The sequence below is a fragment of the Euleptes europaea genome, chromosome 18, assembly GCF_029931775.1.
Source record: "Euleptes europaea isolate rEulEur1 chromosome 18, rEulEur1.hap1, whole genome shotgun sequence".
In the NCBI taxonomy this organism is placed as follows: Eukaryota; Metazoa; Chordata; class Lepidosauria; order Squamata; family Sphaerodactylidae; genus Euleptes; species Euleptes europaea.
In genome coordinates, this window is record NC_079329.1 from 728260 (window position 1) to 789207 (window position 60948).

At 57.9% G+C, this 60948-nt stretch overlaps 4 protein-coding genes and 1 non-coding gene across 5 annotated transcripts; 1 reads left to right on the forward strand and 4 right to left on the reverse strand.

Annotated features, from left to right (window-relative positions):
* Positions 1-652: 652 nt before the first annotated feature.
* LOC130489802 (insulin receptor substrate 1-like) lies at positions 653-11994 on the reverse strand. The gene is made up of 5 exons (XM_056863596.1): positions 11646-11994; positions 5373-7121; positions 2327-2822; positions 1293-1476; positions 653-811 (listed from the first exon to the last, which is right to left on the reverse strand). The coding sequence occupies exons 1-5, from the start codon at positions 11992-11994 to the stop codon at positions 653-655; spliced, it is 2937 nt and encodes a 978-aa protein (XP_056719574.1).
* A 9923-nt stretch (positions 11995-21917) lies between these two features.
* On the reverse strand, positions 21918-31972 carry AGFG2 (ArfGAP with FG repeats 2). Its single transcript, XM_056863840.1, has 12 exons — positions 31771-31972; positions 29294-29387; positions 29012-29127; positions 28622-28742; positions 27695-27830; positions 27353-27478; positions 26909-27011; positions 26114-26178; positions 25948-26034; positions 25407-25532; positions 22301-22386; positions 21918-21996 (listed from the first exon to the last, which is right to left on the reverse strand). The coding sequence occupies exons 1-12, from the start codon at positions 31965-31967 to the stop codon at positions 21925-21927; spliced, it is 1329 nt and encodes a 442-aa protein (XP_056719818.1). The 5' UTR covers positions 31968-31972; the 3' UTR covers positions 21918-21924.
* A 5991-nt stretch (positions 31973-37963) lies between these two features.
* Positions 37964-50190, reverse strand: NYAP1 (neuronal tyrosine phosphorylated phosphoinositide-3-kinase adaptor 1). Its single transcript, XM_056863164.1, has 7 exons — positions 50131-50190; positions 49310-49552; positions 42652-42944; positions 40830-42092; positions 39571-39777; positions 38953-39062; positions 37964-38369 (listed from the first exon to the last, which is right to left on the reverse strand). Exons 2-7 carry the CDS (start codon positions 49498-49500, stop codon positions 38112-38114), a joined length of 2322 nt encoding a protein of 773 aa, XP_056719142.1. The 5' UTR covers positions 49501-49552; positions 50131-50190; the 3' UTR covers positions 37964-38111.
* Positions 44490-44560, reverse strand: TRNAV-CAC (transfer RNA valine (anticodon CAC)). Its single transcript has one exon. It is a non-coding gene; the product is annotated as a tRNA-Val (tRNA).
* A 1877-nt stretch (positions 50191-52067) lies between the features above and the next one.
* TSC22D4 (TSC22 domain family member 4) lies at positions 52068-60740 on the forward strand. Its single transcript, XM_056863167.1, has 4 exons — positions 52068-52815; positions 53770-53933; positions 59707-59758; positions 60532-60740. Exons 1-4 carry the CDS (start codon positions 52075-52077, stop codon positions 60733-60735), a joined length of 1161 nt encoding a protein of 386 aa, XP_056719145.1. The 5' UTR covers positions 52068-52074; the 3' UTR covers positions 60736-60740.
* The last annotated feature ends 208 nt before the right edge of the window (positions 60741-60948 follow it).

Sequence of the window (60948 nt, forward strand, 5' to 3'; positions counted from 1 at the left end):
GACCCCAGCTGGAAACAAGTGTGCCTGTTTTGTGTGTGTGTGTGTGTGTGTTGGGGGGGGGTGTTCAGAGGTCTCTGTAAAGAGCTCGGATTGGGGCCTGTCCTGCATTTTCCTTGTGTTCTGGTTTGCTGAGGTTTCCTGGGAAATAAAGTTTGGTTGTTGTATTTCTGGTGCTTGGGAACTCCTGGCAACTCTCGCTGCAGTGGGAAAAGCCTCGTGCTGCAGCGACGGGCTCCGATGGTTTGAACAGGAGAGAATTCCTGGCTCTTCAGAGCCCCCCCCCCCATAAAGGTGCCGGCAGCTGCGTACCTGTCCCCCCTCCCCCTACCGCCAGTCTAACACCGCTGTCTTCCAGAGATGCTGGCGATCCAGGTGGCAGGAGGTGGCCACTCCTGCTGGTTAATCGTTTGGGGTCTTTCCATCCTTGGGACCCCTTTGCCAGGTCCTCCATGGTCTGAAGTGCAACAAGTGTCCTAAATGGGGCTTCTGCCTCAGCAACCCAGATGCCCCCCACTCCCCACAGTCGGGGGGGTGGGGGCATGCCGCAAGGGAAAGGCAGTCAGGCCGGGAATCTTGTCTCCACCAGTAATATTTCTTTAATTAATTGCCCCTGGAATGTGTGGGGGCGCCTGCCAGGGCTCACCCCCCCCCCTCAGCTCCAGCTTCTGTCTGGGTTCCGGATCTCCCCCTGCCTCCTCTCCAGCTGCTGGAGGCGGCGCCAGGTCTTCTGCATCACAGCGTCCAGGAGGTGGAGGGCGTCCACCAGAGCTGCTTCAGGGTCGCCTTGCTGGGAGGGTTTGGTGACGCTCAGCTGGGGAGACGGAGCGGGAGGAAGTTGAGCCCTGCTCTGCCCAGCCTCCCGCCGACCCAACTCATGACGATGTCACTCAGAGACATCAGTGATATTCCCCCACCCTAAAAAAGGAAAAAGCATGAGGCGAGGAGTTCCACAGGCCTTGCTCCAAGTTTTCAAAGAGCAGCCAATGCCTCTACCAAGCCCGAGGCAGGGCTCTGCTAACTGGCAACATTTCTTACTACCCAGCCCTTCCTCTGGCTTTGAAGGGCACAGGAGCAACCAGGTTTTGATGTGGGGGGGAGTTGGCCTCCTTTCCTCTTGGGGCTAACCGGAGGAAGGTGTGGCTCAGCCCTGGGGCCACATCTGGCAGTGCCTCTGGACACACACTCAGCACTCGTCCCTTAGCCATGAGTTAACCTCACCCCCAGCCCAGAAGCCCAGTCAGCTGGCCCTTGTGCCACCGTGCCTCGGTCGCCCGGCCATGGCTTGGACTGACCTCCCGTGGCCTGAAGGCCCTCCTGACCGCGAGCAGGGCCAAGGTGAAGAGGAGGAGGGCCAGGGCGGTGAGGATCACCCAGTAGACGTAGCACAGTGAGGACAGGGGCAGAGGGGAGACCTCCAGCAGCATCCCTAGGGCCTCTCCGGACTGCTGCAGAACCACGCCACACACCGAGCCACCCCTGGGCCACGCGCACAGGCAGCAGCAGGCCGGCCACCGATTCTAGAACTTGCCTGGTTGCCGGGCGATGGGGAGAGGACAATAGGGCTGGAATGTGGGGGGGGCATAGGCTAAATACTCAGCCCCCTGTCCCTGCTGCTGTCTTGCAGCCACAATTTGGCTCCCAAGAGCAACAAGCAGCTATTCAAGACTTCTGAGAAACGGCAGTTTAATAGCGTGGGGTTTGGGCTTTGAATGCTGTGGGTTTTCTTTTAATAGTCAGCTGCCCTGAGCTCACGAGGTGGCACAGAAATATTTTAAATAAATAAGGCTCGGCTCTCCTAAGCAAGGGCAACTTCTGCCCCCCCACAGGTTCTGTTAAAGAGGGGTGTGTGTTGTCGAAGGCTTTCACGGTCAGAGTTCATTGGTTCTTGTAGGTTATCCGGGCTGTGTGACCGTGGTCTTGGTATTTTCTTTCCTGACGTTTCGCAGCAGCTGTGGCAGGCATCTTCAGAGGAGTAACACTGAAGGACAGAGCATTTCCTCAGTGTCAAGTGTGTAGGAAGAGTAATATATAGTCAGAAAGGGGTTGGGTTTGAGCTGAATCATTGTCCTGCAAAAAGTATCAAAGGTAATGTGCTAATCATTGTCCTACAGTGTTACTCCTCTGAAGATGCCTGCCACAGCTGCTGCCGAAACGTCAGGAAAGAAAATACCAAGACCACGGTCACACAGCCCGGACAACCTTCAAGAACCAAGGGGTGTGTGTGTGTAGACCCCTGACTCAAATTCACCCCCAGGAATTCACCAGCTCCCTTTACCCACACCTCTGTGACAAGCAAACTGCCCTGCGGGGTGGGGACCTGCAGTACCACACAGTGGCCTCCAGAGGGCCTGCTTGCATGGGTCCGTGGCCACAAGCGGGCCGCTCCCCTGGCCGGACACTTGTCCATCCCCCCTGCCCGCCTTTCATGCGATCCCAGCTGCTGCTTCGGCATGCCAGTTCTTCCAGCCTGCCCGTGGTGCTGCCAGGCAAAGGCTGCTCAAGGAGGCCCGTCTCCCAAGGCCTCTGCTCCCCTCTCTGGCACTGCTTGCTGCCCCTCTCCTCCTGGCAGACCAGGCTGGCAGAGGCAGCTGCCCCTTTCCTCGGTGGGCGGGTGCCCAGCAAGCCACCCCACCATTCGTCCCTCTCCCGGACTGCCCCCTTTGTTTCACAGAAGGAGGTTTGTGTTTTAACATCCAGGCTCTTCTCGTGGCCCTGCTCAAACCCGGCTTCCGCCCCGCTTCTGGTGCTCAGGGATGCCCCCAGGGCAAAGCTGCCTTGTGCGCAAACTCCCAAAGCCCTGCCTGCGCATCTTGCGTGCACAGCTACGTACCATCAGTGGGGCACTGCCTTTTAGGCCAAGCAGGTGCGGTGGGAGGGATTGATCAAAACACTGATGCCCCACCTTTCCTCATGGTTCAAAGGCAGCTTACAGCAGTTAAAACCATCTCCAGCTAAAACCAAAAACTAAAATAGCAAGCCCCAAATCTCCCCCATTAAAAGATTCCTACCAGTTCAGACCCCCCCCCCAAAGCCCTGACAAAGAGGCAGGCCTTGCCATGCCTCCTGAAGATCTCCAAGGAGGGGGCCCCTCTCACCTCTTCAGGTAGCCCCATCCACAGAGCTGGAGCCACGACAGAAAAGACCCCGGGCTCTGGTCGATGCCAGATGTGTGTGTGTGGGGGATAGATGGCTGCCTGACAACGGCCATTGGCAGGGAAAAGAGGCCACCCTGGGCACGGGCCCCTGCCTACGGTTCGGACCACTGCCCCCCTGAGAGTGAGGGGCATGAGACAAGAGCCAGGCTTAAAAATGCCTTTATTTCCCAAGACCAGGAAGCAAACATTCCCATGCCCAGTTCCAGAGACAGGGAGGGCCAAGAGGAGAGGGATGCGTGGGTGCATTTTGGGGTACAAGGAACCGGTGCCTGGCAGACCCCAGGCCCCCTGCTGAGGTGAGGGGCCAGACGGGGGAGGGGAGAACACACTGGGCTTCAGGGAAGAAGACTCAGGCACTTAAGCCATGGCAGGGTGGGTGGGTGGGTGGGGGGTGAAACTGGCAAAAGTGGAACCACCAACTCCGTGTTAAAGGGTGCAAAGGACCAGCGCTCTGCTTCGGGGTCAAGGGCCACGGCAGCAAGGCCTGAATTTGAGGGGGGAGCTCATCCCCCTCCCCCCAACCCAGCAGCAGGTGGCCAAGGCACGAGGGGGCACGCGGAGAGCTCATCTTTGGCACACGGGGAGAGAGACCCCATCAGAGTCCAGGCAGGGCTTCATCCTCCCCACCAAAACAGCTACCCGTGAAAAGGCACATGGCGGGGAGTGACAGGAAGAAAAGGAACGAGGAAAAGGACCAAATTCCTCCGGGCCAACCAAGGAGCGTCTGGATCTCCAGAAGCTGTCTGCAGGGGATCACAACTCTGGAACGAAAGAGAGGAGGGGGAAGGGTCAGTCTTTCGGGGAGAGAAGAGTGGCTCTTTACAAAGGATGCTCCTGAAATGACATGCATCATGCCCAAGGGTGCACACTGGCGGATCAAACCCTTTCTGGAGTGCAGTTAATACACAATAAAACAAAAAAGCTGAAAAAAACTGAGCAGGCAGAGAATCCAGAGGCCGCCAAAAGAAGGCGCAGGTCCTTCTATGGGACCCTTGGAGAGATCTGCCCCAGCATGGTTGACAAGCCCCTCCGCCCCGCCAATCTGATGGGGGGGGGGAGGGAGGATGACTCAATCCTGAGTTCTCAACTAGTGGCCTGGAACAAAAGCCCAGGAGTCCCTAAAGACCGGCACGGGGCAGTTTCTCCTCCTCTGCTGTGGGCTCAGGAATGGAGCAGGGCCTAAGGCAGCGGCGTCTGCAGGCCAAGTTTACCTAAAGACTCGGACGGAGCAAAGTCTCCCGGGGGTGGGACACTTTCAGAGGGCGGATGTGTTGGGCTGCAGTAGAAAAGCGAGCTCTGATCTCAGAAGGTCATCCCTGAAAATCTTATTGGCCTCTAAGGTGCTCCTGGACTCAAATCGAGCTCTCTGGGGTGGGAGCTGTCATCGCTTGAAGAGCAAACAGCCCCCCCCACACTGCCCCCTCCTCTTCCATTTTTTCCTCATAGAATCATAGAGTTGGAAGGGACCACCAGGGCCATCTAGTCCAACCCCCTGCACAATGCATAGGACTTGGTCTCCAGACCCCTCACCATCTTTGTTGCCCTCCTCTGGACACATTCCAGCTTGTCTACATCCTTCTTAAATTGCGGTGCCCAAAACTGAACACAATACTCCAGGTGAGGTCTAACCAGAGCAGAGTAAAGTGATACCATCACTTCACATGATCTGGACACTATACTTCTGTTAATGCAGCCCAAGATCGCATTTGCCTTTTTAGCTACTGCATCACAATGCTGACTCATGTTCAGTGTTTGGCATCCTAAGACCCTAAGATCCTTTTCGCACACACTACTGCTAAGACAAATCTCCCCCATCCTATAATTATGCATTTGGTTTTTCCTGCCTAAATGCAGAACTTTACATTTATTTCTTTTGAAATGCATTTTATTGGTTTTAACCCAATTCTCCAGCCTGTCAAGATCATCCTGTATCCGGGCTCTGTCTTCTACTGTATTTGCTACCCCTCCCAATTTAGTATCACCTGCAAATTTAATAAGCATCCTTTCTATTCCTTCCTCCAAATCATTTATAAAGATGTTGAACAACACAGGGCCCAGCACAGATCCCTGAGGCACTCCACTAGTCACTCCTCTCCAGGTAAATGAAGAACCATTAACAAGCACCAGCTGCCCAGATTCTCAGAGCACAGAGCTTCCTTCCCTGCCCAAACACCACCCTCTGCAATGCACGCCACTCCTGCGGGCACACTCCCTTACCCGCTCGCTCAGGGCTGGGCTTGCATCCACGTAGCTCCCGCAGACCTTGGAAATCGATGCTTGCGTACGTGTGTGGGGGCTCCCCCTGGCCGGGGGTGGCAGCAGCAGCAAGGCGTGGGGCCGAGGCCCCCTCCCCCCCGGCCTCCTTCACCAGGTCGAGGTCAATATAGTTCAGCCCCGGCTCGGTCTTGGCCTCGCACGGCGGTGCCCCATTCCATTCTGCATCGGGGAAGGTCTCTGCCCCGTGGCATCTCCTCCCTTGGGCATCTGCTCGCACCAGACAGGTCCCTGGTGCCATCGCAGCGTCGCCAGTAGGCACTGCCATCCCACTGGCCTCTGCTGGTATGGCTTGAAGCTCTACGTGGAGGCAGCCGGGGGCTCTAGAGCCACACGTGATGCTGACATATTCCCCGGAGCTGCGGGGTGCAGCCGGGGTCCCTCTGCCGCCCACCAAGAGCCTCGTAGGGGGACAGGCCGAACACGAGGTGCCCGCTGACTCTTCCAGGCTCTCCGAGCTGGTGGAAGAAGAGCCGGAGAGGCGCCCCGGGTTGAACAAGAAAGGGAAGGGCCGAGCCCCGTGCTTATAGGAGCGTGGCAGGGAGAAGAAGGGCGTGCCGCCAGGAGGGGGCAGCAGGGGGCTGTATTCCGGTGGGGTGCTGGAGGCCGAGCGGCTGGTGGGGGACATATTCATGTAGTCACTGGCTGAGGATTCGCAGCCCCCGCTGCCTGGCCCCCATGGCCCTAACCCCTCCGGAGAGCAGCTCCCACTGGGGGACATCAGCATATACCCCCCGCTCTCCTGGGGTGGGGAGACGCTGCCCGGGGTCATCGGGACGTAGCCCGGCTCCTCCACACTCCGGGTCACACCAGGCAGCATGCCCATGTAGCCAGGGTCGGCGCTGCGGTCCAGCCCTTCGGGGTAACTGGTGGAGGCTGCTCCTGGCTTGAGGGTCAGCTTCCTCTGGGGCAGGCCGGGCATGTCTTTCTCCAGGGGCATGGGAGGCAGCGAGGCCCGCTTGTTGGCCTCCAGCCGCCACTTGGCCAAGCTGTGGCCCCCCAGCTTGTCCATGGAAATGTAGTCCAGCTCCCCTTCTGACCCCAGGCAGCTCGGCCGGCCAGGAGCGTTCAGCGAGTGCAAGTCGCCAGGGCTGGATCCCCCTTCGTCCGAGGAGACGGTGCTGTGATCACTCACGAAGCCCGGCTTCTGGAGACCTGCTACCTGCTGCCTGGGGGGGACGGGGCTCCTGCTCGAGGCGGGAGGCCCCTCGGGGCGGGGCCTCCAGGGAAAAGTTGCCCGGCTGGGAGGCGGGGTGCCAAGGTGCTGGTGGCGAGCGGGCACCGAGATGGGCGTGGACGCCAGGGACTGGCTCTTGCTGCGGATGCGGAACTCCTCGCTCAGCGCCTTCATGGCCTCCAAGATGGTCTCGTGCATGTTCTGGGCCACCACCAGGTCGTCCACCTGCATCCAGAGCTCCCCCGGGCCCGTCACCGCCGAGCGGCCCACCTCCATGAAGAAGTAGTTCTCCGAATGGCCGCAACGCCGGACGTTGAGCAGCTGCAAGACCACGGCCGCCACGTCGGTGTTCAGCTTCACAAAGCTGATGGTCTTGTCCGTCAGGCACAGAAGGTAGGCACCCGCCAGGTTCCTGGTGTGCCCCAACCCTCGGGGGCGGAGGCTGACCTGCCAGGCCTCCTTGATGGCTGGGCCAGAGAGCACCGACTCCCCGTCCCCGTCTGAGGACGCTTTTCCTACAAGAGAAAAGAACAGAACAACCGTCACACAAGCAGGAGCTTGATGATTGGCGCATCTGCCGGGTCCCCAGTCCTCTCCCCGGCAGCATCTGCCGTTAAAAGGATCTGGCAGTAGGTGATGCGAAAGGCCTCTGCTTGAAGAAGAAGAAGAGCTGGTTTTTATATGCCGACTTTCTCCACCACTTGAGACTCAAACCGTCTTACAATCACTTTCCCTTCCCCTCCCCACAACAGACACCCTGTGAGGCGGGTGGGGCTGAGAGAGATCTGAGAGAGCTGTGACTAGCCCAAGGTCACCCAGCTGGCTTCGTGTGGAGGAGTGGGGAAACCAACCTGGTTCACCAGATTAGCGTCCGCTGCTCACGTGGAGGAGTGGGGTTCTCCAGATCAGGCTCCACCACTCCAAACTACCGCTCTTCACCACTACACCATGCTGGGGGCACCACTACCAGTCAGAGGGGCAAGACTGACCTTGGCAGAACGATGGTCTGATTCGGTATGAAGCAGCTTCGTGTGTTTATGTGACAGGGGGCTCTGGGGGGAGGGGCTAGCAGGAAGGGCCAGTGACTTTGTGGGGTGCTGCCTGCCTCCCTCAACTAACCTCTTCAGCTCCAAGCTCACGGCCCTCCTGCTGGTCTGGACTGGGGAGACCAAGAGAACGCCGGTGGGGGGGGGGGGGCATCCAGCTTCAAGGGAGACTGAAGTCTCTGCAACCCCAAAAGATGCTTCCAGATGCCTCTAAGGTGGAAGAAGTGTTCACTGAAGACTTCTCCTTCCACCAAAAATGTGGGGTGGGGGGAGGTCTGCTTAAGTCACCACCTCGCCAGCATGGTGTAGTGGTTAACAGCAGTGGTTTGGAGTGGTGGACTCTGATATGGAGAACCAGGTTTGATTCCCCATTCCTCCACATGAGCGGCGGAGGCTAATCTGGTGAACTGGACTTGTTTCCCCGCTCCTACACATGAAGCCAGCGGGGTGACCTTGGGCAAGTTACAGCTCTGTTAGAGCTCTCTCAGCCCCACCTCCCTCACAGGGTGTCTGTTGTGGAGAGGGGAAGGGAATGTGATCGTAAGCTGGTTTGAGTCTCCCTTAAGTGGTAGAGGAAGTGGGCATATAAAAACCAACTCTTCTTCTTCGCAAGCTGCTCTTCCTCAAGAGCGTGTGTGGACAGCAGCTCACGGCACTGGGACCATTCGGTCACCGGCAAGGGCACAAAACCCCACGACCCACCAGCAGCCAGGAAATCTAACCAGCTGCGGGACATGCTCTGGTGAACCTCCGGGAAGAAAGAACCCCTGGGTGGTGGAGCAGCCGGGGACCCTGGCCTCACTGTGCCCAGCCTGCCCCAAGAGGCGAGGAACGCAGAGACCTGAACCAGCACCCTCGATGCCCCCGGCCCTTCTGGGCAGGCCCCCACATGACCCCTTTGGCCCGCAGGCTGCTTCACAGACACCCCCAGTCCCTCCTGCCCAGGGCCACAAGGCAGCCGCTTCCAGGCCACAGCAACGGCTTGGAGCAAGGGAGCCCTCGCTCAGACATCTGCCAGCCCCACCAGCTCCGATGACAACTTGGCATTCTGCTCCTGCCTGGATACAGGAGGCGGCAGTCAGGTGGCAAAGAGCAGCCCTGGAAGGGGAGGAATTTGTGGCCAGGAAGGGGGGCTGCGCAAAGTGGGTGGCTGGAAAGCAGGAGCATAAACAGGCTCCCCAAAGAGCTGGGTGCTCTGGCAACCGGTGCCTGTCAGCCGAGAGAGATGCAGGCAGTTGCCACGGAGACTCAGGTGGGATGGTTTTTGCTGAGGTTAACACCGGGTCTCTAGACAAGAGGAAATGTTTAAGCTAAATAGTTCTGGGAACCAGGAGAGATAAACAACTCTGAGGGGGAGTGACCCCAGGAACCCAGCTCCCCCCCCCACACACACCTCTGTCACGGTCACATGCGTGGGCCACAAAGCATCCCCAAACCTCTGGCCCCAAAGGTCCCCCGGATCTTCATTCCCGCCCCACCGGCCAGGAGAACCCGGGGCTTCTGGCTCCTAAGCGAACCTGCTCCAGCCCCCTCTCCACACCGGGAATAGGACCCAGGAAAAGTACACCATGTACCAGGCAGTGCATACCAGCTGTGCACACACAGGCAGGCAGTGTTGCAAGCAGGATCGCTGGGGAAAGACAGTCAACAGTTAGCATGGGGTGGGGGTGGAGCCATCGGGAGGAATGGCACTGGACGGGGAGCCGCGGGGCAGATCAGAGCCGCGGGGCAGATCAGAGCCCGGGGACGAAAGGAGGCACAATCTGGGGCTTTTCTCATGAGCTGAAAACCCCCCTCCCCCGGGCCCACCTGGAGCAGAGTTCAGCTGCCCGCTCCTCTCCTCAAGCTGCGAAGTTACAACCCAGTTCCAGAGTTTGTCATGGAAACCCCGCTGGCTCTTCCCACTCCTCCCCAATGCGGAGGGCCACACACTCGGTCTCTCCCCGTTACAGCCAGCCCCGCTCCCAACCAACCCAAAGGCCCAGAAACCAACCTCTGCTTGCCACCCTCCAGTCGTAAATCCGTTTAAGCACCTCACCTACAGACCGTTCCCTAAGCAGCTGCTCCAACCCAGAAAGAGCAGCAATTGTAACTTGAGAACCAAAGTAAAGAAGTCATCTTTTCCATGCAAGGTGGGGGAAGCAGCTGTCACCACCTGTGGATTTAGTGGGGGGGGGCTTCTCTCCATTCGTCTGGGCCTCCCCCCTCCCCGCCCAAGACACAGCCCAGGCCCAAACCAGGCAGCTGCCAGAGAGGGGCTGACCCTACTCTTTCTGTGGGTCAAAGCTACCCTGCTGGGATGGGGGGGGGAGGGGAGAATCAAGCTGACCCTCACTGAGATGGTTTGATGTGAACTTTTGATTTCGGGTATTTTTATGTACTCCATGTATTTTATTTATATTGCAAAACTGTTTGGAGCTCCAGAAGGAAGAAAGGTGGCTAATAAATGTAACAAATGTTTAAACGCCTTAATTAAATACGTGACAGGAAGTCTCCTTCTTGGCCCAAATTTTGGGCAAACAAATCGCACATCTGTACATGGCCAGACAGAAAGCTCTGTTCAGCGGGGAGGAAGGAAGGAGCCGTTTGCTTCACGAAACGTCTCCAGGGCAGCCAAAGATCCCAGGTGAAGAAAAAAAGCAGACCGAAGCAGGAGGGAGGCCTGTTCTGCAGGAAGGGGCTACGCTGACAGACCCGCCACACGTGGTATGCCCTTGGCACCATGCTTTCTCCAGAGGCTGCACATAAGACCCATGGCACATGCATGATGCCAACCATGGAGCATAGCGGCCATTGCTAGAGCACCAAAAGCAACCGACGTCCACAGAGGGAGGAGGGCACCTAGAGAAACGGTGGGGTGGGTGGGGTGAGGGAGAGAACTAGGCTTGTGGTGGGGACCCACGGCAGGGGGCAGGGGCCTTGAGAAACAAAGGAGATGAGGGTCAGAGGACCGGCTGGAACCCACAACACTTCCCTGAGCAAGAAAGGCGTGTGGCCAGGGGGAAGAGCTGTGGAATGGACAGACGGGACCCGCTACCCGTGAACTGGCCCCACTGCACAAACTGCGCACGTCGTTTCTTTTTTTAATGGGGTGGCTTCTTGCTATTCCAATTGATAAGGACCATCAGTCCAGGCAGAAGTTGGCTGCCTCTCGTTTTCTTTCCACGGGATTTCATCTTGCAATAACAGCCCCTTTAATTGACTATCATAACATGAAAACAAGACCTGACTAAAAGAAATCCGCTGGGTCTGTTTAACCTACAGAAAATGCTTGAAGGAAGGTCAGATTGGTCAGCACAAGACCCAGAAACATCCCAGGCACCCAAAAATATTCCTTGGCAAATGAAAGTGTCCTAAAATGTTCTAATTTGGCTGTCCAAAGTTTGGCTTTTCTCACCCCAGACACACTAAGGGTGGGACAAGAAATAAGGGGGTCTCGAGGGGGGCGTGATGCAGAGGCCAAGAAGCCCAGCACCCTCCCCCCTCCACCAAGAAGCTCAGAGGGCAGCCCCTGGGCAAGCAAGAGCCTGGGCCTCGGAGGACCCATCAGCAGAGCGGGCAGGCCCCGGCCGGTTGGTCCTCGGCCATACGGGTCAAAGGTCGACTGAGCCTAGAAGCAAACCGGACGCCGGTGCAGAGGGAGCAAGAGCGGAGTCCGGCGGCCCCTGCCCCCCACTCCCCTCCACACTTCGGCCGCAGCATTCCGCATCAACTACAGCTTCCCGACAGTCTTCAAGGACGGCCCCACGGCCAGCACGCTGCAGCAGATATTAGGAGGCCCTGCACCGCAGCCCCCGTCACCAGGAGCCACCCGTCCAAAGAGCAGAAGGGGTGCCCGGCCTCGGCCAGGGGCTGCCCAGAGCCGCCCAAGGCAGGAAATTCCCGGGGCCCCCGGGGCCTGCCGTATCTCGAAGAATCGACGTTAGCGCACGACCCTGAAAGCCCCCCCCCCCACACGCAGAGCTCCCCTCCCGACCGCTGCCCCCCACTCACCCTTGCCGTGCAGCTCCACCAGCGCCGCGTACCAGGCCTGCTGCTGCTCGGCGCTCTGGGCGGCCACGCCCCAGGTGCCGTCGCGCCCGCACAGCACCAGCAGATGCCCGTGGCGGGCATCGGCCCGCTTGCTGATGCTCAGCGCCTCGGCCAGCGGGAAAGCCTTCTTGGGGCGGGGGGCCGCCCCCCCCGCGCAGAACTTCTTCTCGCTCTCGTAGCACTCGAGGCGCGCCGGGCCCCCCGCGCCCGCCCCGCGCAGCACGAAGTAGCGCCGGTGCTGCGACTTCTGCTTCCGCAGGTAGCCGCACAAGCGGACGTCCGAGCAAGCGGCGGCGCCCTCGGCCGCCATCGCGGGTCGACACCCGGCGCGGGTCCGGAGCAGGCAGGGAGCCCCGGCCTGGCGTTGGCCACCTGCTTGCGGGCGCCGGGCTCCCCCCGCGGGAGGAGATGCCGGGCAGCTGCTCGGCACGAGGGTCGGGGGGGGGGAGGGAGAGCAGGAAAAGAGCCTCCCGTCAGCCCTGTCCCCCAGCCCGCAAGTTTGCAAGGGCGACCCCCCGCCGCCGCCGCGCCGCCTCCCTCCCTCCCTCCCTCCCTCCCCTCGCGGGCGGGCGGGCCAGGAGGCAGGAGGGCGGCCCGGCTTGGGGGGGGGGCGCTCAGTGCCTGCGGAGCGGGGACCCCCCGGCCTGGGCCGGCTCAGCCCCGCCCCCTCCGGCCCGCAGAGTCGCCCCCCCGCCCCCCAAGGCCGCGGCTGCTGGGCCGGTGGGCGCCGAGAGCGCGTCGCCTCCTCCCGCCCGCCGCCGCCCGCAGGGGAGCGAAGTCGCGGGCCAAGGCGACGTGGGGCGCGGGGGGGGGGGGAGGCCCAGCGGGGCGGGCCAACTCTGCGGGGCTGGCGGCCGGGGAGCCCCGCGGCGGCCCCCTGCCTCCACGCGCCACGCCGCCGGGCCGACGCCCCCCAGCGCGCAGCCGCCGCCGCCGCTCCACGTGTCCGGCGCCAGACCGCCGCGGCCGGCCGGACCCCCGCGCCGCCGGCCTCTGGGGCAACGAGCGTCGTCCGGGCCCCGGCGGGCGGGCAGGGGGGGGGCGCTCGCCCTCCCGCCCCCCCGCCCCAGCTTTATAGGGTCCTGCCGCAGCCGCGCCGCTCGGTCCTAGCGCCCCCGCGCTCTTTGCGCAGGCCCTGGCGCCGCCGCGCCGCGCCGCGGGTGCCTGGGGGGGTGGGGGGGAGTCGCTCCTCCTGAACGCAGGAGAACCCCCCCCCAAAGAGCCCCGCTGGATGGTTGTCCGGGAAGCCCCCCGCATGGGGCAGATGGAGGGGAGGGGCTGAAGAGACGCCTCCGTGCCAGGGCCGCCCCAGCCCCGCTCTGCAGAGCCTCCTTCGGGGCGGCCCCCTCCCCAGCTCCCCCAGCCCCCAAAGGGAGGGCCGCCCGGGCGGGGGGCGCCGCCCGCCCGCCCCCTTCCTTCCTTCCTTCCTTCGAGGCGCGCATGCAGACCACCAAAGCGGAACCCGAGCCGAGCCCGCGCCGTTCCCGGGGGTGGGCTTCGGTGGGCTTCAGCCCATGCGCGTTCTGGCCCCGGGAAAGCACACTTCCTTGCTTTGGGGGGGGGGTCGCTCAGCTGGGAGAGTGGGTGCGACCTGATGGGAGGCAGCGTGGGCCAGTCGGGTGGGGGTGGGGACTTAGAACCTCAGGAAACTTGCTGTGAGGCCATGACCGGTCACTCTCTGCCTAGCCTACCTTACAGGGTCGCTGTGGGGATAAAGTAGAGGAGGGGATAGCCACGCAGCCCCGAGCTTTTCGACAGATGTGTGGGAAAACAGCGGAACTAAGTGCATCACTCCCCAAATGCCCTGGAAACTGCCTTGTACGGACCCTGGCCTTTGGTCCATGGAGGGCAGGCCCTGTCTGCTCAGACCGGCAGTGGCTCTCCAGGGTCTCAGGCGGAGGTCTTTCACATCACCTGCTGCCGGTTCTCTGGGGACTGAACTTGGGACCTTCTGCGTGTCGAGCAGCCACCAGGTCCCTGAGCCACAGCCAGCATTGTCTCCTCAAGAGTGGCAGCAGCTCTCCGGGTCTCAGGCAGAGGTCTTCCACATCACCTGCTGCCAGATCCTTTTCATGGAGATGCCGGCGATGCAACCTGGGACCTTCTGCATGCCAAGCGGAGGCTCTACCACTGAGCCGCAGCCCTTCCCCGTACAGGCTCAGGCACCAGCGCCAGCCCTCACGTGGCCACCCGTGGCCCCCCCCACCAGATGCCTGTAAATGCAGTGCTTGCGCGGAAAGAGGGGCTGTAAAATTCTTGCCTGGGAAATGCTTCTCCCTTCAGCTCTGGACTTCAGTTCTGGCTTGTTTGCTACTTTCTGTAAAGGAAACTCGTATCCTTCGCAGTGGGTTCCTCTGCTTCACCACCCTCTCAGAGCAAAGCCCCAGCACCCTGTTTCCGACAGAGGTCAGCCCGATGGCTCCTGGAATCCTACCAACAAACGATCTCCCCTCTTGCCCCCACCCCAGTAATAGTCTATGGTAGACTACTTCTGAATTTGAGGGTTCCATTACACCAGCACCGGAAAGACCTCCCTTTATTTGAAGCCATCTCCTCTGGAGATCAGGTCCTTGTGGCTGTGAATCCCATAAGTTGTGTGATGAAGAAGTAGTTCCTAGGGGCAGTCTATTTCCTGGGGTGTACCCCACTCCGTTTTTCAGTCATGTGGTCTTTGGATTTGGGGCAGATGGCTTAGGTGGGGCTGTCTTGCAGAGTATGTGGGGGGCTGCTTCTCTGGATGGATAGAGAAGCATCCTGGACATTTTGAATCGCCACACACCGTTGGCAGCCCAGTTCTGCATCTTTGGAACAGAGAGAGACCCAAAGCCCACGAGCCCCAGGGCTTGAGCTCCACAGGCAAGGAGGGGCTGGGGGGGGGCGTCTGCAGGGAGAGGCACCAGCCAGGAGAGGCGCGGAGGGCGGGCAAAGGGCAGGGAGTTATTTACACCAAACGTTCAGCCCTGGATAGGTCCCGTCTCCACCAGGCTTCTTCCCTCCCCCACACAACTTGTCTTTGACATGTCCTTTGAACACCTGAGAAATCCTAGTGCAAGCAATGCTTTTGCCCCCCTCGGATGGCCCTGGACCAGGGACTCCTGCTCCCCCCCCCCCTGGTCCCTGCTGCTGCCCCCAGGCCCCAATGCATGGGCTTCTATCAGCCCAGGGCAGATTCATCAATGGACTCTGGTTTAACATATTTCTTGGAATCAGAGCAGACACGATTTGTTCTTGGGTGGTGGTGGGGACAGGTAGGGCCTTCTTAGCTTCAGTGTTGCTTCCTCTGCGCTGGGAGGGAGTTGGGGCCGTTTTCGGCTTAAGCTGGACAACAGCCACGGTGGCACCAGCACAGATTTATTTATTTGTTTATTTGTTCAGATTTATAACCCGCCCTCATCCCCAGCGAACCGGGCTCAGGGTGGGTAACAATAATTAAGAACATAAATATCTAATATACCTCCTTAAAACCATTAAAATCCTAACCAGTTGGCCATAACTATACCTCAGTGCCACAGCAGATAAGTGTCAGCAGATCAGCCCCCCACAGATTTCAAGAGTGGGGGCGAGATAGGGGGGCCAGTAAAGATGGATCTTCTTCTTCTTGCAGCTAAATTTACTAAATTTACACTCCACCTTTCTCCCCACTGGAGACTCAAAGTGGCTTATATTACTTTCCTCCCCTCCATTTTCTCCTCACAACAACCCTGTGAGTGGAGCCAGTCATGCGCACTCTGTTTTTATGCTTCCGGTTGGTTCTACAGCCCTAATTCCCGATGTCCCATCCAGTCAACTCTGTAATCTGCCTTGAGCCCAAGTGAGAACAGCAGTCTATAAATACTGTAATAAAAAATAATCAGATAAAATGTAAAAAGTTCTGCATGCAGGCGTCCCCTGAGGCCAAGGACATGAGGGCTTCCTTGCGGGGGGTGTGTGCTGGTGTGCTCCACTGCCTCTTCTCTCCGTCATTCAGCAGCAGTTTTAGATGTAAACTCTGCCCAAGAGGCACCCAGACTCGCCCACCTCCGTGTAGGATGGCCGAGCAGACCAATTTCCTGGTAGTGTTGTGGGTGCCAAGCCAGGCTGTTTACCAAACCTGAGCTTGTTTTCTGCCATGCGCCCCTGGCGTTTGTGGCCAAACAGTCTCCGCAGCCACCCTCGTGCACCAGGGCGCCCTCCTCTGCACGTGGCCCAGTCAGGCATCCCTCTGTTGTGACCACAGCCCCCGAGGGGGGGGGTAGGCACGAAAATGACACCGTGTGTGTGTTGGGGGGGGGCTTTTCACATCACAGCCAACAGAGAACAGATACACAGCCTTTACAGTCACAGCTCAGTCAGGATCTGATCGTTCAGCTGGGGGTGGGCTCCCCCCCCCCGATTTCTGGACCCTCAGAGTTATATGGGCTGCATTCAAATGGACTGTGGGAATAGAGTGGTTGTAATGTAATAAAATGCAACAGGAACAAGAACAAACTTCTGCATTTAGGCAAACGGCATTTCATGCACAGGTAATGGTGGGGGTTGAGAAAAAAACAATATATAATGTGATACACAAATAATGACCAATAACCAATTTGTACATTGCATCACACATTGTTCTTTTGTTTTCTCAACTTTTTGGGTTACCCTGTCTTTTTTGGTTGGATATTTTTCCTTTGTGGGGGGTGACAGGATGGTGGTGGGGGGGACACCAGGCCTGGCAGCAGCACAAGAGAAAAAGGATCTTCGGAACCCGATCCCCAGTTGCATGTGAGTTAGCAGTGTGAGGCAGCTGCCAAAAAGACAAGTGTGATTTCTGGCTGCGCAAACAGAAGCCGGATCACAAGAGACAGGAGTTCCACTCTGCTCCGTGCCAGTCAGGTGCCACCGGGAGTCCTGCGCCCAGTGCAGGGCACCATGTTTTAAGAAGGACACATTAGAACATGTTCAGGAGAGAGCAATGAGATGGGCAATGAAAGCCGGCGTGGTTTGGAGCGGTGGTCTCTGATCTGGAGAACTGGGTTCAATTCCCCACTCCTCCACATGAACGACGGAGGTTAATCTGGTGAACTGGACTTGTTTCCCTGCTCCTACACATGAAACCAAACTGGGTGACCTTGGGCTAGTCACAGTTCTCTCGGCCCCATCTACCTCACAGGGTGTCTGTTGTGGGGAGGGGGAGGGAAGGTGATTGTAAGCCAGTTTGATTCTTCGTTAAGTGGTAGAGAAAGTCGGCATATAAAACCAACTCTTCTTCTTCAGAAGAGACAGGGTAACATCCTGCAACTGGCAAAGAGGGGATGAATGGGGAGAGCATCTCAGCCAGAGGCGACATCTTGCTGAGCGTTGTTTGCGGTTGCCTTCCTTCCTTCATCTCAAGGTGGATTACTCAGAATACACCATGCTGTGAATCAGGGTGGAACATCCAGTAGACAGGGCCATAGCATTTGACTTGGAGAAATCTGGATGCAACCGGAGGTGAAGCAAAGTGTATTAACATGACACATTGAACAAATGCAAGAATTACATAGTAAGGACCAACTTACAGCAACAGATAGTACAACTTGTACACAGTGGTATAGTCTACAGTCCTGGGAAGAAAAGGGAAATACAAATATTTAGGCAGATAAGTCAATATCCGAGGGGAGGGGGCTCAGACTTGTTCTCCGCTGCTCCAAAAGGGGTGGTCGCTAGGAGCACCAAATGGAGCTTCCTGGTGCCTCTCAGCATCGAGTTTGGCCAAAGCGCTTCCTGTGAGCCGTCTCCTGGGCGGAGCCTCCGGACAGCTGATGGTCATCCGGCTGGCAGTCGGAGGGACAGCTGTCTGTGGCAGCCTGGCTCTTAAAGGACCAGTTCTGTTGATCTGCTGGCCAGGGTGTGGATCTTCACAGGGTGTATTTGTGGCCCTGCTGGAGCTGGTGGGCGCTGGGCTGGACAACATGGGGGGCAAAGGAGGAGGGCTGGTCTGGTGTTCACACCCTGCACCAGGACTGTCTTAAGATTGTCAGAGAAACAACACAGCCAGTCCCCCTGAGCTCTGGGGGAAGGGACCGGGCAGCTCTGTCCTCTGGGGTGTGAGAGGTGAGAGGCAGCATCAGCCTTGAGGTCACAGAGGCCTTCCTCCTGCAGCCCCCACCCCATCCCCTGGGGCAGGCGGCCCCCATGTTGCCCTGGGCCACTCTGGCCCTGGTGGCCCTGAACGTGGCCCTCTTCTGCTACCCGATCCGGCCCCCCGGCGGCGCCTGCCTGAGCGTGCAAATGGTGTGGGATCGGGGCCAGTGGCACCGGCTGGTCTTGGCTCCTTTTCACCACCTGAGCAAATGCCACCTGCTGATGAACATGGCCACCCTCTTCTGGCTGGGCAGAGGGATGGAGCAGGAGGTGGGCAGCCTGCGGACGGGCACCGTGCTCCTCCTCCTGGCGCTTCTGGGGGGCCTGGTGCACCTGGCGCTCAACGCCCTGCTGGCAGCCGTCACGGGCCACCCGTGGTACTGGGAGCACTGTGCCGTGGGGTTCTCAGGTGAGGGTCCTCCTGGCTTCCGTCCCAGCTCTCGGCTAGGGTTGCCACCCCCCAGGCGGGAATTACAGCTGACCTCCAGATGACGGAGGTCAGTCCGTCCCCCGACAATGGCTGCTTTCCAGCCTGGGACCCAGGCCCCTCCCCTTCCTCAGCCAGCCCTCCCGGCCTGGAGCTGAGCCCCCCGCGTCCCCCCCCCGCTGCTCGCTGCCCGGCCGGCGAGGCCAGGAGTGGGGCTGCCAGCTCTTCTGTCCCCCCCCCCCCCGGTCGCCCGCAGGGGTCCTCTTCTCGCTGGAAGCCATGGGCCGGCAGGTGGAGCCCTTCCCGGTGTGGGCGCTGGCCAGCGGCGTGGCCATGACCACCAGGTGGTTCTGCATCCTGGAGTGCCTGCTGCTCGCCCTCCTCCACCCCAGGTAGGCTGGCGCGAGGCGAGGGCAGGGGGGGAGGCCGTCTGGACGTGCGCAGAGGCACGCCTCGCCTCCCCAGGGCCCGCCCTCTGCGGCGGGCGGGTGGGCGGGCGGGCGGGCGAGGGGCGGTCCTCCCCCCCGGCGGGGCCTGACCCCCCCCCCCCGTTGTGTCCCTCCCTCCTTCCCTCCCCCCCTGCAGGAGCTCCGTCACGGGCCACGTCTCCGGGATCCTGGCCGGGCTGGCCTTGTCCGCCTCCCCCTGGCGCCTGGGCGGGAGCGGCGGCGGCGGCGGCGACTGACCCGCGGCGACGAGCCTCGCAATACACTCTCGCCCCCTTTCCGCGCCTCAGGCTGAAATCCGGGGGGCGGGGGAACACACCCCCCACCCGAGCAGGGCTGCACCGGTGGGGTGGTTCCTGGCACGAGCCCTGGAGGCCGCGGAGCCCTGCTGGGCGGTGGGGGCAAGAGGCAGCGAGCCAGGCCGGGGGGTGGGGGGTGGGGGGGAGCCCTTCAGCCGCGCCTGCCAGCGGAGAGGGGCAGGGGAAGCGGGCCGTGCACGCCCAGGAGCCCAAGCAGGCACTTGGCACACGCTCAGGGGCATTTCGTCCTTTCCGGCCCAGCTCAGCTAGCAGCGCTTTTGCGGGAAGAGGGAGGGAGGGAGGGGCCTTCACCCAGGGGCACAGGGCAAACCACCCTTGTCAACTCTGGCTTTGGAAACTCCAGGTTTGAGGTGCTCCCTGGGGAAGGAGGCATTTGGGAGGGGCAGAGGTTCACTGGAGATGTGATGGCACTCTGGGGCTTCAATTCCTCATAGACTCTATGGTATACCACAAAGTCTGCACTCCAAAGCTCTTTTCCTCAACGGAAACTGATCTCTGTAGTGTAGTTCCAGAACTCCACGTTCCACCTGGAGGTCGGCCACCCCAGGGTCCTCTGCCACACAGGCGATTAAGCTTAGCCTGACAGACTCCCTAAATACACAAAAGGGCTCCAAGAAAGGGGCACAGGCTTGATTAGTTTAAGGGGAGAGCCTGGGGGGCTGCAGGAAGCCGGGTCTCCTGCCAGAAAGATTTAACGCAAGAGAAGCAGACGGGGGCGGGGGCACACTGTACCCACGGGAGGGAGGGCCGAGGTGTGGGGAAGGCACAGCAGCCGGCACCTTTGGCAAGGGGAGCGATGCAGGCTCTTGAGTTGTGGCAGGCAGGGACCCTCTGCGCCAACCCTTCCAGGGACAGCTCACTGGCTGGTGGGCAGAAACGGCGGCCCAGCCTTTCTTCCTCCGTCGCAGCCTAACAGACACCAAACTGGACACCTTTGGGGTTCCAACCCTGGAGTACGTGGTAAACTAAAAGCTTCTGCCAATTTGCCCCCCCCCCCCAAAGGATAAGTCTTTGTGGCAACCTCCTGGCAGCCCTGAGATGTGACCACAGAGGGGAAAGCAACGGACCCAAGAAGACACAGAAACAACAGAGGCTTTTAAAGAGAGCTTTTCATATAGATCTGTCCAAACATTTCCAGTGCAACAAACCTGTGTGCCCGTGTATGTTTTATATATATATAGTTTGTGAGTATATAGATATACATATATATCTTTAAAAATGTAGTCACACTTTTCTTTTGAAAATATAAATTCCAGTCTTGGTTCAGGGAACATCCCTCCCTTACTTTGTGGGGGAGGTGGGGGGGAGAGATGGGTTACCAAAAAGAAAAAAAAGCTGAAAGGCTGGGAAAGGGCAAAAGTCCCTTTGACAAGAGTCCCGAGTCCTGGACTAACACCAGGGGGGTGGGGGGAAGGCATGGGTACAGGAGGGATGCAGCAAATTAAAGCAACCCCCACCCTTTTCTTAGGAGAGCCCCAGTTTTCTGCTCCAAGTCCCTAACATTTAATAAGAAGATTTGCACCTGTTTTTCTGCTGCACAAATTCCTGCTTTCAGTCAAGTAAAAAGATATCCAACCTGAAGTTTGTTTAGATTTTGTGAAATCACAGAACAAGCTCGGCTGCTGAGTGCTATAACCTCAGCTTCTGAAAACTGGGTCCAAGAGGCACTGTTTGCGTGGAAGAGGCCCCCGAGGGAATTCTCTGGTGAGTTGGGAAACAGAGTATTGCAGGAGGCAAAGGCGGAGGAGTGGCAATTCTAGGCAGGGGCAGCCCTCTCCCCCCACCCCCTCTCCAGGCTGGCTCAGGGAAGATGGATGCTGCAAATCTACAAGGGCTGTGATGCTGCAAATCTCCTTCCTGAAACTGGGGCAGAATTTGTGCTCGGGCACATGGCAAAGGGGGCAATCAAAGCGGGACAAGATTGGGGGTGGGGGGAGAGGCCACTGCAGTCTCCAGCTCTGCACACTTGTGAGTTCTGCCCAGAAGCAGGAGATGGGCAGGGCACATCTGGCCAAACACAGGCCAGCCAAACCCAGAACACAAGGCAGGGAGGGGCTTCAGGACAGCCATAGGGACCACCGAACCCTGCTTGAGAGGCCGTGCGGAGCCCGGAACGCCTGAGGCAGCAGGCTTGGACTGGGCCTCCCTCAGAATGTTATTGCTCCTTCCCTCCTTGGCATGCATGCATGCATGCATGCAGGGGTGAGGCAGAGACTCTTGCGAACACTCAGCTGCCTGAGTCCCTTTCCATTAGTGCAATTAGTGAGAGAAACGAGAGGAGGGGTGGATGACTGTAAAGCAAGACCCCCCCCCACTTAGGCTCTGTGGCTTATTCTCGCTCTATTGACGGCGTCTGTAAGCCTCTCCTTGACTAAGGACCCACACAACGGAGAGCCCAAAAGCGGATGAACAGAGGGATCCTGCCAGAGGCCCTGGGGGAGGGCAAGAAGAGTGACCTTGGCCCTTGGCAACCCAGCAGTGCCAAGAGCAAAGGCTGCTGGGAGATGGGAAAGGGGGCGGCTGAAGAGGAAGCTCTGAGGTTGGAGCAGACCCAGACTCCAAAGTGTTCCCTTTTCCCAGCATGCACTGCTACATGGCAATGGCCTCACCGTGACATCATGTCCCATCATGCACTGCAGGGGGAAGGGGGAGCTTCTCCAGCCTCTCTTAAAGTGCTTGTTTGAGCCTGACCCCTCCCTGCCATCTTTCTCCCAGCATGCACTGCTGCTGGATTTCCAGCAAGTCCCCTGCTTCCATTTCAAGTCCCATCATGAACTGTTCTGAGCCAGGTCCTCTCTTGAACAGCCAGTAGTTAAAGCACTTCCTCACACCCTCCCCCTGTCCAGGCAGAGACAGCGACAGACAGAAAGACCAAAGGGGCCTGCCTGGCAGGGCGCGCTCCTATACATAGAGGCGGGGTGGGGGGTGGGGGGGCAGTCCTCCAGCATCCGTTGCTGCCAGTGCTATAAGAAAGGATTCGTGGGAGGGTGCTTTCCCAGAACGAAGGGGACGGGTGGCGCCGTGGTCATCGGTGTCTGTGGGGGAGAGACAGACAGGCTGGTGAGAGGCAGGAGACGATGAAATGCTGGTACAAGCGCAGTCCCTGAGCAGATACAGCCTATGGCCCCTGTAAGCCAGGATCACACAGGCATGCTGAAGGCAGGGAAAGGTTTCTTGGATCATTTTCCACCTCGGGCGGGGGGCATACCTCATAAAAGGATGGGAATTGTCAGGTTTGCTCAAACGGGACCAATCCCCCCTCTGCCTCCTCTCACCACACACACACGCCTCCCCCAACCTCTCTCACCCACCGGAGGGGAAGGGAAGGGGGCTCCTTACCACAAATGGGTTGGTTGAAATGCCCGCTGGCTGTCCGAGGGGCCTCTGTCCAGCTTTGGTTATAGGAAATGCACCGAAGGGGGAACCTAAAGCAAAGGAGAAAGCCAAGCGAGAGAAGACTAGTTTGCAAGCAATGAGGGAAAAATCACAGGCCCCTCCCCTCCTTTTTCTCAGTCAGAGGACCTGAAGACAGCTCCGGAGAGTTCTGCTGCCAAGAAGTTCTGATGAAGAGCCACACTGGCCAGGGTTCAGGATGGGGCTTTGCCCTGGGCACAGGGCCTGGTCTTCCTGACTTGGGCCATCTGGGAACTCTCTAGGATGCAGCTGGACATACACAGCTGCCTCGTGTGGACTTGGCCCGCTGGTCCAGCTGATGCACCTGTTTCTTCTAACCAGCAGGCCTCGGGCCTCCCAAGTTCCCCCATCCCAAAACCCTTTAACACGGGATCTGCACGGGATCTAACAAAAGGAGCTCTGACTCTCAAAAAGCCACAGCCCAAATACCTCATTGGTCTCTAAGGTGCTCCTAGACTCAGACCTCGCTCTTCTACTGCAGACCTACACGGCTGCCCTCTGAAACGGAGATCTCCTGCATAACACTGAGCTATGGACCCTTCACCTGATAAGAAGCTACCTTATCCTGAGTCACAACCATTGGTCTGCCCTAGCTCAGGACGGTTTGTTCTCACTGGCGGTAGCTCTCCAGCATCATAGGTAAGGAAGGCCAGAGAGTCACGGCGCCCTGGCACTGGCTGGCCGTGACAGTCCAAAAAAGCTGGAGCATTCCTAACACCTGGAACCGAAGGTCCTTGTACTGAGCCCTGCCTAAATAAATAAATTAATAAGTAATAGAACTGATGGTCCTTCTACATTTCAAGCATGCACTCTGCCATGGATCTGCTGCACCTCCCCAAATGATTCTGCTCATGGGCCCAAATTTGGCAGACTGAAGTGTGGGTGGTTTTAGGGTGCAGCTGGGGAAGCGAAGTGTTCTAGGCCCATTTCATCCTTGAATCCAGGACAGATGCAGCTCAGCTATCATGATACACAACAAGGACAAAAGAAAGAGCTGGAGAGCCTGGCCCATTTCTTCAGCTTTGCCTGAGGGCAGAGCTTTGTACTTTTAAAAGCCCAGAAAATTGTGTGTGTGTGTGTTAAGTGCCGTCAAGTGCCGACTCATGGCGATCCTATGAATGAAAGTCCTCCAAAATGTCCTATCTTTGACAGCCTTGCTCAGATCTTGCAAACTGAAGCCTGTGGCTTCCTTTATTTAAAAAATTATGATTTCTAGTGCCTCTTCCTTTTCTGAAACCAGCTTGAACATCAGGCATTTCTCGTTCCATATATGGTAACAGCCTTTGCTGTAAGATTTTGAGCATCACTTTACTTGCATGAGAAATTAATGCGATGGTCCGATAGTTGCTGCAATCTTTGATGTCTCCTTTCTTGGGAATTGGAATGTAAATGGATCGTTTCCAGTCTGTGGGCCATTGTTTTGTTTTCCATATCTGTTGGCATATTCTTGTCAAGATTTTGATGGACTCCATTTCTGTGGCTTGGAATAGCTCTATTGATATCCCATCTGCTCCTGGTGATTTGTTTCTCCCGATTGCTCTCAATGCAGCTTTCACTTCACTTTCTAAAACTGCAGGTTCTTCTTCAAAAGATTCTTCTTGGAAATAATCTTTTATCCTTTCATCTCTTCTGTGTAGTTCTTCAGTGTATTGTTCCCACCTTTTCTTTATTTTGTCCTGTTCAGTTAATGTATTTCTTTGCTGATCTTTCAGCATGCCTAACCGTGCTTTAAATTTCCCTTTGATTTCTTGGATCTTGTGGAACAGATCTCTTGTTCTTCCTTTTTTGTTGTTCTCTTCTATTTCTTTACACTGGTTATAATAGGTCTCTTTGTCTCTACGTGCGAGTCTCTGGAACGTTGCACTTAGACTTTTGATTCTATTTCTGTCACCTTCCACTTTTGCTTCTCGTCTACCTCTGGCAATTTTAAGTTTCCTCAGACATCCATCAAGGTTTTTCTTTTCTTTTGGCTACAGGAATAGTCTTTGCACATTCTTCCTTGATAATATCTCTAGTTTCCACCCATAGTTCTTCAGGTTTACATTCACTTGAACTCAGTAATGCAAATCTGTTCCTTACATGGTCTTTAAACTCTTCCGGAATGTTGCTTAAATTATATTTTGGTGCTATGAATGTTTTGGTGTTTTTCTTAAGCTTTATCTTGATTTTCGATATTAACAATTCATGATCTGTACCACAGTCGGCTCCTGGTCTTGTTTTGGCCGAAAGAATAGAGCTTCTCCATCTTCTGCTTCCAATTATATAATCTATTTGATTTCTATACTGGCCGTCTGGTGATGTCCATGTATACAATCGTCTATTTGGTTGCCTGAAACATGTGTTTGCAATGAACAGATTGTTGTCTTCACAGAATTCTACGAGGCGTTCTCCTGCTTCATTCCATGCTCCTAGCCCAAATCTGCCAACATCATTTGATTCTGCTTTGTTTCCTACTTTTGCGTTCCAATCACCTATGATTATCAGCATATCTTGTTTAGGTATGTGATCAATTTCTTCCTGAACACTGGCATAAAAACTTTCAATTTCTTCCTCATCAGCATCTGTAGTTGGGGCATAAACTTGAATGATGCTTATGTTGATAGGCTTTCCCTGAAGTCTGATTGATATTATTCGGTCAGGCTTTGCATTATAGCTCCTGACTGCCTTTGCTACATCTTGCCTCACTATTAAAGCATCTTGCCTCACTATTAAAGCAACTCCGTTTCTTCTCTTTTTGTCATTCCCTGAATAAAACACTCCACAATTAAAATTTAGCCATGGGAATGGCCAGGGAGCAAGAATTTCACCTGGTAAGGCACTCAGACTTGCAAGTCAACACCGGGACTAGAACCTTGTGTTTCATTCACTCTGGGACACACCCACAAAAGCACCCTTGGAAGCCTCGCCCCGTTGAGCAGAGGAGAAGAGCCTTGACAGATGAGACCTGACAGGTGGGAGGCAAGAAAGGCGAGGGCAGGAACCAAGGAGGCCCAGCACCTGTGCTCCCTGCATCCTCAAAAGGGCTACTCACCACCATTCTGCTGTTGCCCCACCAATGCCTGTGGGTGAAACTGTTGCTGCTGCTGCAAGGGAGAAGCAAAGATGCCAGAAAGGGGGGAGGCGGAGAAGCTGCCGGGGGACCCCACCATGAAGGTGCCTGCAAGAAGAGAGTCAGAGGGAAAGACCTCACAGGAAGCTCACGGCTGGCCAGCCAGGAGTCCTGGCTCCCTGCTGAGAAAATGCATGTGTGGGCTGGGACAAACGCTTGGCCTCCCACCTCCCCGTAAGACACTTGAACAGCGTCTCATTTAAAGAAAACTGCCATCCATGCAAAGCGGCCATAAGCGTGCAAAGCCCTGCAGGATAATGCTTTTGCCTCACGCTCAAATCAAGCCTTATTTGGCCCCACAATGGTCATCAGGGGGGGCAGGTGAAGGTAAGGCCAGCTGGCTATTTGGAGAGGCCGACAGGGGCTGCCTCTTGTGGAACCAGCTCCCCAGCTTCTGACTCCTTTTCTCTGACCTCTCGAACCCCCAGGGCAGGAAAGTGAGGAGGGTCTGGTGGGGGCTTACCTGGGGCCAAGCCGTTGGTTTGGAAAGGGTTAGTTGAAGGTAGTGTGGGCTGGGAGATGGCAGATGTCGCGAAGGGGTTGGTGCAGGCTGGAAGGAAAAAGGAGAGGTAGCAGCAGAACAGGCAGGCCAGCTGCCCACTGAAAGGGAAAGACAGGAAAATACTTACCCCCGTAGGCTGCAGCTGGGCTGGGTGGAGGCAGAAGTGGTGACTGGCTCAGGGCACCGAAGACACTAGCAAAGGAAGAAGTGAGTTCAGTGCAGAGAAGAGCAGCAGCCACCCTCTCGGCTCCAGAGAGCCCGCTCTCGCCCATCAGAGCGCACAGGGGTCCTGAGGCCACTCATCCAACCCAGGGCCCCACCAGACGACACCACAGAGGCCGACCTCTGCAATCTGGACAGGCAAAGGTCTGAAGTGCTGCAGAAAGGCCCCTGCAGAACAAATGACTCCGAGACCAATCGCTTGCCGCACTGGACAGCAAGCGGAGCAGACCGAAGGTGCGGACAGACTGATCGCAAACAGTAAGAGACAGAGGTGGGGGAAATGAATATAATAGAATCACAGAGTGGGAAGGGGCCACATGGGCCATTAGTCCAACTCCCTGCTCAACACAGGGTCAGCCTACGGCATCCCTATCAAGTGTTCATCCAGCCACTGCTTGAAAACTGCCTGCGATGGGGAGCTCACCACTGCCCCAGGCTGCCGATTCCACTGCCAGCAAGAGCAGGAGAACCAAGCCTGATCGAGGAAGTCCCACGTTCAAGTCTTGCCTCTCTAAAGAGCCTCAAGCAAGCCACTCTAACTCAGCACCAACCCATATGCAATACGGGGGTAATAACACTGGCCTACTTGAGAGAGATGTCACACAAATTACAAGATAACAGATATGCCAAAAGCACTACAGAAACGCTCAGTGCGGCAGGGCAGAAGAGGCGGCGCCCTCATCCAAAGGAAGCGGAATACCTGCTTGGGACTCCTCCCACTCTGAAAGCTCCACTCATTTCTGGAATGCTCACTCCGGGCTGGCTGGCAGGAGATGCAGGGAATCCGCCCATGTGGGTGCCCCCTGAGAGGGAGAGGAGGAGCATGATAAAGGGGGGGGGGGCTGTCAGAGTAGGCAACTTCTGTAACATCTCCAGAATCAACAGGGAGAGAGGAAGGGGAATGACCACCACCACCACCCCGCACTGAGAACCAGGCAGCCCTGATCAAGAAGCCAAGCAGTCCAAGAACCCAGCGGTCACGGCTTCCCAGCATACCATCTCCAAGCCCCCTCGCTCAGTGTCAAGACATGCTGGTTTTTCCCACACCGGAGGGCCCGCCCCCTCTCCATAGCCTCAGGAGTCCTGGCTCCCAAGCTGCCCACCAGCTCCAAGGAGAGGCCCACAGAGAAGCAGGAAGCGTTACCTGCTGCCATCTGCTGGCTCTGGAAAGGGCTCTGGCTGGAGGATAACGGGTCTCCAAAGGCTGACGCTGCAGGGCTTCCGCCAAAGGCATCAAAACTGGTGAAAGTGGCGTGGGCTGAAACCTGGCCTGAGAGAACAACTGGCTCGAGGCAGAGCTCGGCAGGGACAAGACCCTGCCTCCCCAGCCGAGCCAACCTGCCACGGGAGGTCTCTCTACCTGAGAACAGCAGCCTCTCAAGGGCACCACACAATGTTCTCTAGGGTAGAACTTGATCGCCACACAGCACCTCTCTTCTTTGACCATTCGCATACGCACTCCCCCAAAAGACAGGATTTCACTCACCCCCAAAGGCAGGGAAGGCGGTAAAAGCCGGTCCAGACTGAGGGGCAGCAAAGGGGTCTCCCCCAATGTCGGCGAGGAGGTCCATGCTGGCTTTCTTAAGTGGCTGAGGGCCTTGCGGTTGGGTCTTGTCCACAGACTGGAAGACAAAAGCTTATCAGCCCGAATGCCAGAAATCCCATCCCACCAGTTAACGTTCTCCTCCTCCCTGCCCAAGCTGGAGGACAGATCCTGGCGTGCATTCTGATAGCCACTTAAAGCAAACTGTTTTGGCAAACAGGAGGAAAGTCAGCCACAAAAGAGGGATCCCAATGCAGGCATGACCATGAGGCGGGTTTTGTGTAAACAAGGCAGCCTGCTGACAGAGCAGAGGGGCCAAAGTTCACCAGGTCCTGCCATTCTCAGAGGGGGCCAACTGCTCTCTTGCCAGCAGCCTGGCGCGCACCACCACGCTCACACCGAGGGTGGTTCCCTGCATCCAAAAGCAAGCCCCTTGGCCATCTGTCTGAACCTGCACCCAGGAATCCTTCGTTATTGGGTGGCCAGGAGCATTGGCAAGCGAAGCAAAAGAACTTCAAGGCAGATGTGGGCTGCAGCATTCTGTGATGTCGCCAGAGAAGGCCAATGGAATGACATCACGTTCCTATACCCAAGAGCCCGATCGGAGAGGCAACCCCACCCACGGAAGGACAAGGCAGGCAGTGATGGGAACTGTGTGAGGAACTCAGGACTCCACCACAGGGACAGGATAATCCTCATGTGCCCAACGGCTAGCAGGCTCAGGCAGCTGGCTTTAGGGCAACGTGTCTCCTGGCCACATGCACCCCCCCTTTTACTTGGTCATGGCTGACATAAACCTTGCATGAGATCATGGCACAAAGAAGACCCTCCTTATCAGTCAATTCAAGAGTTATGTGCAGCAGCTCCAACCTGGGCAGGCTTGACTGCTGTAGCCACTGGCCCCGAATCCCCCAGCAGCGTCTTAACCTCTGTGGTGGAGCTCTGGGTAGCCAGAGAAGCTAAGCCTTTGCTTTGCTCCGGCGTGACGTACCTGCAGATGAAGCCAGAGGGGAGGATCAGCCACCCAGCACAATCTCCCAGAGCTGCCTTCCCTCCCTCTTCCCCTGGATCCTTGTTCTCTTTGACTATGACTCTTGTGAATGCTCACATTTTGCCACTGGAGCAAGTTAGAACAGATAAGCAAATGACTCCCACATGCAACACTCGGTGCCAATCCATCTCCTCAGCAGAATCTAGAGCCCCTTGCAACGAGAGGCCCTGACTTCAGCCCACCCCAGCTCCTCTTCTCCCTTGCCTCACCATCGCTTCTTCTCATATTTCTCCTGCAGAAACTCCTTCAGCTTCTGAGGGTCCTGGGAATCCGGAAGCAGAGACGTCCGCGAGTCGAAAGAGCCCAGCCAGATCTTTCGACAGGCCTGGGGGAGGGAGGCAGAAGAAGAGCAGGGGCTTGCGGTTCAGGGGCCAGAGCAGGACCAGGCCATCTCCCCTCCACAACCCTTCCTTCTCCCTGGCTCCACTTCCCAGGCACAGTCCGGGGTCTCCCCTCTTTGTCACATGGGCAGGCGCCAGCCTCCAACTCACCTGGTTCCCACGGGACTGGAGGAACTGTACCTCACTCTCGGTGAAGGTTGTCATGGAGATAGATTTGACTCGGTGAGGGGGATTCAAGCCACGGCTGCAGTGGGATGAGAAAAAGGCACCTGGTGTTTAGAACCACTGACAGGAAGCCAAGCCTCAGCAGCCTAGAAGCAAACAGAAACTAGGGCTCCTGAGTTCTAGTCCGGTTCAAGAAACTGTGTGTTCAACTGAGAACTGATGCCAAGAGCCATGTTGCAGGAGTCAGGATAGACCAAGAAGGAGCACCAGCCCTCAGGAAACAGGGCCAAGCCCCATCTGGACATCCCCCGCCGGCTTCAGCTGGCTGAGTTACGCCCCCACTTTCTGCCACTCAGAACTGCTGACACACAAGTTCTTGGTCCACAGCAATAAATTATTCAAAGGGCTAACATGAAATATTCAGAAAGCAATTCACGCAGCTGCTGGCCTCACATGTGACTGGCCCACTTGGGGGCCTAGCCAGACTGGGGGGCGGGGGAGGAGCCAGGACCCTAAATCTTGCTGTGGGTCACACTTGAAGCTCTTCTTCACAGGGGCATGCAGGTGCCAGAGCCGGGTGCAAGGGCCCATCGGGTTACAGAGGAGACACATGTGGGGCTATCTGCTGAAACCTTTCCAGGCCTAGCAAAGAGGAGAAGCCTTTGATGTCACTTTTAGCCTACCCGGCTGGCACCCCACCCTGACATGGCGGAATTTTTGTCAGAGGGAAAAGAAAGCCCATTCCAATAATGTATGCAGATGCAGATGCCATGTTGACATTTTATACTCAAATGGGCCTTGGAAGACTTCAAGCAGTTTAGTTCTCATTGCAAAAACAACCTTTTAAAAGTGAACTATGACAAACTAAAGCTAGGGTTTTTAGCCAAAGAGACAGTGGATGGGAAGCCATACGTGTCAGTGTCTTACTTTAGGTATTTAGGGGTTTTATTCCATCAGCTGGACTGGGCAGTCCATGGACTGCCAAAAGCATGCAGGAAAAGCCATCTCCCCCTCCCCACATCAAGGGCTCATCTCTACCACTCTTTGGACAAGCCCAGGGCCTCAAACTATCCCAGTGCTATAAAGCATACTTGGCATCTCCACTCACACCCCCTTGTTTGCTCCGCTCTGCTATTTGAGAACCAGCCCCTCTTGGACATAAAGGGGTAACCTCAGAGTACACCCCCCCTCCCCCAATTTAATCCAACCTGAGAACCATGGCTCATGCTACATTTTGAAGAAAAGACTTTCAATTAAGTTGTAGAAAATCAAATGAACACCTGCAGCGGGAACACATGTAAGATTTCAGTGGCTGCGCCCAGGACTATAAACAAGGCTGCCTGTATCCTAGTCACTCAAGCAGGGGCTGGGGTCTTGCGTGCTCCCCTGGGCACTGGCACTCAGCAGTGGGGCTCTCTCTGCTGCAGTTTCTTCCACACAAGCTCTATCTTGCAGGGCTTAGCAGGAGTGGGCTCTTCTCTGTGGGGCCTTCTGCAGAGGTGACAGGGCCTGGGTGCTCATGCAGGGATTGGCATTGGGCAGAGCCAGGCCCACACACTCCCCCTGCCATAAAAACCAGAGTCCTAGGAGGGCACCTTCCAAACTGGGCATGCACTGATTGCAGCAGAAGCTTCCTTGGGCACACATTTGTGTGTGGGGGCAACTGGGCCACTTCCCGTGCTTTTGCTGCAATTAGCTGGATGAATTAAGGTCGATCATGGTGACTAAAGGGAGCCTCCATGGTCAGAGTAGAGCAGTTCCTCAGTGGAACAAGGCTTCCTCGGGAGGTGGTGAGCTCTCCTTCCCTGGAGGTTTTTAAGCAGAGGCTAGATGGCCACCTGTCAGCAGTGCTGATTCTGTGAAATTAGGCAGATCACGAGAGGGGAGGGCACACTGGCCATCTTCTGGGTGTGGAGCAGGGGGTCACTGGGTGTGTGTGTGTGTGGGGGGAGGTAGTTTGGAATTCCCTGCAGTGTGCAGGGGGCTGGACTAGATGACCCTGGTGGACCCCTCCGACTCTATGATTCTACCTCTAAACAACGTTGCTGGGAGGAGGCAGCTGCCGGGAAGGCCTGTTGCTGGGTTGGCCGGGGGCTGCGTGAGAGGGGCTGCTGGCCGGCTGGCCTGGGGGGGCCCTGGGGGGCTCTGATCCAGCCCCCCCCTCCCGGGGGAGCGGCCTGCGCCGCGATCTGTTTGCAGCGGGCGACCTTGGGCCGCTCTCGGCCCCGCTTCCCCCACGGGATCATGGCGGGGGCAGAAACGGGGGCCGGGAGAGCCGCGTGCACGCGCAGGCGCGCTCCCTGGAGGAGGAAGACGCGCGACAAGAAGGAGGGAGCGGGGGAGGGGAGCGCCTGGACCGGAACGAGCCCCGCGGGCGGCCCGGGGCCGCGCTCTTCCCCTTCAGACGCCCATCCGACACGGGGGGAAGGGAAGGGAGGCTAAGCCCCGCCCCCCGCACTCACAGCGCCCCCGAGCAGCCGGTGCAGACGAAGCTGCCGATGGTGATGTCGACGTAGGTGACGCCGCGCTGGCCGCACTCGAAGCAGAGCCGGTTGGCGGGCTGGGAGCCGACGAGCTCCCTCACGCGGCGGGACCAGACCTCCGCCTCCGAGTCCCGCGGGGAGCCGGGCTTCCGCGCACCCGACCCGGCGGCCGCCATCGCCCGCCGCCACAACCTTCGCCCCCTCAGGCGCCTCGCCGGCACTGCGCACGCGCACGCCGCCGCCGTGCCGCGCATGCGCCGCCCCGCTCGCCTTGACCTTCAGCCCCGCCGCCGCCACCGCCGGCTCTGAGCAGCCCCGCTCGCCCGCACTGCGCATGCTCCGTATTGCGTGAGAGGGAGGGAGGGAGGGCGCTCTGTGGGTCACGTGCCTCGCTCGCAGTTCTACCCACCCACCCCTGGGGGCGCATGCGCGAGTCCTTCCCTCCTTTTCTTTCCCCGCAGCGCGTCGCCTCGTGTCGGTCTGTTTCAGAAGTCTCGCTTCTTCCCGTCCACCCCAGTTATACAGCCACTGTTTTCTGAGGTGACACTTGAGATAGAAGAACCCAGGAGAAAGGCGGCTGGGCCGTCCAAAGGCCGTTTGGACACCTCAACAAATCCAGAGTGTCTCCTATCAAAAAAACCCTGCATTAAATAATAACAATACCTATCACTGTCCATCATAAAAGCCCTTTTATGGAAGGAAGCAGGCCTCCTCAGCCGGCTCTGGCTGAAAAACATGCAACTTAAAAAGTATCCGACCTGCTGCAGACAATTTCATCAGGACATTCTGTGGAAAGATGGAAACTGCACAGGGGAAGTGGGGGAGAAATCCGCTTGGCGAGGGGGAGCCGGACCGAGCAGCAGACTTGGAGGAAGTCAAGAAACCAGAATCGTCCCGAGAAACAGAAAAACAAGACAATGATATTAACCCGCCTTGGAAAGTCTGGCTGACAGCACATGAGCGATTAACCCACTTATTGGACTGGAGAGGGTTGCCAACCTCCAGGTACCAGCTGGAGATCTGCTATTACAACTGATCTCCAGCCAATAGAGATCAGTTCACCTGGAGAAAATGGCCGCTTTGGCAATTGGACTCTATGGCATTGAAGTCCCTCCCCGAACCCCACCCTCCTCAGGCTCTGCCCCAAAAACCTCCCACCAGTGGCGAAGAAGGACCTGGCAACCATAGCCTGGGGAGAGGGTAGCCAGATTTGACTTCCCCACAATTGGCTGCACCTCACAGCCCACATGCTCCAGCACCCTCAGTAAACTTACAAGGCGTCCTTGGGAGTGTTGCTGCCGTTTCGCACTGCTGTGCCAGCTTTCTTAAAAAAGATTGCCACCCCAAGGAACTTCTGGGGTCAACTACCCCAGATTTTGGCATGCCTGGCCTGCTGTTTGTGCCAGGCAGGTGGGTGCTTTTGACTGATTCCTGCATTGTGCAGGGGGTTGGACTAGATGACCCTGGTGGTCCAACTCTATGATTCTACTATGATTCTATGATTGATGAAGAGCTGGGCTGGACCAGACCCGGGTCCATCTTGTCCAGCACTGACTGGATGCCCTGCAAGGCCCACAGGGAGAGTGTTTTCACCCCCCAGCACTAGGAGCCAGGGGCAAATGGCCTCTGGCCTGGGGAATCCGTGTCATTGTCATGACTAGCAGCTGCTGGCGGAGCTCTCCTTCGTGAATTTGGCTGGTCCCCTTTGAAAGCCGTCTAGGCTTGTGGCCGTCACCACATTCTGCAGCGGTGAGTTCCACAAGCCAATCACTCTTAGGGCAAAGAAGCACCTTGTTCAGAATAGATTTCTGTGCTTCAAGGCAGCTTGCAACATGTGAAAGCCATGCAAAAGGGAAAAGCCCCTCGTGTCTTTGGAGGTCTTTAAGCAGAGGCTAGATGGCCATCTGTCAGGAGTGCTTTGATTGTGGGATCCTGCATGGCGGGGGAAGGGTTGGGGTTACTGGGGATGTGGGGGGAGGTAGTTGTGAATTTCCTGCATTGTGCAGGGGGTTGGACTAGATGACCCTGGTGGTCCCTTCCAACTCTGTGATTCTATGACAAAACAGAGCAGCCGCACAGCTCTCCACTGGTTGCTCTGGAGCAGGAGGCGGTCTGGCCTCTTTCTATCAGAGCGCTTTGAAGGGCTGGTGACCCTGAACCTGTGAAGACAGTGGCCTGTGCTGGTTGAGCTTCTTAGGCAGGCAGGCAGGGCTGCAAAGTTGTTGATTATTTGATGGCGGGAAGCCAGCCTTGTGGTTTGGGGGGGGGGCTGTGTGTGGATACGAGGGGTGGGGAATGGGTCAGACTCTGGCTTTTTAAACAGCCCTGTGCACAAGGCAGAGTTGAGTGTGTGTGTTAAGTTCCGTCAAGTCGCTTCCGACTCATGGCGACCCTATGAATCAAAGTCCTCCAAAATATCCTATCTTTGACAGCCTTGCTCAGATCTCACAAATTGAGGGACTGCAAATCTTTTGTTTCTTGTTTCATTAAAAAATACCAGCTGTTTACAGCTTTCCAATTAAAAAAAAGGAGGTAGGTGGAACAGGGACTATTTACTTAGCATTTCACAGGCTGGCAGCGAATAAATCTTCCATCCCCTGATCCTGTGGGAAATCACAGCAGCTGCAGCAAGGGGTGGAGGTGTCCTGCCACCTTGCCTGCCCCTGCATAACCTGACACCCACCCACCCCAAACACACACACATACAGCAGTGTTCTTGCAAACTCTTGTCATATGCTCTCTGAACCTGCTTTGGGCACGTGCTCCCCACCCCCTTCAGTCTGGTCATGGTCTTTCTGGAGTTTTCCTGCACATCTTTGTTCATCTGGCTGCAGCCTTTGCAGGCAACGTGCATCAGGTTCAGATCGGAGCACTGGGCTGTGAAACTGGGACAGGGGTTGGGGATGACCACCAGCATAAATTAGGACAAACGCCTTCCCCCATTTTCACTGAAGGCGGAAAAGAAGATGAGAATTCAGTCTGGTTCTGTGTCTGTTTCCCAAATGCTTTCCCTTTCTCATGGCCCTTCATGGCTGAACTTCAGCTACTGCAACTTCAAGTAATAATAGCCTGTCTTATTTAAACATTGTTTAGTGTAAGTAGAGCCCCATGGCGCAGAGTGGTAAGCTGCAGTCCAAGCTCTGCTCACGACCTGAGTTTGATCCCGACAGAAGATGGTTTCAGGTAGCCGGCTCAAGGTCAACTCAGCCTTCCATCCTTCCGAGGTGGGTAAAATGAGTGCCCAGCTTGCTGGGGGTAAAGGGAAGATGACTGGGGAAGGCGCTGGCAAAACACCCCGTAAACAAAGTCTGCCTAGTAAACGTGGGGATGTGACGTCACCCCATGGGTCACGAGTGACCCGGTGCTTGCACAGAGGACTTTTACCTCTTTTTTTTTAGTGTAAGTACGGAGTGTGGGGAAAGGGGATTATGGGATTTCACCTGTTCACTTAGGCGGCCTGACTGACCACTACCCAAGTCCACCCAAATCAGGGGCAGTTCTGAACTGATGTCACCAGATTCTCTGCAGCCCTGCAAAAAGCAGGAATGCATTGAAATCAATTCCTGAACAGACAAAATGTGAAAAAGCCATACCAGGTCGCAGTAGCAGCAAGTGGCTTGAAGACGGGATGGTGACTGCAGCTTGTGTATGTATAGTTTATACATGGACACATGAAGCTGCCTAATATTGAATCAGACCCTTGGTCCATCAAGGTTAGTATTGTCCATTCAGACTGGCTCTGCCACGGAGCCACGGCCCCACAGTTCCTGGTGTTTGCTCTGCTCTTGTCTGTAACAGAAAGATCAGAATCGCACAAAAGAAACTAGTCCACAGTAGAGCGACCCAGTGTGACAGTTTTATTTTCTTTCCATCGTTTTTCAATATATAAATACCCTCCCATGAGTCCCCAGCATAAATATTTTTGCAAAGCAGTTTCATCATCTTGCTACGCTAGACAATCTTGTGAAATATTTAAATCAGGGGCTGGAGCATAAAACCAAGGAGTCCCAACGGGGTTCTCCTTCACCCTGATGGCGCCTTACACAGTTTTTTAACCCTAATTCATGCCAACGCCCCAACCGGTCCAGCCGTGTCTTGTGGACGCTAACAGGAAATTGTGGCAGATGGATTCACACTTGGTTCTGAAGCAGAAGTGGGCGAGAGGATGGCGTGGACGGTGCTGGGAAGGGGGAGTCCTGGACCAGTTCCAAAAGCCTTGTTACCCACATCTGTTGGCTGAAGATGAGACTTCGAAGATTAGAGCAAAACGCTGCTGGCCACGGGAGAGCTGCCAGGCACATGGCGGAGGAATAAGGCCCCCCCCTCTCCCCCTCTGCCAACACGTGCCATTGCAAGGGGGACTGAAAGCTCAGCTGGAAGAGGTGGTATTCATAGAGAGGAATATGGATGAGAGAGAGAGAGAGAGAGACTAGGGGAGCCGGTCAAGGGAGGCCAAGAGGCGGGGCAGGGGCTGCCAAGGGGAGGGGACAGACCGAGGGCAGGTGGCTGCAGCTGAGCCAGGCCTGCACTGGTATCAGGGTGGGGGCCACCTTCCTGGCACTGGCTCCCCCTGTGATCCTACTGACTAGCTCTGTGAATGGGAAGGGATAATGTCTAAAGAAGGTTCTCGCCTCTCTAGGAGGCACTGAATGCCCGGTGACCGCATAGTGACGAGCAGCACGAGTCACCATCACGATCTCTACCTTGTCTTTTAAACTGCCTCGAGCAAAACCCTCCCTGGGAGGCCCCTGAGTCCGCCAGTGCCCAAAGAGGGCAAGAAGCTTTGCCACGGCAAGGAGCCAGGCTTGAGTTCAGAATGCAGACTTTGTGTCCTTGTCAGACGCCTAAAGAAGACACAAGCCGGAGAGTTTTCTCATTCCTCCATTGGCTGACTTTGAACAGCAGCACAGTTCTAACAGCACTTGAAACCCAAATTGTTCCCCTAAGGGAGGCCCCATTTCCTCTGTAACCCCCCCCCCCCCAAAATTTCAAACTTGCCATTTGGCTTTTCTAGGGAGAGGAAAAAAATCTATTATTCAAAAAGAATTTTAAAATAGACTTAAGCGAAAAGACTCAGCGGAACAGGAAAGACGGCACACGAGGTCTGTTCCAGGACCTTGAGTCTATAGGAGCAGGTAGATCTGCTGAAATTCAGAACTCTTGGCTTTCAAGGTAAGAAAAATGAAACAGAACATGAGAAATAAGGGCAGGAAAGGAGGAAAATGACTTTATGGCAGGTTAATCAGGGCAGGAAAGGAGGAAAATAACTTTGTGGCAGGTTATATTCGTAAACATGAGATGCGGCTAAATAAAAGTTTTCCTACAAGGGAAAACACGGTCATTTTTATTGGGGGCAGGGGGAGAAAGGTTTCTGGGAAATGGCATTTTCAACCCAACGTTTGTGCCCCCCTCACCCTCCAGTTTTCTGGACTAGAAGACAATGATTTCATCATTTCACTGACAGATTGCAAAAAGTTTTCTTATTTTATTTTGTAAGCCGATAGAGACTGCCTGCCAGTCAGAGACACAGAGGCCAACGAAGAGGCAGGTCAGTCTTATGGGGTAGCTACGAAGGGCCTGCTCTTCTTCTCCCCACCCCACCCCAGGGTCGGGAGAGGCAGCTTGTGTTCATGCGCCCTGGCTTAACGTTCTCTCTCTGCCCAGCAACCGGCTGACCAAACGTCCTGGCAGCTCGAGTGGGAGATGTTTTGGCCACCTCAGTCCCAACCCTGCATGGAATCGATGCCCTCCCTCCCCCTCCCCCTCCCCCCAGCGATGGAAGAAAACCCCTGTGAGAACCTGGAAACAGCCTGGCACTTGGAGCCCTCGCTCTTGGCAAAGACAACGGGGGAATGGCTGCCCTCCCCACAGCGGCCGTGCTAGCCCCCCCCTCCAAGAAAGACGAATGGCAGCATCTTGCATCTGGGTTGTTGGCGCAGACATGGCTGTCTCAGAGGCTTCCAGGGGCTTCCAACTGACAACCTTGCCCCCACTCTGAGGTGCAGCCGCCTGTGGGGTGGGCCTGCGGGGCAGTCGTTCTGCAGGGGGTCCTCGAGGAGAGTCAACGGGTTTTCCTTGCTGGCATTTCCAGCGCCGCTTTTGATCCCGGATCTTGGCCAAAGAGCCATTTGCCTGCTTCACCCGCAGCTGTGTTCTTGCTATAGCCCAGCAGGGGGCAGCACCCGAGCAGCCCACGGTCTCTGGCGAGTCCCAGGCCAGGGGCCCACGGCCAGGGCACCACGCTGCCAGCAGTTAGCCCTGCGCCGTGTCCGGCTCGGCTGGCACAAGGCACCGGTTCCTCAGGGCTCAGCCCCGCGCCATCATATGGCCGTGTCCCACAGCACAGTCTGCTGGCGGCGGCAGGGAGGGGTCCCGGACTTGCGGTTCTCCGTGTTCCTCCGCCAGCTGGGCAGGATTGGCATGCTCTCCTGCTTGCACAGGGTGCGCTCAGGGCGGTGTCGCGCCTTGATCTCCTTGCACACGCACCGCTTGCGCTCAATCACCTCCAGGAGTTTGCCGTCCCGCTCACGGGTGCCCTGGAGGGGCCCAGGGGACGGCAGCGGCGCTTGGTGCAGGGCCTGCAGGGAAATGGCACCATGAACGGGGAGGTCAGTGCTTCCCTCCAGGGCTGCTCCTTTCCCGTCCCTCCTCCCCTCCACCCATCCACTTGGGCTCAGACCTGGAAGACCCCTCCTCCCCTCTCAACTGACAAGGGATGTGAGTGCGAGGTAGGGCTAAATGGGGAAACTGCTCATTATCTTCCCCATGCTCGAATAAACAAAAACTGAAATGGGGAGGGGGGAGAGGAATCACCCAGTCTGCTGCAAACACACTCTACCGCCTGCCCCTGCCCCGGTCTGGGCACGAGAATGTCAAGGCAGATCTGTTTTGAACATCACTTCTGAGCCTGACTGTAAAGTAAATTCTGCCAGTATCTGTTTCATATCCTGAATAAAAGAGGGGCACAACGGTGGGTTCTTAAAGTGCCTTTGCCCACGTGGTTCTGTTCTCTGCATCTCGGCACCTGAACCCAGCACCAAGACAGGAAGGAGGTCTGAGTTTGGAGCTTCTGCTTTTCACAGGCAGGCCTATCCGCCAGGGTCCCTCAGCCTGACCCCCCCCCCAGGCTCTCTGCCCCCCAGCCCCTCCCTTCCACCATACCAGGCTGGCTGGGTCCCGGGGATGGCTACACGGCCTCTGTGTGTGAACCACAGCGTGTCGAACGCCAGAGGTGGATGCGGAGCGGCCCAGGAGGTAACCACCTGTGAAATCTGGGAGGGGGGAAGCAGGAAACACACTCTTGAGTAATGCCACCCCCTTCTCTGGGCCCCTCCCTCTCTGGCCCGGGAGGTCACTCATCTGGCTGCCAGTCATGTGGGGCAGAAACAGGGCCAGGAGCCACAGGCCCCATAATCCCTCCCTCCCTGATGAAGCATCACCCCCCCCCAAAAAAACTCTAAGGTACAATCTGGAGGGGAGAAATGAGGGTCCTCCCCCAAGGAACACCCCCCCCCAAAGGTAAAGCGAATCCAGGCTCAAGCGCCAGGGAGCAAATATCCGCCTCCCTACTTCGCGCTCTTTCTCTCTGCAACACCGTCTGCCTCTCTGCAGTCTGTCCTCATCTGGAGGTCACCTGCTTCTCTGCGGATGCATCAGACGCAAACTCCGCAGCCCAAGAACAAACAGGGATCCCTCGCCCTGAACCCTCGGAGCCCAGAAACCTCGTTCCTTCTGGGGCCGGGCCTCCCACCCCCTCGCCCAGCACCACAGCCTCCTCACCTCCGTTCCGGTGACAGGCGGGAAAGGTCTGGCAGGGAACAGGCAGGTTAGTCCGTCCCCCGGGCATCTTGGCAGTAAGGCCCTCGAGCCCTGGTGTGCGGACAGGGATGCTGGACTGTGTCAGGCCGGGCCCGGCCTTCTCTTCCTTCTCCATCCTGGGGGGAGCGCTGTCACTCTCGTCCCAGGCCTTGGGGCCATCGGGGGCCTCTGTGAGGCAAAAAAAGGGCCTCAGCAGAGAGCAGACCCCCCCACACACACCAGGCTCCACGAAAGGGAAAGGCGGCCATTTCAAGCAGGCTCAGTCCAGGCTTGAGCCCTGGACAGTGCAGATACAGGAGAAATGGGCCTGAGCAAAAGGGCAGCGCTTCTCCCCATCACCAGCTGTTGCTGGGATCGGGCAGAAGGGACCCCGACTGGGGGGGGGGGTTCAGCCTAGAAATGGGGCTTGTTCCCTGTGCTGAGCACCAAGGCACCCGTGGAGAAACAGCACCCTCCGTCTCAGACAGGAAGGGGAAAGGAGCCTCCCCCTAGAAAGGAAAAGGCCCAGGGACTTCTTTCCCTCAACAGTGACAGCCAGATGTCCCCAAAAAGGAGGATGGAAGTTTCACCACCCCCCTTATTTATTCAAACAGTTATAATCTTCCTTTCATACATTTGTATTCATTTATATACCACTTTTCTCCTCAGTTGGGAATCAAAGCGGCTTTTAGAACATAATTTTTCCCTCCTCCATTGCTCTGCAACAACAAACCTGCGAGGTAGCGCCAGGCTGAAAGTTTGTGACAGGCCCAAGGTCACCCAGCGACCATGGCCGGGGATTCAAGCCTAGGGTCCTAGTCTGCCACTCTACGCACTACACCATGCTGCCTCCCCTTCAGTGGCAAAAAAGATAAACACCTATGCTGCAAAAAGTGGGTAATAAACCAAAGTACAGCATGAGGCTCAAAAATATTAGAAATAGAAATAATGACAATACTTATTACGGAAATAAGTATTGTCTTATTTCTATTTCTATTTCTAATATTTTTGAGCCTCGTGCTGTACTTTGGTTTATTACTCCCTTTCAGTGGCAGCAAACTAGCCACTACTTAAAACAAAACCTGACACTAGCTAAACTCCCCCCATGCAAAGCCCTGGCAAACCAAATGGTTCTGCAGGGCCCCCCGAACATCACCCGGAGGTAGGCTGACCCCACATGAAGGCCGCGGCCCGAGATCTCCTCTTCCCCATCCCCACAACGCGCAGCAGCCCAGACTCACTTTCCGGTTCTTTTGCCTTCCGGTTCACGTAGCCCATTCTTCTCTGCAGCACCCACCCGAATGCTTCCTCCTCCTCCCCCGCTGGGCGGGCACACTCTTCACTAGGCAAGAGGTGGGAGCAGGCAACTCTGGTGAATACCCGGTCCTGGAGCGGGATCTTGACCGCGGAGGGTGCTTTGGCGGCCACGTTCTTGATGCTCTCATATGCTGGTGGGCGCTTCAGCCCCGCACAGGGGGCAGGGTAAGTCCAGACCATGCCCAGGGGCGGTGGCTCAGGCACCGTGCACGCCCTCTGGGCCTGCCTGCAGGTGGGCACTGTGGACGGGCGGGCACACAACAGGCCATGCAGGACCGAAATCTCCTTCTCGGCCTTCTGCTCCATTGGGGCCGTGTGGGTGGTGACTTTGACAGCGGAGTAGACCATGGTGTAAGAAACAGCAGGCTTCTCCTTGACCGGGAGCATGGAAGGGGTGGAGGCTGCCTGCACGGGAGCCTGCTTGGCGGCGGGACAAATCATGCTGTGGGAATTGGGGAGCTCCTTTTCGGCTTTGCTCTGGCCAGTGGGCTGGGGAGGCAGCGGGGTGGAGTGGCTGCGGGCACGGCCCGAAGGGCCCAAGGCTGCGGCGTCCCCTGCCCTCAGCTGATGGCTGGAAACTTGGGGTGTCGCTGGGGCAGGCGGGGCGTCCTTGGCGTGGCACGGGACCGGCAGCTTGGAGCCCTCCTGGCTGGGGCCTTTGTAGCCCTTCTTGCCCTGCGGAAAGGCCAGCAGAGGGGGGCGGTGCTGCAAGAGGTTGGGGAACGGTGGTGGGATCTCACATGGGGAGGTTTTGGTGCTAGGCACCCCCTTGGCAGCCTCCCGTTTGGCCGGATAGTGGCGTGGGGAGGCCAGTGCCCCGTTGGGCCGGCACTCGCCCCCTTCTTCCGGGAGTGGATACTTCATCTCTTCGTAAATGGCTTCGCTCTCGTCAGAGTCCTCGTCCGCCGTGGCCGGTGCCTGAGAAGGGGGCCCGGGCCCTCGGAAAATGTCTCCCACCATCTCGATGTAGACCGGCTCGTCCTCCTCAGCGTCAGAACCCTTAGCTTGAGTGTGAGAGAAGGTGCGGCCGTAGCGCTGCATCGCCCCGCCCAGAGGGGGGCCGGGCAGCCTGCCCGAATATGCCTCGTCGAACGAGACAGACAAGTGGGTGTTGGGGCTGCGCTTGGGCTTCTGGGGGGGCACCTTGCAGCCCAGTTCCCGACCTTCTGAACTGGACTTTTGGGAACCTAGTGCAGAAAAGAAACACAGGCGACAGTCTGCAGGCAGGAGATCGGAAGAGGGAGACCCACGGGCACCCGGGAGCCTGTTTTCAGTGCCAGGGCTCAGCCCTGGGCGACGGGAGTCCATGCTGAAGAGAGCCAGACCATGCAGCCTGCACAGCCTGACAGAAGGCTTGGTCTGGCCTGGGAATGGGAAAGACCCGTGGGTACCCGCAGGGCCTGGGAGGCAGACCCGCAGTCAGAGAGTGTCACCTCCAGACAAGCTGGAACCCTGGCACATGAGTCGTCCCCGCCCCTGGCAAGTCCCCCGTGCCCTCTTCCAAGTGGAATGAGGTGCCAGCCTGCTGCGCTCCCTTGCAGAAGCGAGTGTGTGGGGTCGGGGCCCTGGTTTGTGCAGAGCAGCGCTCCCCTGCCCTTGCCACACGCCCTTTGCACCACTTGCCATGGCAAGTGTTTTGTTCTGTGCCGGCAGTTTCAAAAGGGAGCCTCAGGGCTCCAGCAGCCTGCTTGAATGGGCTGAGCGACCCAGCAGCAGGGCCCTGGCTGGGCTCCCTGGCCCCCTTACCTCCTTTCTTGCTCCCCGTGGGCTCCAAGGCGGTCCTGGCCTCTGCACTCAGCTTGGTGCTGGGGTTTCGCTTGGGCTTGGCAGGGGGCTTGCGAGATCCGGCAGCCCTGTCTCCCGAACTGCTGTCCACGCTGCCCACAGAATGGCAGGAGAGAGAGCGGGGGGCCATGCTGCTGGCACAGGGGTGCGGAGCGTGTTCCTGCGAGGCGGGCATGGTCATGAACCCCATCCTGAAGTGGCGGCGGAAGGAAGCCACGTCCCGCACCTTCCCCACGCCAGGCTCCTTGGCTGAACTACAAAGGGGGCAGGGAGAGAGGAAGAGTCACAAGGAGGGTGAACGTTGGCAGGAAGACCCTCTGCTGGTGGTCAGGAACCCTCCCACAACTGCTGAGTGATGCTGGAAGCGTGTCTGAAAAGGCCTAGAGCAGGGGTGGGGAACCTCAGGCCCGGGGGCCATATGTGGCCCCCGAGGACATTTTTTGTGGCCCTCGGGACCTCCGGGAACCCTGCCGCGGAGGCGGGGCGCAGGGCGGCCCTCCCTGAAGGTGTTCCTGGGGCCACGGCTTACAGCGCCCTTTAGACCTCCTCTCACTGACTGTCAGTTGTTGGTCGGCGAGAGGGGAGGGGGAGGGACGCTTCCCCCAAGGCTGCCTCTTACAGCTGCGTGCAGGAACGCTGCGGCACATTGTAAGCCCCTCTCGCTGCCTGTCGACTGTTGAGCAGCGGGGCGGGGGGGAGAGGCCTGCGGCCGATTGGGCTTGGTTTTTTTTTTATGGACTCTGGGGGGGAGGGCATGGAGACTGGGGCCCGGTTGCTTGGGGCTCCATGCGCCGCCGGGTGTGTGTGGGCGGGGGAGGTGGGGAGGCTGGGGCCCGGTCGCCTCTCCCCCCCACCAGGAGATCTACACCTGGTATGGCCCCCTAAAGATGTTATAAATGTGCGAATGGCCCTTGGCAGGAAAAAGGTTCCCCACCTCTGGCCTAGAGGGACAGACCAGACGTCACCCTTCCTAAAGGAGTGATGGACTCCACTGGGCAGACTGGAGTGGACTCAGCTTTTTGAAGCCCCCCCCCCCCGGGTTGCACACAGCACGCCCCAAAACAGGCCCCGTCTGGACCGATCTGGAGTTGACCTGCCTTAAGGTTTCCACAGCACCTGCCCCCCCCACACCCATTCTACTTTCCAGGCCACCCCCCATGTATTGATTTCACAGCCAAGCACAGAGGTCTTCTCTTCCTACACCCTACATTCCTGGCAACACTTCTCACTTTCCCGTCTCCTCTCTTCATCCGCTGGAGTGCAGGGGTCTGGGTACCAAACACACGAGGATGCAGCAGGATACTGGCTGGTGGCCCAGCCGTTTCCATGGAAACTGCATCTGGGTGACCTGCAGGAACCAAGCATCGGCTGCCTGCTGGTGTCTTAACCCTTCGCTTACTGCAGACCAGGGACGGGGAAGCCATACTTGCTGGCCTGGCTTGGTCAGGACAGGAGAAAGGAGCTACCTGTGCTATCAGCCCAACCAAAGACCCCACCCACTGGCCACACCTCTAGTGACGGAGGCCACAGTGAAGACCTCTCCCATGGCCAGCCAGGGTCTCAGTTCAGATGTGGCATTTCATGTTCCTCTGTGTGCCTGTTCAAGTCGGAAGCTGGCAAGCTTTGAGCAAAAGAGAACTCCAAGGACCAGGGAAAGCTTGATGTGGCGAGTACATGAAGTACATGAACACATGCAAAGCTGCTTTATACTGGATCAGATCATCAGTCCATCAAGGCAGCAGCTCTTCAGGGGCTCAGGCAGAGAAAGGTCTTTCATGTCACCTGATCCTTTTAACTGGAGATGCTGCCAGGGATTGAACCTGGGACCTTCTGCATGTGAAGCAAATGCTCTTCCACTGAGCCACAGCCCTGTCCAACAGCCAAAGAGGATTTGGATGGATGGGACAGAAGAGAACGAGTAAACTCATGAGTCATGGGATAAGAGAATGGGATTAAAATGGGTTAATAAATCATATCAAGCAAAGAATAGGAATAAATGAAAAGTACTCACAATAGAGGCAAGTAAGCAGCGGGCTGCCACAAGGATCAGTATTGGGGCCAGTACTATTTAATGTGTTCATAAATGATTTGGAACTAGAGGTGAGTGGTGCAGTGGCCAAGTTTGCAGATGATGCAAAATTATTCAGGATGGTGAAAACCAACCAAGGATTCCCGTGAAGAGCTCCAGGAGAATCTCTACAAATTGGGTGAGTGGGAAGATGAAGTTAAATTTTGCTAAGTGTAAGGTGACGCACATTAGAACCAAAAAAGGCCAGCTTTGAATATATGCTGATTGAGGTCTGAACAAGTTGAGGCCGAGAGGGGAAAAGATCTTGGGGTTGTAGTAGATGGCTCAATAGAAGTGCCAACCTAGGGTGTCTCAGCAGTGGAAAAGGCAAAATATCATTAGGGGAGTGGTACCCAAAACACGTGTATATATAAAGAGAAAAAATACCACTATACACCTGAATGTCATGAATTATATAATTTTCCCAAAAGGTGATTTGTAATTTTAAATATCAACTTATAATTTCCAAAACACTCTGTCAACACAAAACAAACTATACAAAGTTTTGTGATTTATCCTTGTTTTGCATATCAGCTTCATCAGAAGTCTGTTGCTCTACATCTTGCCATTACAGGAGAATCTTGACGGTTCCAATTGAGTCTCTCTGATGTTAAATCCTGTTGCTTTAAAACACAAATACACTTATAAAACAACATTTCAAACATAAATATACTTAACGTATACTTTCACACCTATATGTTTTCATACCTATGTTAAGTATATTTATGGTGGAAATGCTGTTGTGGTTTGTTTTGTGTTGACAGAAGTGTTCTGGAAATTATAAGTTGATATTTAAAATTATAAATCACCTTTTGGAAAAATTATATAATATACGGTAATTCATTACATTCAGGGGTCTAGTGGTATTTTTTTCTCTTTATATATATCAGAAGTGAAAAAGGCAGACTGTTGCTTGGGGTTATTTTAAAAAGGACTGAAAATAAAGCTGCTGATACATCTATAGTGCAGGCTCACTAGGAATGCTGTGTGCAGTTCTGGTCACCCTATCGCAAAAAGGACATCACAGAGCTGGAAAAAGTACAGAAGAGGGCAACCAAGATGATTCGGGGGTGAAGTCTGAAGTCTGGGGCTTTTCAGTTTAGAAAGGAGACGACTAAAGAGGGGACATGAGAGAGGTTTCTAAAATTATGCATGGGGTGGAGAAAGTTGACAAAGGGAACTTTTTCCTCACTCTCCCAATATACTAAAACTCAAGGGCATCCAGTGAAGATGATAGGCAGTGAATTCAGGATGGACAAAATAAAATACTTATGTTCTACTGTAGACCAACACGGCTGCCCTCAGAAACTAAGTTAGAGAAATCCACCTGGAGCTCTTCACAACCTGCTTTGGTTTTCACCAACCTGAGTAATTTGTAAATTTTGCCACTTCACTGCTCACTCCCAGATCATGTATGAACAAATTAAGGAACATCCGCCCCAGGACCGATCCTTGTGGGATCCCCCTACTCACTTCCCTCCATTGCAAGAACCGTCCTCTTATCCCATGACTGTTGAGTTTACTCAGGTGTTTTCAGTGAGAGACCCCATGGGTCAGTAATGACCCGGTGCTTGCACAGGAGACTACCTTTACCTTGTCCAAAGCCTTTCAGAACTCCAAAAATATGATGTCTGCCCGATCACCCTTATCCATATGCTTGTTAATCTGCTCAAAGAACTCCAAGAAGCTGATGCTGCAGGACTTCCCTTTGCAGAAGCCCAGCTGATTTTCCCTTAGTTCTGTTCCTCTAAATACTTAATATTTATTTATTGAAACATACATATCCTGCCTTTCCTCATGGTACAAGGAAGCTTACAGTAATAGTTGAAAACATTTTCAGTGAAAAGCAAACATAGCAACAGTCCGACTAATCAAGCCTAAGATTTGTCCCAGGTAACTGGATCCCCTCTGGACCCCTTTTTCAAAATGGATGTACCATTTTCCACTTTCCCATCCTCTGGTAGGGAGGCCGATTTTAGTGGCAAATTATATCTACTGGATAGCAGTCACTTAGAACTCTCCGGTGTATAACATCTAGACCTGAGGACTCGTTCCTTTTCAATATGCCTAGTAGTCCTGGAACTTCATTTCCTGTCACCTCAATTTGTCCCAATTTGTCAGACACCCTTCTCAGAAACAGCAACTCTGCCAATGGGTATATGATTTCACGTTTCGCACAGTGAAAACAAAGAATCCCTTCTTGTATTTGATGCAGGGAGCTTTGACTCTCAAAAGCTCCTACCCTGAAAATCTTGTTGGTCTCTGGGTGCTCCTGGATTTGAATCGAGCTCTTCTACTGCAGACCAACAGTGCTACCTGCTGAAATGATTTGTTCAATTTCTCTGCCACCCCCCACCCCCTTCTTTGCAAAATCCTTCCATTCCTTTGCAATCCACAGGCCCAGCCGCCCCCCTGGTCGGTTTCCTCCTCCTTCCGTAGTTGAGGAAATGCTTATTGTTTAATGCTTATTGATCTATTCCTCAAATTCTCTTTATGCTTGCCTTATTGTTAACCTGTGTTTGTTTTGCCCCCATGCTCCTTTCTGTTCACCTTGCTCAGTGAGACCTTCTGCTTTTTGAATGAAACCTTTTGGCCTTTTGTGGCTTCCTTGACTTGAGTTGTTAACCATGTTGGCACCCTTTTAGCGTTGGCGGTACATTTCCTGAGTTGAGATGTACATTTTATCTGGACCTCAATTCACATGGGAGGGATTTGACTTTCCTGATTCTCATTTTTAAGAATCCGGAGAATTCTCTCCGGATTCTTACTTTTAACTTCCTTTTGACTAGTCCCCACAGTTTTACAAAGTTCAAAAGCGATTGTTTTGGACTTTGGTGGCAACTTTCCATCAACACAAATGCTGACCTTAATAGCCTTGTGGTCACTGGCCCCAGTTGGTGCATCGGCATTTGCCTCTCGCCCCCGGTCTCGAGCCCTGCTCAGAACCAAGTCTGGACTGGCTATGCTTCTAGTTGGCCCTGTGGCCAGCAGCTCCGCTGCACAGTCATTTAAGATGACCAGAAACCTCTTTTCTGTGGCATGACTTGAACACCCATTTGCCCAGTCACTGTGAGAACAGGTGAAGTCACCCAGAATTACAACATTTTCCACTTTGGTCATCTTCCTAATTTCCATCTCAACATCTGACTCATGGTTTTGATCAGGTGTACACCCCCACTTTTAATGAATCCTTAGGGTTAGGGTCTCCACTCATAGCGCTTCCATGGAGAAGTGTATTCCCCTACTGTTTTCTGGCTTATGTGATCCTATGCTGTCTTTGAAATTCAGACCATCCCCATCCCAAATGTGTCCTGTCTACAGAGTTTATATCCTGTGATAACTGTGTTCCCCTGATTTTCCCATCCCACTAGGATTCTGAAATGCCTGCTCTACTGGCCCCACAGATTCCGGTTCCTCCACCTTGGCTTGGGAGACTTCCAGCATTGATACCTGCACCTTATTTCCCTCTCTGTATGGGTCCATGCCTCTGTCGCTCCTCTGGTTCCCTCACCCGGCCCTTCTTTTCTGCCTTACTCTCATTCTCAAGTTCCCAATAATTTAACACACCCACCCTTTGAGACGAGCTGTTCTGAACCGGAGGCTGCCCAGCTCCTGTTGACTTTTCCCCAGGAGGGGCTCTGCTGCCTTTTGGATATGGATCGCCAGCAGCCCGGTTCCGTTTTGGTTCAAGTGAAGCCCGTCTATTTTGTACGGCTTGTCCCAGAAAGTTGCCTGGTGCTTAACAAATCAAAACCCTTCCTCCCGGCACCACTTCCTCATCCAACGTGTGTTGAGACCCCTAATCCGTGCCTGTCTAGCTGGCCTTGTTAGCAATTATGAGAATGCCCCCTTGGGGTTCCGGGCCTTCAGCCTGCTGTCCAGGAACCTAGGTTTTCCCTCCAGGACCACGCAGTGGCTCCATTCCCCGGGGTCACTGGTGCCAGCATGCACCAGGACAAAACCCTTGGCCTATCTCGACAACAACGTGTGAAGTGCCAAGCAGGCAAGTTGCCATGGGGTCCCAGCTCCCTATATGCGTAATGGATCGTGTCTCTCACTACCAACAGCCACCTCCCCCCAGCCCCAGAGGGCTCTCTCTGAAGACCCTCACTCTCCAAGGCACCGGAAGAGTCGTCTCTGCATCAAGGTGGGCCCTGTGAGAGGTCAGCCACAGAGCTGCTGGGAAAAGCTGGACCCCTCCTGCCTGGGCTTTTGAGAAGGACTTCCTCTACCCTCACGGGGAGCATTTAGCATCCAGGTAAGGGAACCACTCGGGAGATTTCCTTTGGGCCTCCCAGTTCAACGTAGGGCTTTCCGAGCAGAGCGTGTGCTCATGGACTTCCCCAGGTGGGATCCTGGGGACCCTTTGCCCATCCCATCCCCACAGCTCTGGGCAGGGTGCGGTTGGATGCCCGGTCACAAAGCGAGCTCCCGCTGGGCCGGCACTGCCTGAAAGCTGCTTGGAGAGGCCCAGCTTTAGCAAGGCTCCCGGGAGTGCCTTCAGGGACCTGGACACGGCCCTCCTGCCCCACGGGGGGGGTCGCCCCTTACCCCTTCTTGGGCTCCTCGTCCTTGCTCTGCTTCCACTCCACCTTACTCTTGCGGTACAGCAGGTTCATCTCGTTGTGGAGCTGCTCCCTGGGGTGGGGCGTCTGGCTGAGGGCCCGGTAGGCCCAGCGGCCCCGATCCTCCACGAACTGCAGGAACACGGAGATCAGGGCTTCCTGGGGGCCGGCACTCATCTTCCCGCGGCTGGCCGGTGGCGGGGAGGGGGGCGCCCAGAGGGGGGCGCTGCTGCGGGGGAGAGAGTGAGAGAGAGAGTGAGTGGTGGGGGTCCCAAGGCCTCTGAGCCTGCACAGAGCGCGTCGGCCTCGGAGCCTGTCTCCACGCGACCCCGGAGGGGAAAGCCGGGCTTGGAGCCCCCACCCCAGCGGCCGGCCGCCAGCCAGCCGACCTGCCGGGGAGGGGGCGCTAGACCGGGCCGCCGCTGCCCGGGGTGGCTCAGGGCCTGGCGGCGGGGCGCTGCGGAGGCCAGGGGCCGGGGCGCGGCCGCGCCGGGGGTCGCCGTCCATGCGTCCATGCCGCGCCGGGGTGGGGTCTCTTACGAGGCTGGGGGGGAGAGAGAAAGGCCTGGGTGAGGCGGAGGGGGGGTGGTCCGGGCCTCGCCCCGCCCCCCCCCGCCCGGGGCCCCCGCTGTCCCTCGCACCTGGCGGCGCCGCCGCCGCCGCCTCCTCCTCCTCCTCCATCCGCGCCTCTGCGGCGCCCATCATCCCGTTGCCGCGGCGACGCTGCCGGGCGGGGCCCGGAGGACCAGTCCGCCCCGGGCCAGGCCTCGCGCAGGGCCCTCCCGCCGCCGCCGCCGCCCAGCTTACCTGCCGGCCGGCCGCGCGCTCCCCCCGGCGCCCAGCCCGCCTGACGCAGCGTCGCGGCGCCTCCCTCCCTCCGCCCGGAGACGGGGAGGGGAGGGGCGCCGCCCGCCGCCTGTACCGCCCGCCACTCGCGGCCAGCCCCGGCCTCCGGCCCGCGGCGCTGCCAGGCGGCGGGGGGCTGTGCGGGCGGCCCTGGAAGCGGAGACCGCCGCGAGCGCGGAGGGCTGCCGGCCCAGGCCGCGCGAGGGAGCCTCCTTGGCCAGAGGCAGCCCACCTGGGAAGCCTGCCGTCGGGCACGGGCACGGGCAGGGGCGGGCTGGGCAGGTGGCCAGCCGCGGCGTGGTTGGGCGCGGGGGGCGAGATGGCCCCGCAGTGTAGCAGCAGGCCGCTTCTCGGGCGGGGCCGGGGAGCCTGCCTCGAGCCCCCCACCGCCCACCCCGAGCGCCCTCCTGCCGGCCGAACCTTATGTCGCAGGGCTCCCGGCGCGCCGCTGAGCATGAGCAGAGTGCAGTCCCCCGCAGAGGCCCGGGGGCAGACGAGGCTGGCGGCCAGCGGGCGGGCCATGCGGGCGGGGGGGCGCTCGGCGCTGGGGCATCCCGCCGCCCCCTGCCCGGCCGCCGCTCACGGGACGCGGCCGGCTGCGGGGTCCGATCAGCACCGGGCGAAGGGAGAGAGCTCCGCGGCGCGGGCGGCGGCACCGCCCCCTGGCGGCCGCGCGAGCCACTGCGCCTGGGCGCGGGGCTCCGGAGGGGAGGCGGCGAGGCGCGGCGCGGCCGGCGGGGGGCAGCCGCGCCCCGCGACGGGCGGAGGAGCCCGGTGGGCCGTCCGCGCCGCACCCGCCGCACCGGGGCCGCTTTCTGCGGGGCCGGGCGGCGCCGGGGGCGAAGGGGCTTCCTCGGGGGCCGCTGGGCGGGGGCGCATTCCGCCCGCCACCGCTCCCCCACCGACGGGGGCTTCCCATGGCGGGACCTTCTGGTGCGCGACGCCCGCTCAAGGGTATTCGGGGCGGCCCCTCTCCAGCGCCGGGGGGGGTTGGGGGGCTGGCCACGGTCGGTGCGCGCCACGGGCAGGACTGGCGCCTGCGGAGACTTTCCCCAGCGGGGCGGTGGACTCCAGGCTGGGAAACGGGGGGCGATTGGGGGGCCGAGCCCGGGGCGGGCGGCCTGGACGCGGCGGGAGCCCCAGAGGTGACCCTGCAGAGCAGACCACTGCGGGGGAAACCCCAGCCCCCCGCCCGGACGTTCACCACCCTCGCCCGGCCCGGCCCGGCCCCCTTGACTCGGGGTCGGGCTGCTAGCCTGCTCGAGGGGCCGGGGGCGCCCCGGAACGAGGGGGAGCGGCCGGGCAGGGGGCGGGACTGGCTGGTCTAGTCGAGGCCCCTCCCCCAGACTCCCCCCAATCCCCAGGACCCCCCCGCCCGCAGTTGGCAATCCTCCCGGCGAGGGGCGGGGCCGACACTCGGGCGCGGGGCCGCCTCTCTGCCGCTGGGCACGTGCCGGGCGGGCGGGGCGCGCGTCGCCGCGGAGGGGGGGGCGGCTTCGCGGGGCCGCCGCCGCCCCTTCCCCTCGTCTCCCTGGGCCCGCGGCGGGGGAGAGGGGCGGCACCGCGGCGGGGCTGCGCGCTCCCTGGACCGGCCCCAGCTGGGGGGCGGGGGAGCCAGTCAGCTGCTCGGGAGGGGGCCGGACTTCCTGGGACGGCTGCAGCAGCGGCGGGGCAGCAGGCGAGCGGCGGCGGCGGCGGCCCCCGGTTGCAGCCTCGGGCGGCGGGGCCCCGCCATGCCTCCGGGTGCGGCCCGCTGAGCGGCGGGGGGTGGCGGGAGGAGGGGTGCGGCGCTCGGCCTAGCATGCCCCCGGGCGCGGGGCCGCTGCCTCGGGCACTGCCATGGCACGGGCGGGCCGGCGGCCCCGGTAGCCCAGCGCGGGGGCGGCCCCCCGGCCAGCTGCTGCCATGAGCGGCGGCAAGAAGAAGAGCGGCTTCCAGATCACCAGCGTCACCTCCGACTACCAGCCCAAGGAGGGGGGCTCCGCCCGGCCCCCCCACGAAGCCGATGCCGGCGAAGGGGAGGGCCCGCAGCCCAAGGAGGAGGCGGCGGCCAGGAACGGGCCCTCGGCCCCCGGCTCCCCCGGGGCCCAGCCCCCCTCTTTCCAGGGGCCCGGCGGGGTGGCCGGCTCGCGGTTCCGGGTGGTCAAGTTGGACCAGGGCTCCGGAGAGCCGTACAAGCGCGGCCGCTGGACCTGCCGGGACTTCTACGAGCAGGAAGCGGACCAGCCCCTGGGGGGGCGGCTGGCGGACTCGGCCCGCCACCCCCAGTCTCTGGACTCCCGCCTGGAAGTGGCCGGGCTCCTGCCCAAGCCCCTGAGCCTCTACAGCCCCCAGCCCCAGCGCCGGGGCGTCTACTTGCACTCCCAGCTGGTCCTGCCCTCCCCTGCCTCCTCGGGCCACCAGGCCCGCTCCCTGGGGGGCGGCTTGCCCCTGCTGGCCCATGCCAACAGGACTCTGCCCAGCCCCGGGTCCCTGCACAGCCCCCTGGCGGTGCCCGAGCCCCGGTCGCCGGCTCCTGGAGACAGCGCCAAAGAATCCGGGAACCGGAGCCCGCCTGGTACCATCCCGGCCCTGACGGTGGAGGAGCATTTACTCCCCAAGAGCGTCACGCAGCTGATCCAGAGAGAGACGGAGGAACGGAGTAAGGTGAGGACTTCTGCGGTGGGGCAACCGGATCAGCTCTGGTCGTCCAGGGCTCCTTGCTTCTCAGCTGAGTGCCAGAGGCCCAGAAGCAACTCCCTTGGGGAGGCTGTGGAACCCCCTGCTGCTTGAAACAGCTACTGTTTGTGCTTTGTCCTCACCACGGTCCCCAGCCATTTCCATCATTTTGGGGGTGGGAGAATGGAGATGGGGCTAAAGTGGATGGCTAAAGGACCCACAGCACTTGAGTGGCAGAGCAGGGGCTGCCTGGGAACCCCTCCCCCCAGTTCTCTTTCCTCTTAGGCGCAGAGGGGGCCTTGCTCTAGAGGAGGGCCTCCACAGCTGTCCCTTCCCCTTTGGAAGTGTGTGACATGGAGGTTGTCTGTGGGCCCGTCCTGGTGTACGGGGGGGGGGGGGAATTTGGGCAGCATGCCTTTCCCTGACTGAGGTGGCAGCCACAACGCATCCAGCAATTCCCGCATTTGCTGGCGGTGGGGTTAGAAGTAGTCGCACCCCTCCCTCTGCAACAAAACAAGGGGCCATTGATGAAGGGAGGCTGAGGGACAGGGCCAGACTCCTGGGTTTTCCTGGGGAAAGCCCCCTTGAAGGGGTCAAGGGGAGGGGAGGGAGGCCTGCTTGGGCCTGCGTTCACTCCCCACCCCCCAGCAGGCTTGTTCTTCTCTTCCTAGAAGCCCATCCCTGTTCGCTCTGGCCTGGGCACACAGAAGGGCCTTGTTTTCTCCTGCTCTGCCCTCTCCGGAGGAAACACCCGTTAACCCAGCTCCTCTCCTCTGCGCTGCCCCGGGCCGTAGTCTGGCACCCCTGGGTGGGGTGGGGGGAGCGCAGCCCCTTCTAGGGCCGTTGACTCCCTTCCCTGACTCTGGCTGTTGGCCAGGACAAAGGCCCCCGTCCTGGCACCCTACGGAGAGGGTCCGACTGAGCTCTTTCTCACCCTGCCAGGTTCTGCCCAGAGAATCCCGCTCACGGCCCTCGTCTCCAGCACCCCCCCTCCTTCGAGATGCCAGCCCCAGCCAGAGGACCTCAGACCCTTTCAGCGCTGCCCGCTTCAGCTTGGCACGGTCCATATTTGGCATGGGAGTTGCCCCCGACAGCGACAGTGACAGGTAGGTGCCGGGGTGGGGGACTGTTCTGCAGAGCCCTGGGCAGGGGCACCAAGTGATCCGGACTGGGGGGAAGCACAGCAAGGCTTTAGGGCTGATGCCCCCGCCCGCCCCCCCACAGCCGTCGTGACGCCACGCCATAGCTTCGCTGGGACACAGCTGGGATTCAACGGCCTCTGTGCCCATGGGTCGGAAGGTCGTTTCTTCTTGGGGGTCAGGGGTGTCTGGGTCTACTCAGTGAGGGAGGGATGCACACCCCACATGTGCAGAGTGGTGCCTGAGGAGCGAGAACACCGTTGACTCAAATGCAGCAATCCTGTGCTGATGGGGAAATCACTTGAATTTCGGCAAGAGGAAGGAAGCGGAGACAAGAGTAGAATCGGCGAGGGCGGATGTGTCCGTGTGTGTTGCTGGTGGTGGCCACAGGACAGTCAGGCCGCGCTGGGAGGCCACAGGAGTGCTGCGGCCTGTGCGGGACGGGAACAGCGTTCGGCACCCGGTTCCCCCTCCCCAAGCCCTCCTGTGAACCATCATGCCCCTCGGGGGTCTCCTGCCCTGAACAGTCTGGGCTGCCCTGACTCCTGTTCCTGGCTGCTGGCTGTGAAAAATGACAGTAAAGGGGGAGGGGCTGTTGGGTGGAAATGTAGGGGTGGGGGGAGGGAGGCGGTGAGCTGTGTAGAGTTTCAGAGCCCCGCCCCACCTCTCAGTATTCTGGGGGTTTCCAGCATAGCTGGTACCCACCCCCACCCTGCTCCTGCCTCCTAAGTAGGTGAGGCATGCGGCGCTTCGGTGCCATCGTAGTTCTGGGCGCTTGCCAGGGTCCGAGGAGCGGAGGGATCTTTTCCAGGCGTGACCTTCTATGACCCTTGGCCTGATCTGCTCAGAGGCCGGCCGCTTCCCCTCGCCTTTTGGGGCTGGGGAAGCGCCTTCCCTGAGCTGGTGGCCACCGTGGGCCACTGAGCCTTCTTCCGTCACCACCACCGGCGGGGCCCCACTCCTTCGTGGCCCCATGTTTGCTTGGGGGCTGTGCCCATTGCAGGAAGGGCAGCTGGGACGTGCAGAGGGCAGGCTGAACAGTCCCTTGGAAAAGGCCTGTGGCCGATTGGTCTTCTGGCAGGCCCCTCAGGGTGGCCCCTGGGCACCGGCCACCTGGTGGGTTACCATTGTGTGGAAGTCCATCCTGCCGCCCCATAAGCTGAGCTCTTCTCTAGAGAAAGGTGTTGTGGGGAAACTGCTTGGGGGGGAGGGGTCACTGTGGATGCAGAATCAGAAACAGGAAGAGCTGTGGGGGCTTGGGAGGCAAGGAAGCACACTGAAAGGCCTCCTAGGAGCGTATTTAGGAGCAGGCGTTGGTGGGCGCTCTGACCCCTGTGCGGGAGGCCCAGACGGTCCTCTTTGCATGTCAGAGGCTCCCCCCTTGTGCCTACAAGCAGTGGTTTCCACACTAGCCGCAGTGGTTTGCTCTGACATTCACTCTCCCCCCCCTTTGCCGGCTTGCTTTTGCACTCCTGCTGTGTTGGCTGCCCCCCAGATCAGTTTCCACCCTCCGAACCCCATTTTTATCTGTCTAGTAGATTTGTATCACAGTCCTCATCCAAAGAGTGCAGGGCAGCACGAATAGTTCCCACTTCTCCGTTTTACCCTCACAACAACCCTGTCAGGTAGGCTAGACTGTGTATGTGTGACTGGCCCAAGGTCACCCAGCGAGCTTACAGGGCCGAGCAGGTATTCAGACCTGTTTTCCCAGATCCTAATGCTACGCTCTAACCACTACATCACTCTGCCTGTTATTTCTTTAACTGAAATGAACGTTTGTGCCCCCCCCTGCATTGCCCTCTAGCCCGCCTGCCAGCCCTGGCAAATCTGAATACGGGTCTAGGCTGCTTATTTTCACACTGACTGTTGCTTCTTCCTTTTTTCTCTCCCCCCCTTCCGGCAATTTCCTTCCAAACAAATGGGGGGGGGTGGAGTTGCTAACCGCGCATAGTTCAAGAGGAGCCCCCCTTCTCCTGAGGGGCCCCCAAGCGAGTGTGGGGTCTCACCCCCACCCAACCCCAGAGGAGGGAAGGCTGGGGTGGCTCAAGCCGGCCCCCACCACATTCCTCCTGGGATTTGGCCGGGCTATTCTTAGTGGTGTTTATGTGAGCGCTGCCAGGAGGCCAGGTCTAAGTAGCCAGTGAGGACAGGGGGTGGGTGGCGGAGGGAGGGGGCGCCGGCTTCCAAGAGGGGGCCCTGCCCAGGTCAGCCCTGCGTTGGGATCTTGGCACATCCCTGCAGCAGCGGAAGAGACGGGCCTGGCAGGGAGGCTGAATCCGGGGGGGGGTGGGGAGTTCCGAATGGCATTGTGAGTGCCAGTATGCGGGAGTCCACGTGTGCCTTGGCACTCCTCTATGCCAGCTGCTCTGAACCTGTGCCCGAGGGCAAAGGAGGCTCCCTTTGGCTGTCACAGACAAACCAGCCAGGCTGGTTTTGAAGCTCACGCAGTTCGTGTCCCGCTGACCCCCACCCAGGTGTGTGTTAACCCCTGGGGTCCCTGAGAACCTGCGACACCCGCAAGACACAAGAAACATGCTGTCCCTGCAAGCACAGAAAGGGCCGTTTGCGTGGGCGCGGGCGGTGTGTGTGGCTGCCACAGGGGCAGACAAGTTTTGGCCCGAGTCGGAGCCCTTGGCCAGGAAAGGCCAGCAGAAGTCTGAGGCCGTGCTTCAGGAAGCGAAGCGGCCAGCTTCGGAGTTCTGCTTCCAAATTTGAGACGGATGTTTATATTGCAGATGCTCAGAGGCTGTCCTGCCTGTGGGGACAGGTTCCTGGGGCCCTCGCTCACATTCTGAAACGAACCAGAGAGTCTGCCAAAGCAGAAGACCCCCTCTGCCCATTAACCAAAGGGGCCTCTTGATTGGCTGGGCTTCTGGCCAGCCCCGTTCCCCGGCTGGGGGGGAGCTTAGCAGGCGGGCAACAGAGAAACGCCACCTTCTTTTTTCAAAAAGCCAGGCTTGACGCGATGTGTATTCCTGAAGCGCAAAACACTCTGTGCCCAAAGAAAGCATTTGACTGAGCTAGAAAGAAGCCCTTGAATGCTCGGCATCTTCAAGACTGTGGAAGGGGCGGGGCGGGCAGCCTCTCTGCATACTCTGCGCACCTAAAATGCTTGCAAGGGTGCTCTTGCAGAGGTGGGAAGGTTTTGGCCCTGTGGTGTGAGCAGGTGAGGGAGGAAGGAGCCGACTCAGGGTCAGCTGGGACCTGGCTCTTTGTCCCTTTGTGTGGACCCTGGGTCAGCACCCTGTGGGAAGGGGAGAGGGAGACACCAGGGGTCCCAAACCATCCAGAGAAGCCAGGTGGCGGGGACAAAGCTGGCTTTCAGCATCTGGAGCGCTTCCCCCCTGGCCGTGGCTATGCTACAGGCAGTCTAGGCAGCCATTTTCCCAAACAGGCCCTGGGGCCTCCGATTACAATGGGGACCCCGACCTCGGTGCAGCCCATTTTGCCCCCTTGGGCCAGATTCCGGGGTTCTGCTCCCACCGGAGAGCGCCTGGTCCTGGGTTATGTAACTGGTGTTGGGCTCCCTGCCCAGTTTCCATAGTAACATCCCCACCCCCTGGATGGGAATGGTATAAACAGAGGGTGGCAGCCGTATAAAGGCCCCTTTGTGCCCCCTCCCTCCCTGCTGCATCTGAGCCAAGAATGGCGGGGGGGGGGAGGAAGGGGGGAGAAGAAAAGCTCTTGTAGGGATCCGGTCCGTTGTTCTGACCCCTTCCCTTCCGGGGGGTTCTAGCTGGAACCTTTCTAGGGTAGGAGTTCCCTGGGCACAGGGGGAGCTCTGATGGGGGGGGGGTTCCCAGTGTGCTGGTACCCCTGCTGCAGTGTTGGCTCTCCTCCCTTTAGTGACGGGGGCGGGGGGGGGCACAGCACATGGACTTGGCCAATGGGAGTGAATGAGAGGGGGCTGAGCCCCAGGCACAGAGAGGGCTATTTATGTGGAGCCAGGGAGCCCTACCGGGCATGTGTGGCGCGGAGGGCCCGTCCGGACCTGTCCCATTCTCCTGGGGCTCTTCCCGGGCTCCTGCCTATGCTGCACCCTGCAGCCCCCCAGCCTTCTGAGAGGAAAGACTTTGTAGGGTCAGCGCTGGGAACATGTAGGGTCTCGGAGCAGGAGCAGAATTCCTCTCGCCGTTTGGCACGGAATCACACGTTTCCGGGGAAAAGGGAAATACAGGACCAGAAAGAGAAGGCTTCTGGTGGATGACGGGGGGCTCTTAGGCTCTCGGGGGAAGACCTGAGGGCCTGGCATTGAGGCAAGAGCAGAGCCGAAGCTGACAGGACGACTGAAAGCAGAGCCCAGGAGCCAGATCCAGGGACCACGTTGGGACCGGCAAGGACCTTGGGAGGGAGCCCAGAGCCACCATGTCCCTGGATCACCAGGTGGCCTCCGTCAAGGCCATGGTGGATGCTTACGAGTCCCACTGGGTGACCCGAGGCTGTGGCTGCTGCCAGCTTCCAGACGCAGCGGATCCCCGTCGCCGCCGGCAGCGTGGCTGTACCTCCCCCGTCCTTTCCAGGGACGCGTCCCCTGCCCGGACGAGGCCGAGGGACACCCCCAAATCCCACAGGAAGCTTGGTGGCCAGAAAAAAGAGGTTGACAAAACCCTCGTCTCTCTTCTGCTTGTCCTACACAGGTAGTGAGGAGGACCATCTGGGAAGAGGGAGGGGCTCCAGAGAGGGTGGGAATGAACGGCAGGGAGGGATTGGGGTGGTGGCAAGAGGGCTGGGCTTAGACTGGGGGGACTAGGGCTCATAGCCCTGTTATGCCACAAAGATGTTGGGGGGTCAGTGCCCTGACCTAGCAGCCTACCCTACCCTACAGAGTTGTTGCGAAGATGAAGTGTGGGTAAGTTCAGAGGGAATCTTCCCAAAGACATGATGGGCTCCCCAGGACATCTGACTGGCCATGAGGGGGAGGGGACCTTTGTTCTGAACTCATCGGACAGAGCAAGCCTGACATTTCCCCTGACTTCCCCAATCTTTGGGTAGCTTTGACCCAAGGGCTGCACAGGGGGGAAGGCCCCAATTCAGAGCTGCACAGCTTGTGCCACCCCCCCTCCCCCAAAGGCCACTGCATTTGGGGTCCACAAACAGCCACCTGTAGGCCACGAGCAAAAGAGTTATTTTGGAAACTGCAGAGAGTGTGATAACCCCAAAGCTCCTCGGGGTGTGTTGACGCTTAAGGTGCACGTGTCAAAGGAGAGATGGTGTGGCTCAGTTTTATTTCAGTTACTTATAAGCTTACCTGACCCCAGGTGGCTCAAACGTGCTGGGTTCCACACCTTCAGAGTTTGGAGCGTGCTAATCCACAATGTTTGTTATTCAGTGGTAAGGGCAAGATGCTGGCCATGTGCCTACAGCCCCTCTTGGATTAAGGTGTCCTGATAGGCATGTTCGGGAGCTAAGAGCAGGGACGGGACATCTGTTTGTTTTTATGCCCCAGCAGGCTCTTGGCTTGTTTTGCGGATGTTTTTAATGTTGATAATTTTATAGTTGTGGTTTTCCTGGTTTTTATTGCAGTTTTACTTTGCAAACTGCATTGAGCACACCTCTGGAACGGCAGCATATACATTTGTGGAAGAAACCAATCAAATGGCAGAAGTTGGTTTTGGGCGGGTATTTGCACGGCTGAGGGAAGGGCCTCCACTGGGGCAGAGAAGCCCAGGTGGATCTGGCCCAGCCCAGAGGGCAGATTCCCTCTCGCCTCTTAATGCCTCTGCCCCTCTCTTTCTCACAGCGGAACAAACAGCAGCATGATCGCCATAGACAACAAGATTGAACAAGCCATGGTGAGTCAAGGGGCTGAACCGGAAAGAGCTGCAAGTCCTGTGGGCAGAGGGGACGGAAGCCTTTAGGAGCCCCACACAGCCCCTCTTTGGGGGGGGGGGGGGCGGCAGAAACAATCCTCGAAAGGGCTGCAGGGACGGGCAGGTCACCTTTCCTCCCGATAGCCTGGACTCTTTGAGGGCCATCAGCTGCTGCAGCAGGTATTTTTGTGCCAACGCGTAGAACAGTTGTTGATTCTCCCCCCAGCCTGGCCTCTTCTGGTTTCTTTTGAAGGGGCTGGCATTTTTTATTCCTTTCTGCACACCTATGCAGTCCCTCGCTACTCCAGTGGTCCTCTTGGCAGCTGTGGGCGTGAATGGCTCTGCTTGTGCTCAGTTTCGCTCTTATTGACACCTGACCAAGGGAGCTTTGACTCCCAAGAGCTCTTGTTGGATTCTAAGGTGCCACCGGACCCGAATCCAGCTGTCTTATTCAAGACGGAGGTTGGAGCAGCCGGCACCTTTGGGGTGATGGAAAACCTGGGGAGGACAGGCTCTGGAGAGCCAATTGGGGCAACGCAGGCTTGTTTCTGCCGCTCTGGGTTCCAGCACCACCAATTTGTTTCAGCTTGAGCAACCCACACCCTCAGGGTCACTTGGAGGGGATGCACAGAGACTGCCAGGCGTCTTGCAAATGGAAATGGCAGACCGTTTGGGTAGTGGGGTGAGGGTTCCTTCCTGGAGTCTGTCGTGCCTCACTCCGGGCGCTACGTCTTCTCTCTGCCCCTTCTCTCCAGGACCTGGTGAAGAGCCACTTGATGTTCGCCGTGCGGGAGGAGGTGGAGGTGCTTCGGGAACAGATCAAGGAGCTGTCTGAGCGCAACGCCCTGCTGGAGCAGGAGAACGCCCTCCTGCGCTCCCTGGCCAGCTCCGAGCAGCTCTCTCACTTCCAGGCTCAGCTTCACGCTGTGGCCAAGCCCCCGCCCAGCAGCACCGCATGACCCTGCGTTACGGGGGGGGGGGCGATTGATACCAAGGGGTGGGTGTGGGTGTATGAGACAGATTCCCGCAGATGTGAATGGGGTGGGCAGAGTACAGCGGGAGGGTGCGTGCGAGTGTGAAGCCAGCCTCTGGGGGAGGGAGAAAGGGGAGCTACTAACACAGCATGTGCCTTTAGGGGGTAGAATCAGAACTTCTTGATTTTGCCCCCAGCT

Coding starts and splice junctions, on each gene's coding strand:
- LOC130489802 (XM_056863596.1), bottom strand. CDS start 11,994: ATGGCGGCCGAGGGCGCCGCCGCTTGCTCGGACGTCCGCTTGTGCGGC. Junction 2,823..5,372: donor GCCCAGCCCTGAGCGAGCGG/GTAAGGGAGTGT, acceptor GATGGTACGTAG/CTGTGCACGCAAGATGCGCA. Junction 1,477..2,326: donor CCTCTGGAGGCCACTGTGTG/GTACTGCAGGTC, acceptor CGCGTGGCCCAG/GGGTGGCTCGGTGTGTGGCG.
- NYAP1 (XM_056863164.1), bottom strand. CDS start 49,500: ATGAGTGCCGGCCCCCAGGAAGCCCTGATCTCCGTGTTCCTGCAGTTC. Junction 39,778..40,829: donor GAAGGCAAAAGAACCGGAAA/GTGAGTCTGGGC, acceptor TTTGCCTCACAG/AGGCCCCCGATGGCCCCAAG. Junction 39,063..39,570: donor CGCCTGTCACCGGAACGGAG/GTGAGGAGGCTG, acceptor CCCCCCTCCCAG/ATTTCACAGGTGGTTACCTC.
- TSC22D4 (XM_056863167.1), top strand. CDS start 52,075: ATGAGCGGCGGCAAGAAGAAGAGCGGCTTCCAGATCACCAGCGTCACC. Junction 52,816..53,769: donor AGACGGAGGAACGGAGTAAG/GTGAGGACTTCT, acceptor TCACCCTGCCAG/GTTCTGCCCAGAGAATCCCG. Junction 53,934..59,706: donor CCCGACAGCGACAGTGACAG/GTAGGTGCCGGG, acceptor TCTTTCTCACAG/CGGAACAAACAGCAGCATGA.
- AGFG2 (XM_056863840.1), bottom strand. CDS start 31,967: ATGGCGGCCGCCGGGTCGGGTGCGCGGAAGCCCGGCTCCCCGCGGGAC. Junction 29,128..29,293: donor TCCAGTCCCGTGGGAACCAG/GTGAGTTGGAGG, acceptor TCCCTCCCCCAG/GCCTGTCGAAAGATCTGGCT. Junction 27,831..28,621: donor CAGCAGTCAAGCCTGCCCAG/GTTGGAGCTGCT, acceptor TTTGTCTTCCAG/TCTGTGGACAAGACCCAACC.